Consider the following 72,089-nt stretch of genomic DNA (forward strand, 5'->3'; position numbering starts at 1 on the left):
TCATGTTATTTTCCTTCCTAACTGTGTTTATACATTGGAGAGTGTTTTACTAATAGTAGTCATGCTAGTGTGTTCATGTTTCCCTGCGTGATATATTCCTAAAGATGGTTAGGGTGGCGTAGGTGGTACTTACCTGACGCTAGTGTGATGACGCTGAGGTCATTATTGCGCCAGTAGTTACTGGTTGTGTGCTATATGTTCTATTTTTAGTGCTACAGTGATTGTAAGTGCTATGGTCTAAAGTTTTATTCCTATGTTCTAAAGTATTATTCCTACGTTCTAAGTGCTATTTCTACAAAGTGCTAATTCCTGACAGTGGTCCATGTGGCCCTGTCCCCTGTATATATAATCCCTTGTAAATTCTGCCCGTGCCTGTTGGCACATTGTAAAGTGTGTGTTTTTATCTGATGTGTTGTGTATAATACAAAGGCTATTTTTATAGAATACCTTGTGTGGAGTTTCCTTTGTGGTGGGCCTTGGGTGTTGTTGCTGGGTGCGCGCGCAAACGCTTTACACATCGCCTCAGGGATAAGCCTGTCTGCTCATGCCAAGCTACCAAGGGGGTGAGCAGGGGTTATCTTTGGCGTGTAACTTCCTTGCCCTGACTAGAGTGGTGGTTTCTGCCTGACTTTGGCGCAAGCCTTAGCCAACCAGAAATCCCATTTCTAACATTGGTGATCAGCGGTGGGATTTGGACTTGCGTTTGCGCTGTACCGCAGCGGCAACTGGCCGCACTACAAAACTCTGCATTTAGATAAATCACATGGTATAGGGATTATTGTTCTAAGTTTGTTTTTAATTGTCATTTCTTTGGAAATGTGTTTCTTGTGCACTGTGAGTTAGGTGTCCCTAGCTCGGGAGGGTAGATCATCCCCCTTAGTGCATTGTGTTTTCTGGATTCACCAGAGGGTGGGATCCAGTGGTGGCAGCGTAATAGTGTCCTGTACATTTGTCCCCCGCCCTGCGCCCAGAGTTGGTACCTGTGTCACGTGGTGGTCAGGTTGAGGAATCAGGGGTGGTAGAAACTGCCTTACCAGTCCGAGGGGAGGGTTGTGTGTGTGGATGAATGGTGTGTGGCACTAGGCAAGTGAGTGTGAGTTCTCTGGGATAGAGAGCTTGCCGAATCCTTTGTGAATTGTGTACTCCTGTGTTAAACTCAGACCTCTAGGTTCCCTGTGTGATCTTTTCTCTAGAACGTCTGCCAGAATGGAGCCTGCTTTTGATCTCAGTGATCTAGTTTATTACAGTATGCAGGAGTTGGAAAGGTTCTGTAGAGAAAGAAACATAGGGGTGAGAGAGTCAGACACTGTGTACGAACTGAGGAACCACATGATTGGATGGCAAGCAGGTGAATGGGAACGTGAGCGCAGTGAGGAAGAAAGGGCCCGGGCCTCACACCTGGAGGGTGGTGGGTCTGTGGGGAGCCCTGAAGATTCAGAAGAAAATGACAGTACCTGGACGCCAGTAGAGAGTGAGGACCCCGTAGGTAGGGAGTCCCTTGCTGGGTCCAGCGTAGGAGATAGCGCCTCATCCCTTTCCCTGTCCCCTGAGCATAGTGGTAGTTTTCTGGATTCCCCAGTGAGGGTGGAGTCCAGTGGTGGCAGCGTTATAGAGTGCAGTACAGAGAGTCCCATTCCCAGTTCCCCGAGTGTGGTACCTTGTTCCCGAGAGGAGGAGGAATATAGGTTGACGTTCAGGGCCAGTAGGAAGCTGTCCCACCATTCTTGGGAGGAGTTTTTGGGGGAATGTGATGATGCACTGTATGATTGGGTAAGGGTGAACACGAAACAGGATTTTAAAGGACTGTATAGTCTGATTATCAAAGAGCAGATGCTCAGTAGTTGTTCTCCAGGGTTGCGCCAACACCTGTTGAGGTATAACTCTTTTTGTCCATTTGAACTTGCAGAGGAAGCAGACCGCTGGGAAAGGGCCAGAGGTTCTCTAGTGTCATTAGTGAGTGATTCCAACAATAGTGGGTCAGAGATCCTCCAGCCCAGCGTGGTGGAGGAGGCTCAGTGTAGCCCAGCTAGGTCCCAGGATAGCGAGGAGGATGTAGGGGCTCACTGCCTGGCTCAGTGGAGCAGGAGTGAGGGGGTGACCGAGGGTCCCCAGACGCCCGAAACCCTGCCTCAGGACTTGGATGGTTTCATGAGGGAACACCAAGTTGGGGACCTAGGCTGTCCTGTTAGTCCACTTGAGGAAGATCTCTTAGTGAGTGGAGGACCTAAAGCACCTGTAACCAGGGCTCCTGTGGTTCTAGAGTCTGGCAGTACCGCTCCGGTAGGGGGGGTACAGGAGTCCAGCGTGAGTGATTGGGGGATGAGTTCCCCAGTGGAAGAGCCGGTGGGTCAGGGACTTCCCAGTTGGGCTAGGATCCCGTGTAGTGACCAGGGTGACACCACTTCTGTTCTGGGGGATCTCCGCGCACTGTCAGGTGGACAGGGGACGGGAGATCAGCGCCAGACAGACAGTCGCTCAACATATGTGTCATTTGATAGCCTCAGGGGGATGGAGTGTCAGTCCCCCAAAGTCCTGGAGTGCCAGGCGATTATTCCACCAAAGGTTCTAGGCCGGAGGTTGGAAGGCCAGGTTCGGGATCAGCCTGACCTGAAGGGTGGGACGTCTGTAATCAGCGTCCCGACCAGTTCTTCTTCCAGAGGTACCGCCCCAGTTGGTAGGGAGCAGGGCTCTGGAAGGGGGTGCAGAGGGTGGGAGAGCCCACCTCTGCCCCCGGTACAACCTGAGGGGTTAAACCCTGGGTTGGAATGGCGTTCTAGGTGTACCCCTCGCCACAGGAGGAGGAACCCTAGGAGAAGAGGTAGAGGGAGGAGAGCCTTCCCTGAGACTCCTGGTCCGCCTGAGGGTGTAGACCCTAGGCTGGAGAACCAGTGGCAGTCTAGTCCTGTCTTGCAGAGAGGAAGAGTGGAGAATGGCCGCTATGTGCCAGGGGTTACTACCCCCCACTCTGTGATTAGGCAAAGACCGGTGGCACCTGGGTGGCCTAAGGCCTGGTCTTGGCCGCGGACAGCTTGGGAGTACCAGTGGGGTAGCCCAGTTGGTCCAGACAGTGGTGTTAGAAAGAATTCCATGGGTTCACCGTGGCGTAGAACCGGAGGGTGTCCCTGCAGTTGCGGGCCCGCGTCCGTGTTCTATCGCCCCAAGCAGGGAAGTCCATCACGGTGGTGATTGGGCTGCCCTGCATTTTGGCTGGAAGGGGGTTGTGTTGGACTTGGCCCTTCTGGCAGGTTCACCCCTGAACTTTTTTTGCTTTTTACTGGTGATTTGGTGTGGTGACTTTTTGGTTTCTGCGCACTTTCCCTGTGTCCCAGGGTAAAGTGCGTGCGTGCTCTGAGTGCATGTGGTGAGATAGGCCTGCCCTCCCATAGGAATGCATGGGGAATGTATGTGTCCCTAGTAGTTCCTGATGCGTGGGGTGTGCAGGCCCGAGTTTGGTATGTGCGGACTCGTGGGAGTGAATGCTGCGTGATGATGTGTGCGGCGTGCGTGTACCTAGTGTGGAAGTGCCACTTCTAGAAGTGGGCACTTCTGTGTGCAGTGTGTCTGTCGCGTGATTGGCTGGTCATGTCATGTGACGGGCTAGGGATTCCCCAGAGTCAGGATGAGTCACCCAGTGGTGAATGGGGAGATCAGCAGCTAGATGGGTGGGAGGAGTACACCTGGGTCCTGAATAGGGCAGGGTTTTCCACACCCAATGCTGGCTCCGCCCCCTGTGGTGCGACTGACGACCCTAGCCCTGCCAGTGAATAGAGTGAGGGGCTGAGCACATCAAGGGTGCTCCCCAACCAGCTGCGACTGGTTTTCCCCCTCACCCTGAACCAAGAACAAAGACTTTTACTGTATAAAAAGGGGCTGTGTCCCCTTACAAGTTGTTCTGCTTTTGGATCCTGACCGGAGGGGGCTGCTGCTGCTGGAGGCCAGGAGGAACCGCCTCTTGGGACTGCCTTCCTGCCCTGGAGGGCCCAGTGAGCTGGCCCCTGGCCCAGCCTTGCCCCCCTGCCTATCTTCCTACAAACTTTGCAGGGGAGAACTCTGCTGGACTTGCGCTTTTTATTGTATGCTCCCTAAAGCGCCTGGAAGCGCTTTTCTTTCACCATAGCGCTAGGAGCGCGCTATCTGTGGCCCCAGCAGCGCTGAGCTGTGATCCTTTACCGGGGAACCCCGACGTAGGGATTCCCCCGCTGGCGATCCTCGCGGGTGCCTACCCCGCATTGTGGTGTTCGTTGGCGGGTGCCCACCTCGCTTATTTAATTATTTCTAAAAACGGGTGCCCACCCCTTGTTGCGGCGCCCTCCTCGCGGGTGCCCACCCCGCTTTGCGTGCCTTGAACGGGGGAGCCCCCGCTGCATTATTATTTTCGAAGGCGGGAGCCTACCCCGCGTCGCTGCCTTCCCGAGGAAGGGAATCCGGAGTCCCCGCCTCGTCGTCTCCCTGCCGCGCTGGGATTGGTCCAGCGGGAGGGAGTGTCGCCACGTGACCGGGGCCCCCACGGAGGAAGCGGCGCTGGGACGGAAGGAAGCGGACGGGAGCCTACCCCGCGCTTCCCGGAGAGGAGAAGAGAGAGCGAGTCAGGCCGGCCGGAGTGCTGCCGGTCTCGGTGAGGTGGGAGGACGCTGCTGCAGAGAACCGGTAAGTGGGGGTGTCCCCGCCGGTCTCTCCTCCGCGCTGTGCCGGAATTTGGAGCCCCGAGAGGCTCCTGCTGCGGGACCATTTCTCTTGTGCAAGCACAAGGTACGGGGACCCCCCAAGGATCGGGCGGCCCCGGAAGGCAGCAGGCTGCCCCCACGTGTTTGGGGACAATTGTTCAAGAGAGGCTCTAAACAGAGGGGGCCATCATTATTTTCTCGAGCGCGAGTGGCGCTCCAACGGTTGGGGCATATTTGTTTTCAGAGCCACAGAGGCTCCAACGGGGCACATTTGATTTCGAGCCCACGAGGCTCTAACGGGGCACATTTGTTTATTGAGCCCACCAGGCTCCAACGTTTGGGGGCATTCTTGTTGGCAGAGCCCAGAGAGGCTCCAAGGTATGCCACATTTGTTTTAAAAGGCACAGTGGTGCCTTCGCTCACTTCTCCAGCTGCCCAGCACTTCGTGGGCAGCTGCAACGTTTAGGTTGTCCCTTGTGCGCGCTGGCTTGCGCAGCCTGCACAGTCGCGCCCTGACATTAGTGGATTGGTCATTTCTGCACCCCTGAGAGGCCAGTTGGCCTGGGGACAGTTTTTTCTGTATTGTGCCCTCCCCTAGGGTACCTGGTGATTTGCATACATGTACTTTTGCGCCTGCGCAATGTCCTCATGTTATTTTCCTTCGTAACTGTGTTTATACATTGGAGAGTGTTTTACTAATAGTAGTCATGCTAGTGTGTTCATGTTTCCCTGCGTGATATATTCCTAAAGATGGTTAGGGTGGCGTAGGTGGTACTTACCTGACTCTAGTGTGATGACGCTGAGGTCATTATTGCGCCAGTAGTTACTGGTTGTGTGCTATATGTTCTATTTTTAGTGCTACAGTGATTGTAAGTGCTATGGTCTAAAGTTTTATTCCTATGTTCTAAAGTATTATTCCTACGTTCTAAGTGCTATTTCTACAAAGTGCTAATTCCTGACAGTGGTCCATGTGGCCCTGTCCCCTGTATATATAATCCCTTGTAAATTCTGCCCGTGCCTGTTGGCACATTGTAAAGTGTGTGTTTTTATCTGATGTGTTGTGTATAATACAAAGGCTATTTTTATAGAATACCTTGTGTGGAGTTTCCTTTGTGGTGGGCCTTGGGTGTTGTTGCTGGGTGCGCGCGCAAACGCTTTACACATCGCCTCAGGGATAAGCCTGTCTGCTCGTGCCAAGCTACCAAGGGGGTGAGCAGGGGTTATCTTTGGCGTGTAACTTCCTTGCCCTGACTAGAGTGGTGGTTTCTGCCTGACTTTGGCGCAAGCCTTAGCCAACCAGAAATCCCATTTCTAACACCTTAAAATTAGGATTTTTCTCAGTTTAGTAGTAGTAAAGTTAGGAGTCCTAACTTTAGGACTCCTAAACTGAGAAAAATCCTAATTTTAAGACTTTCGGTATTCACAGAAGGCATTTAGGAATCCTAAAGTTAGGAGTCCTAACTTCTGTGAATACCGAAGTGAGTAAGTGTCTTCTGTGAATACCAAAATGAGTAAGTGCATTCTGTGAATACGAAAATGGTAGTAAGTTTAGGATTTTGTCTTAAGTTAGTTCTGTGAATCGGGCCCTGAGTTCCTGTCATTTTCAAGTATTCAATGGACCTGAGTCTGAGTATCGACTTACTTAAGAGTGTGCCCGCACTGCAGAGACCGATAGGACAGATGCTGTTTGGCGGCCTCAGGGATCGGCTCAATCAGTCCATCCCATGTTCAGGAATCACCAGGCAGTCACCATCTGCCAGCCTAATCCAGTCTTCCCATGGGCACTACTTGGCCTCGCACTGACAGATGTGTGAATTGGATTAGAAAAACATGCTTAGTGCTACCTGTGCCTCAGCAGCTGGCACTGTATTGGACAGTGGCAAGCACATGCTGCTCCCCTGAATGAATGAGGTATGTTCTCAGCGGAGATCAGTGGTCGAAGTGGGCAGGATCTCAGGGGCACAACGTGCACGACAGGCACATACATTTTTAATTTAAGAAAAACAGTTCCCCTACTTTTTGAAAAAACATATCTGTCCCGGACAGTGATTGGTGAGAGTTGAAATGCATCAGCAGAAGTGTAAGGCAGGGGGCCCCCTGTGCTGTGAAGCCGACGAGGGGCAGACAGGTAAACAAAAACTCTTGTCAGGGTGCCTGCTGCCTTCAAGAAATGTGAATGTGCACAGCTGGTCAATCTCCAAATGTAAAGGGTGCTGGGAGGATGTTATTGGCTTTAACTGATGAATCACTTGAAGCTTCCTGATTAACACCATTATTCTTTTTCAGACGTATTGCTAGCGAGTTACCAGCTGAGTTGTGAAGTGTGTGCTTTTAAGGGACAGTAATAACAATAATTACACTATGCACAGTCTGGGTATTTTCGAAATTTATATTTTGGATGCCATTTTTATCTTAAACCTTATTGTACATCTTACAGCAGCCTATCTTCTACTGAGTGCAAAGCAAGTTTAAAATATGTCATAGACTACGACCTCGTAATACTAAACATACATTAGTTTCCATTCTCTATTGCACCAACCAGGGTTCAATTCTGAGGCTCTCTGGTTACACATGCAGAACTCTGCAGTGCATTAACCATTCTCTGTTGCACCAACCAGGGTTCAATTCTGAGGCTCTCTGGTTACACATGCAGAACTCTGCAGTGCATTAACCATTCTCTATTGCACCAACCAGGGTTTAATTCTGAGGCTCTCCGGTTACACATGGAGAACTCTGCAGTGCATTAACCAATAGAGGTTTCATAATGTACAATAGTGAATTTCCCATGGATTAACTTAACTTGTATTTATTTTTTATTTAAGCTGTGCGTTATTAATTATGTAGTTACCTCAAGGTGAAAGACCGAAAACAGTTACAGAATATTTTGCTTTTTATAAGCCACGCCTTTGACCCCACCCCCACGGTCTCTCACCCCACCCCCCATGTGCACGCAGCATCAAAGTTCCATCCTTTTTTTAATGCACCTCGACCACTGGCTGGGATACTGGTGTTACGTGGGTGTGCGCTGCACCCATGGCCACCTGCTAGGCATGGGCCTGACTGAGCAGTTGTGTGGTGGTTCAGCCTGGTTTGACCACTGTCTTTGGCATAAGTTGCTTCTCATTACTCAGTGCCCTTCTCCAACACAGGTAGAGGTTCATGCAAGCGTGCACGCTCACCAGCACACAGACACACACACTGATTTAAATATACAAGAAATGGAAGGAATAGCCACTATTTTTAGGTCTCGCCTAGCAGCACGCAAGCGTTGCATAGGCAAAAGACCTTTAGCAATCGCTTCGGCTTTTCAGCCAAAAACGTGCACGCGTTCCATTGCCTTCAATGGCAACGCATGCACGTTCGGCGATTTCCTTTCGGGAGCGAGCTTGACACCATATGTTTGTAATTAACTTACAAACATATGGTGCCCCTGGCTCGCTCCCGCAAGGGAAACGCTTTGTGTGCTGTCGGGCTCACTCCCCTCAACCCTCCCACCTTTAGCGCGAGGCACGCGTGCAAGTTCGGGGAGCGCAGTGGGGTGAGCAGGGTCTCACTGTCCACGCAGGAGAAGGCACCTCGAGCTCTCTGCACCGTGCGGAGGGAGGGGGGGAAGTCCGAACGGCAACCAGGAATTAGCCCCTGCTGTCTCATGGGTGCGTTTCTGTTTAGGGACACGGGGGGGGCTTGACAAGACATGACAACATTTCAATTGTTTTTAGTTGTGCGTGTAAATGCACCCGCAAAGCACTTTGGAGGCAGGCGCAGTGTATTGAAAGAATAATACTTTCAAAATATTATTGCAAAGGATTTTTTTTTCCAAAACACAAGCAGCGTGCTTCGGTACTGTCACAAGTATTGGAGCATGTTTTATTGAGCCCCCGTTATAGCTGGCAGTTATTCGTGAAGTAAGGAGATCGTATGACATAATAACACTTTTTAAACCTTTACGTCTTTGATTTCCTTCACGCACACTTTAATTTTGTTTGAGCGTCTCTTTTATGACGTTACAACGTCAAGTCAGTGTTACGGGTCTGCTTAAAGGAAGTAGCTGCGAGTTGTCTATTTATAATTTTTTTACTTGCTTACTTTTGAGGTGCAACATGCACAGGTACCAGTACGCTGCATAGAAGATGGGTGCTTTCTTTAAAGTGTGCAGCCCTTTTGCTGTTTCTTACACACGCCTACCCCGCACTATTCTCATGCACAACCGGATGCCTTTGAAATTTAAATAAGGCCTCTGAACTTGGACTTGTTACATGGCTGCCGACAGTCCACATGGACGTGTGACACTTTCAGCCAGTCCGCCCAACAGTACTTTCCACTCAGAGGCACAACGTTCAGTACAAGTCACCAGTACCCCTATAAACGAAGTGGCACTCACTCCCACAGAAGAAAACTAAAAGCAAATACCTGCTCCGATCTGAGGCAATAGGAAAACTGAGTTTATTTCCATAAGCCAGCAATGCAAGACCCTCTCTCACCCCCCCCCCAGGCCATGGGTGCCAAGCCACAAGTGTCCGGCCCCGCTGACCCGCACTCTCGCCACTGAACCGGATTGTATCAATGAAGAGAAAAGACAGGCCATGAGCTGCGCGAGGGCAGGGGGTCACATTCCGACGGGTACACCAGCTATTCAGTATAACCTCCAGCCATATTGCGTCTCTTACACTCCCCTCCCCCCTCACGCACATTATCCTCCAGACAGATTACTTGCACCCCACTCGACCGTCCAAACCCTGCCGCCTCGCTAGTTACAGCTTGTGGCCAAGGTGCCAGTAGGCGATGAGGTGCAACTCGTTTTCTAAGCAAACTCTCCCAGTTGTTGTGATAAAACACAAGCAAGCCACCCCACCCTCTTTGTAGAGTAGATCTTTCATCTCTGGGCAGACCCTCCCAATTCATGTAATCTCTTGCTTGCTGCAAACATCCACCAACGCCGCCGCCCCACCACAACGCTCCACATTAGCACTAATGTGCCGGCTCGCGCAATCCACCGCTGCCTAGTGTGCCCTCTATTCCGAGGCCTCACCACTCCCTTAGGCCCCCCGCATCCTCACCTCATGCAGCAGCACCACCTCTCCTCGTCGAATGCCAAGAGAAAGAGGCGCCGCCGGGCACCTGCAGTTAAATGCCTTCGACGCCAAGGCCACATTCCTATAAGAAAATTTACGGCTGGGCTGAACCAACACAATGTCCCCTCCACTGCCCAGTAACTTCCTGCCTACCCTCGCCCCCTCATTCCCCTCCCCAGTCTGGTTCCACTCACTGGGGGTGGCCTCCTCTAAGGCTCATGGTCCAGACATATCCCCGACCCTTCGGGAAGGGGGGGTGGGCTGAACCAGGGGGCATTTCTTCGCTTCTCCCCGGTTATACAACTCCCTGCGGTTCCACCAGCCTCCCCCTCTCTCCTCCCCCTCTCCCACGATCCCTTCATTACATTTACAATGCCACTAGCTTAAACTTGCGTAGATGCGAGACCTGTTGCATTGCAAATGCTTGTTTAATGTTCCTTTTGTTACTCTGCTTTTGTCGATCAGATTGGGCCGTGTTTCGAACAATCAGATTGGTGAAAATGGCTTCCTCATTCCTCAGAGCGCATAGGTCAAAACTTTTCTGATGAATATATTTGACATTGTAATGGTGTGTACAGCGCAGGAGAACTGGATGTCTGTGAGAAAGCTATTTCAATCATTAAAACAGCGTGCTTCTAACGTATCATGGCAATCTCTGACCTGTTACAAAATTAAGTCTTTACTGATGATATTGATAATAAAATTAATTCTTTCATTGGGAAGTTTTTATAAATATATATTTTAAAATCAAGGGTCACATTCACAGCTCTTGTTAAATATCATGATGTTGCCTACTTTAATTATGTACATGGATGTTGCTTGTGGCGGAAGGAGTAACTATGCCTGGTTCGTCCTTTAGAATTTTAAAGGGACAGCAAGCCTTGCTTTTCTGTATCATTTAATTAAAAAGAAATAAGAGAGGGAAACACCGCATAAAATAAACGAGACAGTTCATTACATTTTTAGATACTCATTTCTAAGTAACAATGTGCTATGAAGTACAATCATGAATGTACTGGCGACAAGAAATTGAGTTAATTCCTATAATTTATGTTGTATTATTTCATTCTCATCCGGGGTGTTTGTTAGGCTTCTTCGCGCTGAATGCTAGACAATTCCTTCTAAACATCCTGCATAAGTGGAAGTAGGGATGAGTCAGAGATTAATTTACAAACCCAGGTTTGCCACTCACCAATAGTAGGGTGTGCATGTAGCTGGGAGTTCCGCACCAAGTAGACACAGAAGACGTGCTAACTAGGCTTTCGTCGGCGACGAGTGAGTGCTGTCCACAGGTGTTAGAAGGTGGTGTGTTAGTAGGTGCAGGTAGGTACCTATAGCTAGTAACAACACCACAATCACAAATAAGGTCCAGTCAAGTCTCATTGTAGCAGAAATTGCAACACTTGGCAGTGAATTTACAATATCGCCCAATTGAAGGCGTTGGATGGTTAAAGAGGAGATTTTTGCCTATAAACCCCATATAATATGCCTAACTGAGACACATATGGCCTATAAGGACCACTCTCTTCAGAGGCAATTAGGGTGTGACATGATCGAAAGGCCTACTCAGCCAATTGGTATTCGAGAAGTGGCTATATTGTGCTCTAACCAACTGGAACATCAGGGCCGGACTGGCTGTAGCAGGCACCGGGTGTTTCCCCGGTACCCGTGGGGGGCCATTTTTGTTACTTGGGGACAGTAATATTGGCCACCTGTAACAAAAGCAGCTGCAGTGTTTTCAGGCGTGCATCCCCCTCTACCCCGTGGTGCCAGCTGACTCAATTGTCAGGGCGGGTTTGGGTTCCCAGTCAGGCCCTGTGGACATATTGTTCTTCAAACTGCCTCCGACCCCAGAGACAGATGAGCGATTACTTAACTGTCGGTTTACTCTACGGTACTAACTGGCTGTGCTGTATACAACCCGAATGATGATGACTGGGATGCTCAATCAGCTAAACCTGGACCTTTTGGATTGGTTGGGGGATTTGCTACCATTGCCTGATTTTAACTGTGTTCTTAGTTACTCAACCGATACTATTAACGATAATGCTTGTCCCCATATGGCTAAAACAAGGGCCTCCATTTCTGAGAAATTATGGGTACATGGCTTAGTCGAAACATGGAGAACACTTTACCCTACATGTTCTATTCGGCCCCACACAGGCAATACTCTACAATAGACCTGAATTTTCTGCCTCACCAGTTGTTTCAGTGAGCTGCTATGGAGGTATGCCATAAGATTACTTCAGACCATAACCCAGTCTTGCCAACATTACGTTTGGCCGGAATTAACCAGAAAGGGAGTTTTTTACTTTACCTCTGTTGCTTCTCTGTAATTCTGTCTTTCGAGTTCGGCTGACGTACCAATTGAGAGCGTTTATAGTGGATAATCACACGATGGCCCCCGAAGTAGATAGGGAAGTTCTCCCCCCTGCGGCGCATGGACCCCATCCACTGTCCACGTTTGTGCGTACGTGCGATGGGCCTGGTGGATCTGTGGCGAAGTCACAACCCCAAGTTTAGGCACTACACTCATATATCTGCGGCACACGGCAGCAGGGCACGATTGGACTATATTTTTACCCACACCACCTCGGTGGGACTCTTCCGGGGAGGGTGTCATAAGGTACGAGGGATATCAGACCACTCGCCAGTAGCGGTGAAGTTGCATGGGCCAACGCGTGACTGGTCCCTTCCCCCATGACTTGATCCCTTCAAGTTTCGGGATCAGGAATTTCGGGAGTGCTTTGAGGAGTGCACAGAGTTATATTTTGCCGAAAACGTGGGATCTGTGGACTCCTCCGCATCCTATGGGAGGCATACAAGGTAGTGACGAGGGATTTTGTACAGGCGGCGAGTGGGGCCCAGCGTAAAGAAAAACAAGTCCAGTGCGAGGGGCTTGAGCAGGAGATTCTGACTCTGGAGCACGCACTGAGCACGAAATCCGGGGATGCTATTGGGATTAAGCATACGCTCAAACTCAAGGAACAACCCCTACAGGACTTGGAAGAAAACGCAGCTTGGGCTTATGCGATTGCCACGCAGCGCAAAGTGTATGACTTGGGCAATAAGGCCAACAAATTAATTGGGTGGCTAGAGCGAAGGGACAGAAGTCGTAATTGGGTCTCCGAGATCCGGTCTGAAGAGGGAACACAAAAGGGTTTGGGGGGTCTCTGACAGAGATCTTTGCCAAGTACAATGAGAACATTTACCGGTCCCAATCCTTGAGGGGGGAGTCTGATTGCTCTGACTTCCTGCGTGATATCTCTTTGCCAGCTCTGGGGCCAGAAGATAGGGGCATGTTAGACTTGGACCGAAGAAGTGGAAAACGCCATGTGGGACTTGCAACCTGGAAAAGCAGTGGGACCAAACGGGCTTCCCATCGAGATGTTTAAAAGTGTGGGGGGTAAGCTAGCCCCTTACATGCTGGACATGGTTAAGGAGAGATTGATCCCTCTATACCAATTGTTTATATTCTATAGATGATCTATGCCCAGGTATGGAAGGGTTATTTGGGCATGCCCCGTGGTGTTGTTGTGTTGGGACATGGTTAAGGAGGCAGTTCAGGCCGGCCAACTTCCTGGGGACACAAGAATGGCAACAATAGTAGTACTCCTCAAGAAGGGCAAGCCGCATGACCTGTGTAGTTCTTACATGCCAATATCTCTTTTAAACTTTGAGGCCAAGGTCTTAGCCAAGATTATTGCAAATCGCTTGGGCCCCCTCATCCAGTCCCTGGTCCACCCAGATCAATCTGGTTTCATGCCACACAGGAGTACGAGACTCAACCTGAGACGCTTGTTTGGAGTCATGCATATGACTCAAAGGCAACCGGATGTCCCAGCTGCACTTCTTTTGTTAGACGCGAGAATGGCGTTAAATAGCAATGAATGGCCCTACCTCTTTACAGTGCTGGATAAGATGGGCATTGGCCCACAGCTGCAAAAATGGATCCGGCAATTGTACACTGCTCCGATGGTACTCGTTAGGGTTAACAGGGTAATATCCAGGGCTTTCATGCTGAACAGGGGAACGCGTCAGGGGTGCCCCTTATCTCCAATGCTATTCTCGCTAGGGCTGGAACCACTGGCGGCCTGGATCAGGAGAGACCTAGTGGTAAGGGGCATTGATATTGGGGGGGGGGTAAGAACGCATATCCTTATATGCGGACGATATCCTTCTTTATGTGCACAAGCCCCGTCAAACATTCCACTGACTCATTCATATCGTACGGTCCTTGGGTTCTTACTCAGGATATTGCATCAATTGGGACAAGTCTTTGGTTTTCCCATTGGCCGGGGACCCTTCAGTACCGATGTTGGCATGCTCGGAGATGGTTTTACAAGAGGAATGTAAGTACCTGGGTATATCGATAACCAAGTCTGTGGAGGAGTTTACCTCACTGAATCTGTAGGCACAGCTAGCCCGCTTACGAGAGTATACGTTGCATTGGAGGGTCTCCTGATTTCCCTTATGGGTAGGGCGTTCCTCTTCAAGATGATGGCCCTCCCGCATCTACTCTATGTCGTCCAGAACACTCCCTATCGCATGGGTACTCACAAACTTTCTCTCGGGGGCCAAAATTACATTGTGGTTTGTGGCCGAGGGCCGCACTGGTGGGGCGGGACCAACAGGGCTGGGGTCATTCGGGGCGGGGCTCGAGTAAAGAAAAAAAAATGACCACCTATTCAAAACATTGCTAGGCAATGTTTTTTACTACCATCCAGTCCGTATCCCCCCATACTTTTTGGCATATGTGTTAATAGTTTGAATTACAACTTTTTCAAACAGTTCAATGGTGATATGTTAAAAAATTTGCCTTTCCACTGAAAATGCACTTGCTTAAAAATGTATTTTTCAAACCTGTGCCCCACACTGCTTCCACATGCCCCACTGCTCTTCCACCTGCTCCTATCCACCCCTCCAGTGCTTTAAATGGGCCGGTACTCACAGGCACTGAGTACCGGCACTTCGGATTTTTTTCATGGTGAGTACCGGAACTCCTTCAGGACTGAGGAGAGTACCAGTACTCCATGTCGGGGTTTCGATGAAATGGCCATGTCAGCATGCACAGCATTCCTTCTATAGCGCACAATTTCATGTCCACTCTCCGTGAGGAGCCACTGAGGCTCACGTAAGTCTTCCTAGATGTGGCAGGAAGGAAGGGGATTCCTTCCGAGGGAGCGGTTTCCAATGGCGTTCCCTTCCTTCTTTGCCGCTGCAGCTGTGAGCACCCACACCGCCACAAAACAAAGAGGACCATATATATCTAGCTAAGCCCAGCGAGGGGCATGGAAGAGGATCGTCTTTGTCCCCTGCAGTACCGCAGCCAGATCGAGGACCCAGCTTAGGGCCATCATAAAGCAGCCCGCAGCGGAATCTGCCTTCCATTGAGCGCCGGACAGGACCGTGACACAAATACTGGACATTTGTTCATATTTTAAGAATCTGCAATGGCCTGCTCGTGAGCTTGAAATACGGGACTCTACTCGCCCGTATTCATTTTTAAAATGGATTTTCTATTTCCCCCCGTATTTATCAGTGAAGGATAGCCAATTCAGTTCGAGCACAAGTTTTAACAAGCTTTCTGTATTTTCTGTTTCAAGAATGCAATGGTAAACGGGTAAAATATCGACTGTAAGTGATTTTCATAATCTTTGTACTGGCTAGGCATTGGCCATGCCAGTAAAAACAAGCCAAGTGGCAGCCCTTATTTGCATAGCCTTGAACTTTCCAGCGGCCACAAGGATTCCTCCAAATCCAGTGTGGCCACGGCTTTGAGGGGCCTGAAATGGGTGCAAAAGGGGGCCCTGTATTCATGTCCACTGGAGGTGGCTTCCAAGCTAAAGGAAGACCGGCCTTGTCTTAGATTGGAGTTGAGGAGTGGGGAATAAAGAGAAATAGGGGTAATATAAGTGAACAAGGGGAAGGGAACAAAAAGACTTATAGAAAGGTCATAAAATAATAAGCAGAGTAATGAGGTGAGAGAATGGCGCGCATCCTCCCGGTGTGATGAGATCAGAAGCATTTGGACTTGATAAAGGAAGTGTGAGAATCTAATTGTGCCTAAATCATCAAATATAGAGACAGGATGCACACCTTTTCCTTTTCACTTTCAAAACTTTTTCACTGTTTTCTCTGTTTTCTTTTCTTTGTGTGCAGACTGGGGAGTACAATGCCCAAAAACTACTCTTCAAACATGACACCATTTCAATGGTGCGACATCTCACCCCAACCAGTCGCACAGCTTCATTGTGCCTACCTCAGCAACTTGTTCAAGAACATACTCCTTTTGAATTCCAACTTTATACTTCTTAATCTTACTCATTATTCTTCATTTCAACATGCTTGAATTCCACAAGCGGAGTGATCATGCAATTTCCTACATTTCTGATGTTCCCACCGTGCCCATCCGGACCTCTCTGTAAAAACACGACTTAAGCATACTTCATTCAGGGCAGTGTTTATTCGTTAAAACCCAATGCATTTCGTGCATAAAAGCCCTTCTTCAGGGGTCACTACAATAAAAAAAACAGTCATCAGTTAATAAAATCACTGTTGTTGCACATGTATTCTAATTTATGCTCAGCTATTTCAGTGCATTGTGCGCAAAACGATCTTTTTATTTAAATAAACTAAACCCATCCTTTCTACCGAACCAGCAACAGCTTTCACTTTAAGCATGAAACGTGAGATTCACTCCCCTCACTCCCTCCTGCTTGCGTCACTTACTCCCTACATACTAATTCAGCCCTCGTATTTTACCCGATTCCATAACAGTATAAATACAGTGTACCTCACTTAACGTCTCTCCTCATCACGTTCTGTTGATAAACCTTTTTCTGAACTTTTTGTGCTCCATCAGTGCGTTCGCTTTTAGTTAGCCTTTTCCTATGCATCTAACTTTAATAATACTTTCGATTTACTCCCCTCAAAACAATTCATACTGCGAACCATGCACGTACCTGCTCTGAGCTGTTAAAAACCTTCCATCCTCCGAGCGACTGCAACACAAACTTATCACCGCCCCTCCTCTCCTCTCACTTATAACCCTTTCTTCTCCCCGCCCGCTTCTCACACTAATTACGAATTTCCCGCTCTTTCAACATTATAATTGCTAACGTCTGATGCTTTTGCATTGAAAAACTACATTCCCCACACACCCATTTGTGGCAACCTCAGAGCCCAAATGAAAGTCTTGTAATTTAAAACCGTTTTTGTATTATAAACACAAATGTTCCACTCGCCCTAAGTGCGCCAGGCATGCTCAGACATGAGTCCTGGGCTCACTGTGCCACTGGAATCAAGCTATCCTGGCGGAAGAGGGGTGAAACCCCGAAACCGGTCCTAGGATGCTTGTTTCCGGTCCAGGGAGGACTTGGTTTGGCAGTTCGGGCTAGGCTGTTCCCATGAGGCACAGGGTCAAGACTGATTTGCATATAGCCAGGTCTAACCTGGGGTGGCATGGTGAGCAAAAGAATGATGGATTTAACCCAGATCTCTTGACTGGGGGTGAATGTTTTGATTTGTTCTGCATTCCGTCCATCAATTGTGTGTGTTTTGCTTTCTCGCCCTAAGTGCGCCAGGTATGCTCAGACGTGAGTCCTGGGCTCACTGTGCCACTGGAATCAAGCTATCCTGGCTGAAGAAGGGTGAAACCCCGGAACCGGTCCTAGGATGCTTGTTTCTGGTCCAGGGAGGACTTGGTTTGGCAGTTCGGGCTGGGCTGTTCCCATGAGGCACAGGGTCAAGACTGATTTGCAGATGGCCAGGTCTAACCTGGGGTGGCATGGTGAGCAAAAGAATGATGGATTTAACACAGATCTCTTGACTGGGGGTGAATGTTTTGATTTGTTCTGCATTCCGTCCATCAATTGTGTGTCTTTTGCTTTCTCACCCTAAGTGCGCCAGGTTTGCTCAGACGTGAGTCCTGGGCTCACTGTGCCACTGGAATCAAGCTATCCTGGCTGAAGAGGGGTGAAACCCCGAAATCGGTCCTAGGATGCTTGTTTCCGGTCCAGGGAGGACTTGGTTTGGCAGTTCGGGCTGGGCTGTTCCCATGAGGCACAGGGTCAAGACTGATTTGCATATAGCCAGGTCTAACTTGGGGTGGCATGGTGAGCAAAAGAATGATGGATTTAACCCAGATCTCTTGACTGGGGGTGAATGTTTTTATTTGTTCTGCATTCTGTCCATCAATTCTGTGTCTTTTGCTTTCTCGACCTAAGTGCGCCAGGTATGCTCAGACGTGAGTCCTGGGCTCACTGTGCCACTGGAATCAAGCTATCCTGGTTGAAGAGGGGTGAAACCCCGAAATCGGTCCTAGGATGCTTGTTTCCGGTCCAGGGAGGACTTGGTTTGGCAGTTCGGGCTGGGCTGTTCCCATGAGGCACAGGGTCAAGACTGATTTGCATATAGCCAGGTCTAACCTGGGGTGGCATGGTGAGCAAAAGAATGATGGATTTAACCCAGATCCCTTGACTGGGGGTGAATGTTTTGATTCGTTCTGCATTCCGTCCATCAATTGTGTGTCTTTTGCTTTCTCGCCCTAAGTGTGCCAGGTATGCTCAGACGTGAGTCCTGGGCTCACTGTGCCACTGGAATCAAGCTATCCTGGCTGAAGAGGGGTGAAACCGCAAAACCGGTCCTAGGATGCTTGTTTCTGGTCCAGGGAGGACTTGGTTTGGCCGTTCGGGCTGGGCTGTTCCCATGAGGCACAGGGTCAAGACTGATTTGCATATAGCCAGGTCTAACCTGGGGTGGCATGGTGAGCAAAAGAATGATGGATTTAACCCAGATCTATTGGCTGGGGGTGAATGTTTTGATTTGTTCTGCATTCCGTCCATCAATTGTGTGTCTTTTGCTTTCTCGCCCTAAGTGCGCCAGGTATGCTCAGACGTGAGTCCTGGGCTCACTGTGCCACTGGAATCAAGCTATCCTGGCTGAAGAGGGGTGAAACCCCGAAATCGGTCCTAGGATGCTTGTTTCCGGTCCAGGGAGAACTTGGTTTGGCAGTTCGGGGTGGGCTGTTCCCATGAGGCACAGGGTCAAGACTGATTTGCATATAGCCAGGTCTAACCTGGGGTGGCATGGTGAGCAAAAGAATGATGGATGTAACCCAGATCTCTTGACTGGGGGTGAATGTATTGATTTGTTCTGCATTCCGTCCATCAATTGTGTGTCTTTTGGAATCACTGACAGTGGCAGCTTGGATATGCGATATGGATTGATGCCAGATTGCGGAGCGGGTGGTATACCAAAGTCGTGGGTGCCCTCGTAATTGGGAGAAAATATGGGGGGCCTGGACCTTGTACAGAGGTCTGTGATAAGACCATTGGGGCAGGAGGCAAGGGCTACCATGAGAAAGTGTCTCGCTGTAGTTAACTCGGCTTAGTGCTGAATTGTGTAAAATGTACCTATGTGCTATCTGCTACAGCGTCTGCTAACTGGCATGTCTTTTACATCTCTTGTATTTGTATCTTGAGATTTGCTTGTATCTGAAGTTTGTTTTCTATTTTAATAAAAAGATGTTTTTTAAAATGTATAGTGGATAATCAGGACACAGCCCCACTACTTATTGTATAGGATACAATAAGAAGGCCTTTGTTAGGGGGACAACTACAGAGTTTGTTTTGGAAGCAAATAAGAATTAACGCACTAAGGTCTCTAAGCTGCATGTCCAGCTATTAGAGTTAGAGGCTAAAATTCTAAAATACATTAGTTGTTAGGTATAAAAAGCTGATTGAGCACTCGATTTATCTGGAATTGCATGTTTGACCGAAGTTTTCAAGAGAAAGTCGCGATTAAGTTCCACAATAATAAGGATCTTCAATATGATTATGGGGAACAGATAAGCCAAGTGCTGGCTTTTTGGATTACTGAAAAAAAGCACAAGAAAGCTATTAAATTTATTAAGGATAAGGAGGGTTCAGTCCACTAAGGCATACAAGCCATAGGCAGTCAGTTCTGGGCCTTCTTTAAAGACATTTTTGTGGCCAGCACAAACCGCACAGTCTGCTGTTAATGAGTATATACAGAAGGCCTGTTTGTCATGTCTGGACCAACATCAGGCTTTAGGATTGGAGGGGGATATTACTATTCAAGAATGAAGGTATGCAATAAAATCTCTTCCTTCTGGCAAGGTAGGCGGGGAAGATAATATTCCCCTGTAGTTCTACAAGGCATTTAGTGATTCAATTCTTCCCCTATTTATTTGGTTAGTGTCTTATATTGATAGTGGGGGAACTGTTCCAGAGTCTTAGAAGTCCACCAATATTGCAGTTTTTCTTAAGAAGAATAAGCATCCACAGGAAAGAGGATCATATCGACCTATTGCTCTTATCAATTCAGATGCAAAAATATTTGCTATAATTCTTGCAGTTAGACTGGCCCCACTTCTGCAAAATATTGCCTGTACGCAGCAGCATGGATTCGTCCCCGGTAAACACAACACCAGCCATCCACATATAGAAGTTTCTCTGGTTGATGTAGCCAGAATTACTGCTAACAAGGTAGGCATGATATTACTGGATGCCAAAAAGGCATTTGATCATGCCTCATGGGCTTTTCTTTGGTCAGTCTTGTCTGCAGTTGGAATTGGACAACAATTCATATCTCAGTTTAGGTCTTTGTACAAAGATCCTGTGGCCAGCTTAATCATGGATGGCTATAGCTCACTAATTTTCCACATACATAGAGGCACAAGCCAGGGCTGTCCACTATCCGCGCTATTATTTGTCCTTCATATGAAGCTCTATCTCCAACTGCTTAATCCTAATCTTATTCAGCCGGTCGTTTTTAATGGGGTAGAACTAAAGCTTAGTGTATATGCAGATGATGTGGCTGTAAACTCATTAAGCTCCCTCAAAGCTATCGGCCAAATCTCGGATGAGGCAGATAGGTTTGGAAATGGTCTCTAGTATAAACCTAATCTAGCAAAGACTCACATATTGCTGTTACTGGCATCATTCTAGTAGCTACTTACCTTGGGGTTAAGATCCATGCCAATATAGGCCACATATTGATGTGGCTGAACTATAGCTTCCTTTTGAAGTCGTTTAGTCTTAAACTGCGATCATGGAGTCGCCTTCCACTTAGTCTAACAGGGCAATTTAGCATTGTTAAAATGGTCATTCTCCCTAAATTTCTTTATCTTTTTCATTCAATTCCGCTTCGAGTGCCTGGCTCACTTTTGAAGCGACTCAAGAGGATCATCAGCAGCTCTTTCTGGGGCTAGGAAAGAGTCAGGCAGGCAATACATCTTATGAAACTACCAGTTAATCAAGGCAGCCTGCTGCTTCCTGATTTTAAGTGATATTTTTGAGCAGCTGTTGGATTGCGTATTTGGAATCTACTTACATATTATTCTGATCCTGATTTGTTTACATTGGGCTATCAATTGGCTTTGGGCTCTGACTTTATGTTATTTCTTTGCAGGCAGTTGGCCCGAATTATTTTTAATGGGCACTGTTCAAGATCATTAAGGACATTTATCAGATCTGTTGGGAAATCTGTATTAAATATACAGTGCCATTATATACATCTTTATACTCTGTTGTAGAGCAATCCCCACTTTTCACCTATCTTCCATGGCACAGTGGTCAGGGGTTAGTTTACATTAGGTAAACCCTGGACAAGCTCTTTGACTAATCCGGGCTGTGTCCTTTCTTGGCTCTTCAAGCACCTCATGGTCTTCCACATCAATAATTTTTTTAATACTTACAGATTTGCGATTACCTTCTATGAAGGCAGTTAAACTTAGGCAATTTGGGTGACTTAGATATTTCAGACTATTTCTATACAATCTTAGGTAAATTATCAATCAGAATTATTTATAAGATTATGACTGCATATCAGGAAGGTGGGTGGCTTTTGCTGACAGCAAAGTGGAATAAACAGCTCTGCATGGACAATTCAGCAAACAACATCACTGATGCATTTCATTTTGTGAATCAATTGTTTTTTTCAGTTAATCTTAAAATGCAACAATTTACAACTATAAGCATGCTTTTCTCTGTTCCAGAGAAGATGTGCCGATGGGCTGAAGCAACATTTAACAATAAGACAAGCTGCTCCAGATTTGGCACTTATTCTGCTGACATTGTTGATATGTTTGTTGGATGTCCCTTGCTTAAAAAAATTTGGATTGCAATTTCTGAACATCTCTATTGTCATCTGGGGTATGATGTGCATTTTAGTAAGAAAAAGGTGATGATGGCATATACATGCGTCACTAACCCTAGAGATTTGGCAGTGGTAGAAATTGTGATTCTTACTGCTCAGCTATGCATTGCCAGAGCCTGAATGGTCTTCTCGTGAAGTTTTTTCATAAAGGTTGGTCAAAAGTTTCCAAACTTTCAGATCTTCTTCTGAAAGGTTCCTTGAGGGTCAGAAATGGTCCACAGCACCAGCTAAGGGTTCAGAAGCTTTTCTATCTGTTGCTTCTCAGGGAGTCCACTCCTTATCTTTCAAGACAGGCAATATCCCTCTGTTGTGGAGCTTTTAGAGCGCAGCATGTGCACTCCTTCTGAGTGAGGTCCTCTCTTGTGCAGTCCAAGGGTCCAGCAGGGCAGTTCTTTATCTCCAGGTGTTTTCAGGCAGGGATCTGAGGTGCATTGCAGCTCTCCCATATTTATTCCATATTCTGGGTTGGCAACAGGGGGCACCCCAACCAATGGGGTTCAAGTTGCCACCCTCTGTTATGACCACTTCCTGGGAAGTGTGGCATCTCAAAAAAAAACTACCCTTCCAGCCCCTTCCTAATCTAATCAGAGTGGCTTCCATCTGGCTGGGGATCAAGGAGTGGGGGTGAGTCTGGTTCCTGTGCTTTCTGTGCTTCTCTCTTTGAAGGCCAGTTTATCTCCCATGGCCCATTCCAGTCTTGGCATCTGCAGGCAGCAGATCCCCTCCCACCAGATGGCTGCATTGTTTCAGCACCGGGTCTCTTCAAACCTAATCATGGATCAGCTCGGCTCAGGCTCTCAAAGGCTGGCCAACCAAAAGAGTCTGCTACAGGGCTGTTTAAGGTAACAGTGTCTGTGCCGTGCTCTACCTTGCATGACTGGGAGCGCCTGCCCAACTATGGGACAATCGCAGAAACGGGGATAGTCCTCGATTCTCTCCATTTAGCCACTATTTGAACTACTTTTCTGCAATCATTCTAATAAATTCAACCATGGCAAGTTGTTGGATTTATTATAACTATTATTTTGATACTTTAAATAAATTGCTCATTCACTACTGTCAAAGGTTAGACTTTTATTAATGTTTAATAAACCCTTCCCAAGTTTGGCTGTTTTTCCCTCACCGGGCATATAAAACATATTTTGTAATGGGCAGTCATTTTATAACTATCCTTAGGGTATACTCCTAAGCCAGGCAGAATCCACCACTTAGGGCAAGTAAGTTACACGCCAAAGGTAATCTGTGCTCACCCCCTTGGTAACTTGGCACAGGGCAGTCAGGCTTATCCCCAGAGTCAATGTGTAAAGCGTGTATGCAACACACACACAGAAACACAATGAATACACCGCAAAAGAGACGCCACATAAGGTTTATAAGATATATATAGTATATTGTGGATAAAACATAGACTAAATTGACATAATCATGAAAAAACTGTGCATACTGTCAGTACTCATTATCCTGACAATGCAAGAATTAAAGTGACATACGTCCTAACAACAGGGCAAGGAATGCAGCAGGTTATGAAGAGACACATGAATCAACAATACTGTGCATATTATGCAATCCTTAAATAATACTCGTTATCCTGACACTGTAAGGATCAAAATGAGGTATATGAAATGCAGCAGTTGGGTTATGTTAGAAAATCCCAGGAATTACCATACTTCACAGCAGCACATACATCACTGAATATCAACTTACAAAACAGAGAGCACGGGGCTCCTGTTCTCTTATTAAACTTTATGCAGTAATTAGGCTTGAAACTGAGGGCACAGCAGCTCATGTGTGCCTATTATAGCGACTACGGTGATTAAGGAAGTCTTCCTCAGCGAACAAGCGAGGTTTTCCATCGAGATCGCCTACCCCTTTGGCGATGATCAGTAAATGCCCCCAAGCATAGACACGGCGACACCTGTGTACCCCTTACATGAAAGCTGGTAACCTCAGGTCCCAACCATAGGGCATAGCAGCACCTGCACTTCTATTCTAGGTGGTGTGGTAATGCTCAGGGTCCCTGAGAAAAAGCGCAGCAGTGTGTATAGGGGGACTACGAGGTCCGTATGAAGGTTCGAAATGTGGTCTTATGAGGTCGTGGGACAGCAGTGGAGACCTCGCTGCCCCGCTTTCAGCAATACTGGCAAATGTAGGCCACAGTGGCTGTTCAGTGTGTCTAAGAATGCACCCAGCATAGTGGTCGTACATCCAGATGATCCCTTTTGAAGGTATGAGCGGCCCGCCCATCCTCTTTTAAGGTCGAGCACAAGCCCTCCACAAGCTTGGGACCACAGCAGGGTCGGCACACACACGCTGCTGGTGCCAGATGGGGAGCTCTCACAAGAGGGGCTAGAGCGTTGCCTATCTCTATGTGGCCAGTTTCAGCACTCCTTAGGAAAGCTCCTGCCTGTCCAGGGAGGACCTGGCTTAGCATTTCGGGCTGGACTGTTCCCCTGAGGAGCAGGGTCAAGACTGATTTGCATATGGCCGGGCCCAAACTAGGGTGGCGTTGTGAGCAAATAGCAATGGTTTTAACCCAGATCTCTTGACTGGGGGGGTGAATGCTTGATTGATTCAGTATTCCATCCATAATTTGTTGCGGCAGCACTTTCTAAAAGTGCCATTTCTTTAATAGCAATAAAAAATCCTTAATCACCAGAAAGCATGTTTTATCACTACCATTCTAAACATACCAAACATGGTAACGCCATTCCTTTCAGATCAGGAATTCCCACTTTAACACATGTAAGGGGATTCCCAATGTTCGCCTATGAGAGGAGTAGGCGTCAAAGTAGAGAGAAAGACTGTCATTAACTGGACATGCCACACAATAAGGGCACATGTCCTACCTTTTACCTACACCGCACCCTGCCCATAGGGCTACCTAAAGCTTACCTTAGTGGTGACCTATATGTAGTAAAAGGGGAGTTTAAGGCTTGGCAAACAGTTTTAAATGGCAAGTCAATGTGACAGTAAACTGCGCACACAAGCCCTGCACTAACCGGCCTGAGACAGGTTTGAAAGGCTACTTGAATGGGTGGCACAAGCAGCTTTGCAGGCCCACTTGTAACATTTAATGCACAGGCCCTGGGTATATGGAATACCACTTTACACGGACCTTACAAGTAAATTAAATATGCCAAACAGGTGTAAACCAATCATACCATTTTTTAAGGGTGAGAGCACATGCTCTTTAGCACTGATTAGCATTGGTAAAGTGTCCAGTCCTAAAGCCAACAAAAAGAAGGTCAGAAAAATAGGAGGGAGAAGACAAAATGCTTGGGGATAACCGTGAAAAAAGGCCAGGTCCAACAGGCAGACCATTAGGGTGATTTATATGAAATAAAAAGGTATTTTTGGACTTTGGAAGTACTTTAAATTCCAAAGTTGAATATGGACACCATTTTATTTTAAAACCAGCAAGCAAGGCAATGCTGGCTTTATAAGGACACCAAACACCACATCAGTGCACATCTAAACCTGCATGTCCTACCATATACTATGGACTTACAGTTAGGTTGTCTGAACCAATTTTCATTACACCGATTACCATATACCTTTTAGGGACAGATCACTGGCCCTGGGTCTGGTTAGCAGAGTTCAGTGCACTCTTAGAGTCAGTAACCACGAGCATAAATTACAAAATGGGGGTGATCAGGGCAAAAAAGATTACTTTCCTACAATAGGAGGCACATGTTTCAATATGAATCGAATTATTGAACACACTATACAATATGGAGAAGAAGCAGAATATCAGTCACATTTCAGTTTTTGTAAATTCCCTTGAGTGATGACAAAATGTGTCTAAAAGTCTTATGTTTTTTTTATTTATGCAGTTCTACATAGCGCAAACATGGCCCAAGGGCATTAGAGCGCTTTACATGAGCACCACATTACATTACACAAAGCAACATTTTCTTTTTTTTTTAAAGGTATGGGAGCAATTGAGTAAACTTTATTTTCAATGAAAATATTTTTCATTATAGTTTCAGGTGCTTACAGCTAAGTTAAAAAGTGAAAAATGTATCTGTTGGTATAGTAGCTAATTGAATTAATCAGCCATCCTAAGCAATGAAAGCAAAATACATTAGTCACTTACAAACCCAGGGCTTAAGTTATTGTGAAAAGGTGCTGCTTCTCTGAGTATAATTTCTTCGGCAGGTGTCACCTTTGTAGTGCACCCAGAATTAAATCAAAGATGTGCTCTTAAATGAGATCAAGAACTTTTGGAAGGGGAAGAAGTCTGCGATGCACCAATGTTCAGTGTCTTACTGCACCCTACACCATGTTGACAGTGGGGCCTTTTGATGGCTGGAGCTGCTCTGGTGCCTTAACACCTGGGGGGGGGGGGGGGTGTCAAAGGGTTCTTATACAGGTAGCAGATGGCTGAAGTGCAGGCAGAATCAGGGGGCCTCCAGAAATGTGCATGGTGCGTGGACAGTAAAACGTGGGCTTCTTCGTCATGAAATCATGAATTTCATGAGTTCTCATTTAAGGGCAGAGTTCAACCCTATAGACTGCCCAATCCAAGATGGTGGTCTCTCCATTGGGAGCTATTGCAATTTCCCAATCCCAGATGTGACAGAATCTCGTCCTATGAGGTTTCAGTTGAAGTCTATCAAATGCAGAGTTTAAAATTTGTGTTGCAACGCATTAATTATCTGATTTTTTGCAATTCTCTTCACTACCTTACTATTTTTATCCCCAATATTTCTAAGCAGATTGGATTTTTCCTTTGGAATTATTTTATTTGTTCTGTATTCCTGCTTATCGGGTTTTGCTTTTGTTGTGTTTTTTGTCCTCTGGCACTTTGGATCAACTTCCTTGAGGATCTTCTGACTCTGGACATGTATCTTGTTCAAATTTTTCTTCTTCGGGATGTAATGGCGAGTTTGGTGCTTTGCTGAATTTATTAATGCAGTCTATGACTTCAACCAGGAACTGCATTGATTACCAAAGGAGTTTTGTTCCATTTGACAATTTTTCCTAGTAGCCGTGACCCTCTATGGGTGCTGCCTATCAACTTTCATGTAAAATATTCTGTACATGTTGGCACAGTGGATACTGGGAGGTGATGTCCTTTTCTTAGGCAATCTCATAGGGCACTTGACAGGTCTACTTCAATTCTAGGTCTTGACAGTGAGCTCATAAGCATCCTACATGCAGTTTGAAGTATAAACAGGGAAGGTCAATTGATAAATTATCCACCCTATAGGGAAGCTACAAAATGTACTCAACAACCAAATATAAATACCTGAGAATGCCAGTTTCTTCATTCTAAAAGGTGAACACCAAACACGCTATTTCAAATTGGAAGTGCCCAAAGCAGTTCACAAAAAGCTAACTTGAAAATATCAGGGGCTGTATCTGGATAGTCTTTTTATGGCACAGTGCAGATCTAAGAGCATGTTTTATGCACCTGCAGGGAGTAAATTGAACTCCTTTACCATGAAAGTTCTCTCAGTTATTGAAGTTTTTTCAGCCAGTACAGCTCAGCAGCAGAACGAGGCAAACCATGCTAACTGTTTCCGAGCTACACTATTTGAAAATAAAACACTAGCTCAAAGAAAATTTCGTTTAATCTGGCTCCAATTTAGGAAAGTGCTAAAGAGACAGCATTTTAAAGAACACTACATCACAGCGCAGTAAGAGTTCACCTCCACTTTCTCCACCTTCCATTGACTGTAGCTTTCCCTTTGATCCTGTATAGTGCTTCACTGTCTTTCGGTTTAGGTTAGCACTAGACATATATTACATTGATACATTCTGTAATACCACAGAGACATGGGAATGCAAAAAATGATTACAAATGCTAAATGTGCTCCCATACTTAAAAAAGATCCTACAGGCGGACTTACCTTTAGCTGTCTGCTGTTGAAAGATGTACTTGGTGACATATCAATATTCGGATGGGCTTTGGGTCAGACTGTTGGTTATCATCGGTTGGCTTTTATGTCAATCTCATCAGCATGCTTTTTTCAATGACTTTCCTTACTCTTCTTGTGTTTGTCCCTCCCCTTGAACATAGGCTTTTACTATTGTTTTGATTTGATCCTTCCACTACTTACATTCAGGTAACTACTTATAGTGCATATGTTTTCTTGCCCTCTCTCACCCTCCCCTCTGTATGCTGCCTCCCCTTCACATCCATGGCCCCCGTGCTATTCAAGTTGCTGTTTATTACCCCCAGCACCTACATATCTCTCCCTCAACTTCCTGCTCACTGCTATTTGGAAGCATCTTTGACTTACTCCCATCTCTACTACTCCATTGCTTTCCCATCCTATGACAGCCCGTTTTAATTAAAAAAAAATGCAATTTGCAACTGAGCTGCTCCTTTCCCTAAATGTGTTTGTGTGCTCTTTTTTAACCAGTTCATGGTATTATCTTGAACAGTAAATAAAAAAAATGAAATAGCTGTTGCGTCATGTGGTGTGTGCACACACAGAGGGGGGCCAAAAACCAGAATGGCTGCTACACCATAAAGTTGAACATGGTTGTGTGGTGACACATACGAGTGTAGCATCATCACAATGGGGCCTATGTAGCATAATGGCACTTACATACATGGCCTTTTTTGACGAAGCTATTCAGCATTTCCAACAGCCATTTTTTTCTTTTTGCAGATTCTGAATGTGAGAAAGTCATTTATACTTTTTTCCCTGATCACTCCAATTTGTTTACTGATACTGGTGGTAACTGTTTCCGACTGTACCATGGGCTCTGCTAATCAGGCCCAGGCCAAGGCCCAGGCCCAGTGCTCTGAATAAACAGGTATATGGCAATTAGGTATAATTACAATTGGCAATGACAGACCCCTGTAAGTCCCTAGTATATTATAGGGCAAGGGTGATCCAAACTACTTGTAAGTCCATAGCATTTAATAGGGCAGGGTGGTTTAGAGCTCAGTAGCTTTCCTGCGTTGGAGTGTGCACTGCTGTGCTGCCTGCTGTCATTTATAAAGGCACCTCTGCTTTGCAGACTGTCTTTAAAAGTAAATTATATGCAAATATGACTTAGGAATTAAATGTATTCCAAAGTGGTAATCAACCTTATGTTTACATATGTCACCCTTAAGGTCTTCCCTAGGCTCCCTAGTGGTGGGGTGCCATGTAACTATAAGCAGGGACATTATATTGCCAATTTCGTTCTTCGCCATTGTGGCATTTTAGCTCCATAGGCTAACATAGGAATACAGTAATACAATGTAACTATTGATAGGAGTGAGTTAAAATAAGATTTCAAGGAATTAAAAGGTTGGTAATGATAAATCCAACAACTTTCCACTGTTAAAGTTATTATAACTAATACAAAAAAGAAGTCATAGTACTTCCTTTTCTGTGAGCCAAAATCCAGCCTTCTAGCAGCCTCTCCTAATTGGCCAGCCTTAATAGGCTTAGCCAAGCTGCTTTGATGAGTTGATAAGTGAGGAATGCCAGCTAGGCCTACCCCCTCTTCCTGTATCCCCAGCCAGAAGTCAGCCCCAGGAATGGAATTTCCAGAAGACCAGTAGTGGGAGTGTTAGTAGAAATGAGCCACACCAGTAGGTTGGTTTAGCCTGATCTTACTCTCCAGGAGATGATTCCTACATCTTGAATTGTGAAGTACAGTGCTTTGCAGGACAAGAATATGCTACACTTTGGATGAACCTCTCATTCTCCTGGGTGGCACCCTGCACCCTATTGGACAGGGGTGTCCTCTTGCTTGTCGCCTCAGATCATTGGATAAATATGTGAGAGCTGCATAGCAACTCGGATCTGCTGCCTGAAACTACAAGGAGAAGAAAAACTGCCCTGCTGGAACCCTGATCTGCACCCCACAGGATTTCACTCTGAAGGTGTGCGCCTGCTGCACACTTGGAACCACAGCCCTAAAGACTCTACCTTGATTAAAAATGGATTAAGGAGCGGACTCCCTGAAAGCAACAAGTTAACAGAGATTCTCTGCACCATCTCCCTCAAGAAGTCCCCAGCCTGGAGTGCGTCCAGCGGACTTTTAAGGATTTGGCCAGGTCCATTGTGGGAATGGTAGTCCCAAACTTCCCGGGCCATTTTAGAACTTCTAGATCCTTGGATTTGTGCTTTGGACACTTTGAATCCTCAAGAGGAAGTTCAGGAAGAAGTTCCAGACGTTTGGAGCAACTTTTTGAAAAAGCTCCATAAGTGAACCGACCCGATGTCGAGAGTCAAGCCTACTATGTCCAACCGCGACCCTGCATGGATTTCCGGTTTGTCACGGTGAAAGCTCCAGAGCTCAAGACTTCCAGGAGTTGACCAGGGGCTCCTGCTGAACCAAGCCGGCAAACCCCCTGTGAAACTGGCCTGATGAAGTGCCTTGATCGCCGCCGCGAGAACATTCTCCAGAAAAGTTTGTAAGTTTGAAGGCAAAATTTTGACTCGGTCCTCCTGCTTAGTGTACCCGACCTGGGCTCCATCGCGGATGGCCTTAAACTTTAACGTTGACCCGTCAAGCATGATCAGATGTCCCAAGTTGGCGCTATATGTTTTTAAGCACTAGAAAGTGTTTAATCTTTACAAAATCATGTCTCAGATACCCTGGATTGGATTGTTGCTGTTTTGATGTCGTTGTAAAGATAAAAATATTACTTATTTTTATAAATTGGTGTGTGATTTCTATTATGTGTTGTGTCTTAATTATTTAATATATCAGTGTTTTCAAATGCTTTACACACCTGCCTCCGGAGTTAAGCATGCCTGCTTGCAGCGAGCTACTAAGGGTTGATCCAGGGGCTTATGTATTGAGACCTTGAGTGGACCTTATATTGCGTTGGTGGCCTTATTGCTAGTGGTAGGTGCATACGCACCCCTACTAATAATCCACCTTTCAACACTGAACACCATAGGCAAAGACAAAAAGGTGAGACCTATTACCGTTAATAGTACTTGTTATAATATGGATCCCAAAAGATGAAAGAAGTAGCTTTGTACCTAACTGGAGATTTGTTTCTAGAGCAGTTTATTAGGAAAGTCATACTCTGGTATACAATTGATTATTTGTATGCTGATGTTCGACTCTTGTAATTCAAACAATGGAAAGCTGCAATTCAAAACTGCATGTTTTTCTGTGTTAAATTTCAAAGAATAACAACTACAATCTGTTCGGGTGCCTAATTTTCAAAAAGAGGTGCAACTCAGAATAAAAATAGCAAATCGTTTGTGGAAATGTAACTGTTTTACAAATTGGCCTTGAAACTAACTTCTGATTAGGCACAAAAGGCCACTTCTTTGGGAGTGGAAAACATGCCTGTGCTATTCATCAACGGGAAACTGTGCTCAATACTGGCTGCAGAGGATAAAATTGGCCAAAACGCCAGCCCAGAATAATTTAGCACTAAGGAACACTTTGTGCAGCGTAAAATGCAATGAGTGTAACCTGCAACCCACAGATTTTATTCATAGTAGAGATAACTCTGTTTTCATCCTTCCTACAGAGAACTGATTACAATTAATTAACTGCCTGTTTTTTGCAGCACCTGAAAATGAAAAACTACAATATCATGCGCCATAAATAAAACAAAACAGTTACTCTTCATCATTCGTTCTTGTTTTTTTTATTTCAGTATGACCCCCCTCCCAATGAGACAGTCTAATATTTCACTGACATGCTGTGGCCAGGAAGTGCTTTTAATCAAAAAGTGATATTGCTAACAGTCCCTTGTGTGAACAAATAATGAGGTCGTTATTGACCTGAAGGGTGCTCTTATTTCAAAGGGCAGGTCTCTGCAAAGTTAAGAGTAAAAGAGGCACTCCTTTTATTGCAAGAAGTATATACGTTTAAGTGTTTGTCTTGCTCAGTGCAACATTGCAAATAGCACATATGTGCTGAGGGCTGCAACTCCTTCCACCTATCCAATGAGCTCAATATGTCATTTGATCATCACACTTTAGCATGTCCTGCTCCTAAAGAAGCGTGCTTTCCTTGTCGTTAGTTAGGTATGTAAGAAATCTGAGTATTGGGGCAGGGGAGTTAGGAACCTACCTAAAATAATAATCACAATCCTTGTCAGGGTGAAACAGTATGAACCACTAAAGTCACCAAATAAACCTGTGCTTAACCCTCTGGTAGCTATTCACACAGCACTCAGGCTTAACTTACAGGCAACTTGAGAAGTATTATGCAGTGCTAAAACAGTAATAAAGTGAAAACATGACACAAGACAAATCTTAAACCAATTTAGAAAAATTGAGTACATTTTAATTTTAATAAATAAAATTACACCAAAATGACAAAAATCAAATAGGTAGAAGAGAAGTAGAGCTATTAATTTTTAAGTTTGAATGAAAATTAGCGTCAAGAGGTTTCAGAAAGCAATCCAGTCCTTCTACTGATCCCACAGGTCCAGTAGTGTTCTGAGGAGGTTACTAGAGGTGAACTACTGGTGGTGGGGGAAGCTCTGTGCCTCTCCCTAACCAATGGGATAAAAGTTTCCAGGGGTGACCCTACCCACCTTTGCAGTACTTCCAGTGAGTTTTATAGTAAATTATCAGACAGTACCTTTCTTTCCCTAAATCCAACATGGCACAACCTTTCATCCCCTGGTCAGAGCTCCCTGTGCCCACCACAACTTGTGACTAATATTGGGCAAACCCTCTCTTATGGTCACTTCAAACCAGTTCTCGGGCAGCTCCCCCTTCCACTGGGTTTGGAGCTAAGTTGTCTAGGAAGGGAGGCAGGCCTAGGTGTGAGCTACATCTGCCAGTGACAAGGTAGGCATCCTTTAAAGCTAAAAAGGAACTGGGCACCGGCCTAAGGCCATCCTGCTGAAGGGAAAAAAACACCTTCCCAAGCCCTTCGTCCACCGTCTGAGTGTAATCCACATCTCACAACAGGTGAGCCATAAGTAGTCATGTGACACTGTGCGCTACCAGAAAGGTTCTTTTGGCTTGATTCAGGAAAACTACAACTTTCTAAAAGTGTCATTTACAAAATGGTCATTTGAAATTCAACTTGACGATTAAGTTAGATTTTAATTTGCTAATAAAATGAGTCCTTGAATCATTTCTCTATCTGCTCCCAAACTGAAATTAAGCATTATTAGTTGTTATAGTGTAACACAGTGTTTTCTTAAGGGAGAGACAGCCTTGCCCTAGTGAAAAATGGCCCAAGGGGCTTGTAAATAAGCCCCTAATTATCCACGTCCGACCTCTGAGTTACCATGTACACTGCCCTATGGGAATTTAGGGCCTACCATACAGGTGTCTTAAAATTTAGCTAGGTTTAGACCTGGCAAAAGGTTTTTTGGCCAGTTTGAACTGACACTTTAAAACAACTTATCCAGCCTGCAGTGGCAGGGCTGGAGGAATGTTGTGCAGTGCTGCACTACTGGGTGGCACAATGAGTGCTAAAGTACACTAATGGCACTTAATCTACAGACCCTGGGTACATGTGGTACCGTGTACAAGGGACTTACAAGTAAACTAAATATGCCAATTAGGTCAATGCTATTTCTAACATGTTTAGAGAGGTGCAAACACACACTTTACCACTAGTTAGTAGTAGTAAAGTGAGCAGACTCTTCTGGACAGCAAAAATGGTTTCAGCAAAAGAAGGCAAATATTTGGGAAAACCACACAAAAGATGATCATTATCAACAGGGTACAAGACAGAAGTAGGATCTATGGGGCTCATTATGAGCACTGCTATAATCCCAATCCAGGCAGGATTAGGAGTTTCCACCTGAATCTGTACTACATTATATGCAGATGACATTACATCTGCCACAGCACTCCCCTGCATATTTTCACCACAGAAAATCTGGTAAGAATGTGCATGGAAGAACTGCAAGATTTATAATTTTGGAACTCGGAATGTGATGTGTAACTACATGTCAGCCTCCTAAACTATCTTTCTGGTGTTAGAGTGGACCTTTATCCTAAAGGTGACAGATTATATACGAGGTGCTAATGTCACTGATGTATATGGCAGATGATCTCAGTCTTGTTGAGAACCACTGAGAGATTTCAATATTTGAATATATTTACAGGGTTTCAGTAATGTTTATTTTTCAAAATATTGTGCACAAATCAGTGGAATTCCAAGACCCATCCACAACCCAGCCTTTTAGATACATCTTAATCCCATCTTCCGGCTCACCTTTTTATTTGGACACACCGCAGTGCTTGTTGGGAAATGTCCGACTCGCCAGCCCTCCAGCCCTACTGCCAAAATATAACTTAACCACCCAGCCATAGAAGCAATAGCTGCCTCCTGCCCCATCCCTCCCCAAATGTGAGTTTGTATTAGTCTAGCAGAATCTGTCAGGCCCCTGTTTTCTTTTAATGCAGAGAATTCCATGGTACAAGTCTTGTAAACAGTGGATAAAAAAGTGATTCATAGTTGAGATCTTAATTTTTAAATTTGAATTAAAAATAACGTCAAAAGGTTTCAGAAAGCAAGCCAGTCCTTCTTCTGATCCCACAGGTGAAGGAGTGCTCTGAGAAGGGTAGTAAAGGTGAAACAATGGTGGTGGGGGAAACTCTGTACCACTCCCCAACCAATGAGGTACATGTTCCCAGGGGTGACTGAACCCAATTTTGCGGCACTTCCTGTGTGGTTTATAGTAACTTATCTCACAGTACCCTTCTTTCCCTAAATCCAACATGGCAGAGCCTTTCCACCCCTGATCAGAGCTCTGGAAGCCCCCCACAAGGTGTGTCTAAGATAATGGGCAAACCCTTCCGTGAATCAATTTTCTAGCTGCTCCCAAACTGAAATTAAGCATTATTCGTTGTTATAGTCTAATACAAGGTTTTCTTACAGGAGAGACAGCCTTGCCCTAGTGAAAAATGACTTTGGAGGTCTTTTACTGCCATAACATGTAAAACATTAAGGGGCATATTATCAAGCACAGCGTTAAAATTATCGCAGCTTTAGCGGCAGAAAACTGCCGCTAAAGCGGCGATAATGGGCTTGATAATATGCCCTTGAGAATTCCAATAAAAGCCCATGTTGACACCAGAATATGAGCTTCTATTGGAATTCTCAAGAGCATATTATCAAGCCCATTATCGCCGCTTTAGCGGCAGTTTTCTGCTGCTAAAGCGGCGATAATTTTAATGCTGTTTCTTGATAATATGCCCCTAAGGGACTTATTTACAAGCCCCTTGCGCTGCTGGTGATTCAATTTTAATAAAGGAAAAAGTGAAGTACTGGCAACCAAGGAGCTTGTAAATAAGCCTCTAAATATCCATGCCCTACTTTTGAGTTACTTGCACCCTGCCCAATGGGCATTTAGGGCCTACCTTATGGTGACATAAGATTTAAAAAGGAAGGTTTAGGTCTGGCAAATGTTTTTCTTTTGCCAGTTTGAAATGGCACTTTAAAACTGCTTATCCAGGCTGCAGTGGCAGGACTGGAGTCATGTTGTGCAGTGCTGCATTAGTAGGTGGCACAATGAGTGCTGAAGTCCACTAGTGGCACTGAATTTACAGGCCCTAGGTACATGTGGTATCATGTACAAGGGACTTAGAAGTAAATTAAATATGCAAATTAGGTCGCTGCCAATTCTAACATGTTTAGAGAGAAGCGCACAAACCCTTTCCCACTGGTTAGTAGTAGTAAAGTGCGCAGAGTCCTCTGGCCAGCAAAAATGGTTTCAGCAAAAGAAGGCAAGCCTTTGGGGAATACCTCACAAAAGCTGGTCATTATCAACAAGGACACAAGAGAGAAGTAGGCTCTACGAGGCTATTTAAGAGCACTGCAATAATCCCAATCCAGGCAGGATTAGGAGTTTTCACCTGAATCTGAACTACATTATATGCAGAAGACTTTACATCTGCCACAGCACTCCCCTGCACAGTTTTCACCACAGACAATCTGATTAAAATGTGCATGGAAAAACTGCAAGATTTCTAAGTTTGCAACTCAGAATGTGTGACTGCATGTCAGCCTCCTAAACTATCGTTCTGGGGTTAGGGTGGGCCTTTATCTTGAAGGTGACAGATTATATAGCAGGTGCTTACATCACTGATGAATTTATGGACAGATGATGTTAGTCTCGTTAAGAAACACCAAGACATTTCAATATTTCAATATATTGAATGGGGTTCAGTAATGTTTATTTTTCAAAATATTGTGCACTAATCAGTGGAATTCCAAGACCCATCCGCAACCCAGCCTTTTAGATACATATTAACCCCCCTTCCGGCTCACCTGTTTGGACACATACCGCAGAGCATGTTGGGAAATGTCAGAGTCAGCAGCCCTCCACTCCTACCGCCAAAATATCCCTTAAAACCACCCGGCCATACAAGCAATCGCTGCCTCCTGCCCCGCCCCTCTCCAAATGTCAGGTAGTAGGAGTCTAGCAGCAACTGTCAGGGCCCTGCTTTCTTTTAACGCAGAGAATTCCGTGTCATGAAAGTCTTGTAAACAGAGGAGGAAAAAGTAATTCGCAGTTCTGCAGAGTAAATTATTTACCACTGGAGCGAATTTGGCATGCGCCCACGGTGCTTTCAGAAGTGATGTTCCTGTCTCTGGGAAGATGGTTCACATCATTTGTTTATCGTCATACTTGTCACACGGTGGGTTCAAATTCAAGGAAACACGGATTTCTCCTCTTTGAAGGAGTTCTACTAAAACGAGGCTTGCAAATAAGCTGGAGGCAGAAAACACTGATTCTCCACTGGTGTCTACCCACATTTCAGCTGTATTCGGAATTAACATCACATTCTCTTTTTTCTTTGCTCCCATCCTTAGCCCCTCATCCACCTCACATTTACTACCTTAGGGCTGCCGCAACGTCAAGAAGTCGTAAGTGAGCATTTAAATACAACTCCTGAAGCCCTGTTTATTGCTGGTCTTGCCACAGCTTTCATATTAAACAAGATCAAGGCTAGCAAGGGTAGAACCAAAAGTACTGAAGGGTAGGCCAGAGAGAATCTGATGCGCACGGTCTCCCTTAATGAACTACTTCCTAGAGAATATTGTGACTGTAGAGAACCAGGAGTACCAGAGAGTAAGCCAGGCAGGTCACTCTTGGAGAATAGTGAGATGATGACTGTAGAGAACCAGGAGTAGTGAAGGGTAAGCCACGGTGGGAATTCGATAATCCTGGTCACTCATAATTGACATCCATGTGAACGAGACTCTTGGGAGATAGCGAGACGATGACTGTAGAGAATGAGAAGTACCGAAGAATAAGACAGGGTGAGAATATTATGCTCCTTGTCACCCATAGTGAGACGACGACTGTAGAAAACCGTAGTACCAAAGGGTATGCTAGGCTTAAAATCTGATGTTCCTGGTTTCCTGCTAATCAACATCAATGTGAGACTCAGTCTTGGGGAACTGTGAGACAATGACTGTAGGTCTGGTACTCATCCTACTGCTACAATGAGGGCTGATGTTTAGGCCTTAGCGTTATTTAGAATATGCCAGAGTAATCAGAGTACTGTAGGTAATTCTGCAATACTCTTAAATGCAGAAATATTGATAATTATGCAATTACTTCTGCTGTGGTAAATATTTCATTACCGGTACTATTTTTTATGCGGTAAAGTCTAGTAAGAATAACTCAGTAAATATAAGAGGCAGAATCCGTGGTATTAGAGGTTCTAAAAGGCTTTATTCCTCTACAAAGGAATTACAGTTCGAACTGCAGGCTTCACATTCCATCACCATGAGGGTTCAGGAAGGAAGGCCCTTACATTATTGACAGGTAATCATTTTTATAAGAAATGCATTACAGTGAAACAGATGCAGGAGGCGTAACAGTTGATAAGATAGATAAAATATGCATACGTAACTAAAAAAGGCGGACATATAGGCGTAACTTAGAAAACGTCATTATACATGATGTCACAAGTGGGTGGATCCATAAGAGAATCCTGCAATGTCAGCAGAAATATTTGGCAGAGATGCGCGCGCAGCCGCATGACGTGTGATTGACGTGCAACTAGAGGGTGAAGGGGACTTGACATTTAGCTCTACATGTGGAGACAGAAGTCTGAGGGGTCATGTCAACCTAATCCCAAATCATATCTAATATCTTATGTTTAAAGAACTGTATTATCCAAAAGGAAAGGTCTCTCGGACGGAATCTATTCTATACTGACTGTTAGTGCGTGTACAAGCGTCTAAGTGTCTACATGAGATGCGAGGGGGCAGGAATCTTCCATGGTAACAGGGGCTATGAATTACTTGCATGAGGACAGTGAGGCCTGGCCCTTTGCACGGTAGCTGGAGGAATGTTTACCTAAACTACTAGACAGGAATGCATCGGATGAGGAGCGGAGCAGATAATCTTGAAGGTGAAATACAGTTTTTGGCAGGCAACAGGCTGGATCAGGCACCGTTAGCCGCGCAGGGAGTAGGACAAAGTTCATGGATACAGATGCAGGCTCGGACTGGAGCTTTCAGAGGCAGAAGGCAGGAAAAGGCTTGATGACAGAATTCAGGGCCTACTCGCCTGAATCTGTAAAATGTGGAAAGTGAACCACATAAAGTCGGTGGCCTTTCATACTTAGGAATGGAATATCTGACCCATTCATGGCGGATCAGAAAGAGGACATGTTGACGGTGGACGCACATGTATTTGCGTCTTCATAACTGGAACTGGAGGGAACATACATGTACTTATAGCATGCACATGGAGCCGTTGGGGTCTACGATAGGGGACATAACTGATCACAAAATTCATATTTCCTCACTGCTTGTGTAATTAAGAGTAATTTGGGGGGGAAATCCTACTTAGAGCCACATTTAGCAAGCACGAGTGGCCACTCGTGCCAGCTATTCGTGTTCTGCTGCATTTAGTGAAGTTTCTTAGCACAAAATGCGTCCTTGTGCCAGTTTTGGTTGTGAGGGTACATTTTGTGCTATGAAAATAGTGCTAAATGCCATTAGTAAATTGAGGGAAAATTCTACCCGAGAGTACATTTAGCAAGCAGCTGTGTGGTGTAGTTCCCACTAATCCGTAGGACCTATGCATTAGTTGGACAACATAAACTTGAGACAAGGTGCCTGGATTGATTCCAAGCACCCCGCAGGATATGTTGTCCTAGTGACCAGCTAGCTCACAGTCAATAAATCAATCAGGGGAATTGTAAGCGTGCTACTTACCCGTGAGGGTCTCCTGGCGATGGTGGGGGTGTAAGCAGCTCCATTTCAGTCGAAGTGCCAGGTCTCAGGTGTCTTTCTGAATATGTTCAGAGAGGGGGCGTGTCTGATGTTGATCCGGAGCTCGTTCCAGGTTTTGGTTGCGTTGTAGGAGAATGCTCTTCCCCCTGTTCTGGCTCTGCAGATATGCGGGGTTTCAGCGAGGGCGAGGTCGGCGGATTGGAGGTTTCTCTTGGGTACTTGGAAGGAGATTCTCTCGTTGAGGTATTGAGGGCCGGTGTTGTGGAGGCAATTGTAGGTGTGGGTGAGGATCTTGAAAGTAACTCTCTTCTTGATGGGGAGCCAGTGGAGGTTTCGCAGGTGTGGGGTGATATGTTCGTGTCGAGGGATGCCGAATACGAGTCTGGCTGTGGTGTTTTGAATGGTCTGGAATTTACGGAGCAGAGACTTGTTGATTCCGGTGTAGAGGGCAGTTCCATAGTCCAGATTGTTGGTTATGAGTGCGTGGGTGATGGTCTTCCTTGATTCCAGGGGGATCCATTTGAAGGTCTTTCGGAGAATGCAGAGGGTGTTGAAGCAGCTGGAGGCGACAGTGTTGACCTGTCGGGTCATGGATAGGGAGGAGTCCAGTACGATGCCGAGGTTTCAGGCGTGGTCAGTGGGGGTGTGAGGGCTTCCGAGGGTGTTTGGCCACAAGGTTTTGTCCCATGCAGAGGGGGAGGGTCCAAGGATGAGAACCTCTGTCTTCGCTTAGTTGAGTTTCAGGCAGCTGCTGCTCATCCAGGATGTGACGTCCTTCATTCCTTCCTGGAAGTTGAGTCTGGTGGTGATGGGGTCCTTGGTGAGAGAGAACATGAGGTGGGTGTCATTGGAGTAGGATACTATGCTTAGTCCGTGCTGTCTTACGATGGCGGTGTTGAAGATGTTGAAGAGCATGGGGCTGAGCGATGATCCTTGGGGTACACCGCAGTTGATTTATGTGGGCTTTGGAGAGGAAGGGTGGCAGTCTGATTTTTTGGGGTCTGCCAGTGAGGAAGGATCGGTTCCGGTAGAGGGAGGTTCCCTGTATGCCGGCGTCACGTAGTCTGGCAGTGAGCGTGCAGTGGAAGACCATGTTGAATGCTGCGGATAGGTCATGTAGGATCAGGGCCGCGGTGTGTCCCTGGTCGAGGAGGGTGTGGATGTCATCTGTGGTGGCGAGTAGAGTGGTCTTGGTGCTGTGGTTGTTGCAGAATCCAAACTGGGATGGGTCAAGGATGGAGTTTTCTTCGATAAATGTTGTTAGTTGGGTATTGACGGTCTTCTCTGTGACTTTGGCCGTGAAGGGGAGGAGAGAGATGCGTCAGTAGTTCTTGAGGTCCGTGGGATGTGCTATGGGCTTTTTGAGCAGGGGTCTGACTTCTGCGCGTTTCCAGTCATCGGGAAAGATTCCAGTCTTGAAGGTGGTGTTGGTGGTCTGTCGTAGTTCTGGGGCGATGGCGGTCGCGGCCCTGTGGAAGATGTGCGGCAGGCAGGGGTCCATGGGGGTTCCTGAGTGGATGCCTTTCATGGTGGAAGCGGTGTCTTCAGTGGTGACTAGGGTCCAGGAGGAGATGGCGGGCTGGGTAGTGTTGTTTGAGACAGGAAGTAGGATTCAAGTTTGTTGCAGAGGTCCTGGGATGGGATGATGTCTGTGGTTTTGCTGGGGGGTTTTGTGAATTCATGGATGACGCTGAAGAGTTCTTAGGAGCTGCTGCAGTTGGCGATGATCTTGTTTTGGACGAAGGCCCTTTTCGTGGATCTGATGCGTTGGTGGTATTCCGTCATGGCGTTCTTGTAGTTGGTGCGATCTTCTGACGTTTTGCTGTTTCTCCAGTTCTTCATGAGACGCCTGTAGGTGCTTCTGGATTCTTGGAGGTCAGCGGTGAACCAGGTGTCCTTCCTGGGACGCTGTCTGTTGGAGTTGTGTAGGGGAGAGAGCTCATCTGCGCAGTTGGTGACCCATTTGTGGAGTTCTTAGGCTGCAAGGTTGATGTCGGTCAAGGTGGTGGGTGTGTCGCGCTTGAGGGTGGAGTTGAACTGCTTCTCAGTGGCTTTGCTCCTGTTCCTTCATGGAGGGCGTGGTGCAGGTTTGGGTGGCGTGAGTTTGTTGATATGGAAGTGTAAGCAGTGGTGGTCCATCCATGGGGGTTGCGTGGTATGGCTGAAGAGGATGTTGTTCCCTGGTGACGAGCTGTTTCAGTCCAATGTTGGTGAGGTTGTTCAGGAGGGTGGCAGAGTGGGGGTCACTGGTGTTGTCCAGGTGGAAATTCAGGTCTCCGATGAGTATGTAGTCCATGGAGGCGATGGCATGGTGTGCAATGAGGTGGGCAATGGTAGTGGCGAAAGAGGTACAAGGTCCAGTAGGTCTGTAGGCGAGGGTGCTTCGAAGACTGGTTCTCGGGCTGGTCTGGATCTGGAAGTGAAGGTGTTCATTGGTGAAGAAGGAGTCAGTCGTGGTGGAGGTGGAGATTTGTAGGGAGCTCTTGTGTGCAATGGTGAGTCCTCCCCCTGGGCGGTTGGGGTGGTCCTCTCTCTGGACCTTGTGTCCATCGGGGATGGCGGTGGTGATGTCAGGGGTGGAGGAGGCATTGGTCCAGGTTTCCGTGAAGCAGGTGACATCAGGCGAGAGGGTGTGGAGGAGGTCCCAGATCTCTGTGGCATATCTGTGCAGGGAGTGCACGTTGAGGAGGATACACCTTAGGGTTTCGGCGGTGTTGGTGTTTTATGCGGGGGTGGTGGTCGTGGGGGTGTGGACGGTGGTGAAGGTCTGGCTGCAGTGACGGCAGGAGAACTGTCCGTGGGTGGAGCTCAGCATGGACATCTGGCAGTTGTTGCTCTTTCCGGGGTTGAGTGTGAGGAGGGCAGCTGAGTTGTATCGGTGGAGGGTCAGAGATCCAGGCTCCCTGGCAATGGTCGGGTCGCGGATGGGCCTGCGGTGCACCCGCTGCGCACAGCTGCCATTAAGTAAGGAAGGGGGGAGGGACTCGCAGCAGGGAAGTGGGAGCGGGGAATCGGTGGGGGGAGGGGCCGCGAGGGCAGCAGCAGCGGGAAGGGAACGGGCTGGGGCTTAGAAGAGAAACCAAGGCAAAAAACAGGGGTGGGGGAACAGAAGAATAGGCACAGTCTAAAGGCAGCACAGTACAGTGGATACAGTACAGATACAGTAATAGGGAAAGAAAAAGACAAACACCTGAGCAGAGAAAATGGGCACAATACAGGGCCTCGGATCCCGGTCAGCAGAGTGTGGCACAGCAAGGGCAGCAGCAGTTAACCACAGAGCTGCAGGGGGAGAGAGCAGGTCCCTCACCAGGAGGTCAGAGGTCTTGCTCGTGCTCTCCTGCAGCAGCCGCCATTAAGTAGGGAAGGGGGGAGGGACTCGCAGCTGCGAGGCGGGAGCGGGGAATTAGCAGGGGGAGGGGCCGCGGGGGCAACAGTGGCGGGAAGGGAACGGGCTGGGGCTGGGAAGAGAAAGCAAGGCAAAAAATGGGAAGAAAAAAATAGGAGAACAGGCACAGGCTAAAGGCAGCAGAAGAACCAGAAGAACAGGCACCGTCTAAAGGCACAGTCTAAAGGCAGCACAGTACAGTGGATACAGTACAGATACAGTAATAGGGAAAAAAACAAGACAAAAACCTGAGCAGAAAAAACGGGCACAATACAGGGCTTCGAACCCCTGTCAACAGAGCGTGGCACAGCAAGGGCAGTAGCACTTGACCGCGGAGCTGCGTGGGGAGAGAGCAGGACCCTGACCAGGAAGTCAGAGGTCTTGCCACCATAAGCCATCCCTAACCCAAATAGAGGTTGAATAGCTTATGTCAACCACTGAACATGACAACCCTGGCCCCTCGGGGATCGTGAAAACATATCAGAATCTTTTGCTCAGTCACTCGTGCTTACTAGTGCACAGAGAAATATACAGAATAAACAGTGGTATGTTTTCAATATAATTATTGAACCAACATTATTCTTGTATAGAATGCAATTGCTGCGATAATCAGTAGACAGAAGCAGATGAAAGTGATTATGAGCACCACTAGAATAAATAGTAGATACAGTTCTACCATGGTGCTAAAACAGTGTATATATGCATGCATGTAAACAAGGTAGTCATCAGGTGTACTCCTACTATGCAAACCCTAATCTGTGTGTACCTAAAGTGTGTGTAGGTGTTTAGCCAACAATCCTCCAAGGGACGATGTAACCCCATTACCTGGCGGAAGAAAATGTAGAAGCCTGTATTGGTCACTAACTGGACAGCCCTCAGAGAGATGTCAGACCACTGTGTGGTGAAGTCTCAGCATGCAGGGACTCTCGGTGTCTCTTCTACTAATCTTTTGCTGTGCTCTTTATTTCGATTAGGAATCAACTCTGTGATGTGTGTATAGATTAGTGATGTTATGGTTATGTAGATAGCCATGTCACTCAGTGGATGAAGATAGAACAACATTTGTGCATAGTGCGTAGAGGGCCTTGTACATGATGTTCGAGGCATCGTGTTAATTCTGTGTGAAGCTAGACGTGTAAACAAAGCATTTTCAGAGAAACGAATCCAACATTGTCGTTCACACAAATATGTGCAAAAGATCATGACAGAAATGTTATTGTGAAAAATAGGACAATGTAACAAATGAGTGGCTTCACTATGTGGGCCTAACCTGGACACATAACAGCTGCTCATGCTTGCAATTTGTGGCCTGTTGCATTTAGCATGATTTCTTAGTGCAAAATGCATCCTCAAATCCATTTAGGATCAAGGGAGCATTTGTATGCTAAGAAATAGCTCTTTTTGTGTAATTCAAGCATAATCTTGCGCATTCTTAGGTAACTCCACTAGACTAAATTACACAAAATCACGCGAGTCACACCCACCCCAAATTTTAACCTGAGGTTTTGCATGATGTTCTGCCTATCGCAGTCCCATTTCTAGTGAATGCATGGAAGAACAGGCTGGGATGACCTCAAAACACTCCTTCTTTACTAAAGGAGGTGTGCAAAGGCTTTTTTTTTAATAAGTCGACATCTAAATCTTCTTCTCTGAAGCAGAGGTTTTCAGATATTTACATCTGGAACACGATCGATAGCTGGGCCTCTTAGGTAAGAGCACAACATATTTAAATCCTGTAAGAGTGAAAGATTTAAACACAAGTATATATATCAAAACAGCATTTGCTCCTTCCCGCATAGAGGACCTAAGAAGGATGGTGCATGGTGCCAGCGGAGCAAGCTGGCTTGCAATCCCACAAAAACTAACAAGGTAGTAACGCATACTCAAGAAACAATCATCAGTGTAGTACATGGTATTTAATGCTTAATATCATAAGAGGTTTCGACTGAAATCAAAACTGCCTGTCATTCGAAACACATTATGAGATTCTCTAACAAATGATTAAGGTGTCTTTTGCTTTAATGCCCTAAGTGCGCAAGCTATGTTCAGTTGTGGGTCCCGGGCTCACTGTGCCACTGGATTCAAGCTAGCCTGGCCGATGAGGGGTGACACCTTGAAACTGATCCCAGGATGTTTGTTTCTGGTCCAGGGAGAACCTGGCTTGGCAGTTCGGGCTGGACTGTTCCCATGATTTCCATATGTTTGGGTCTAAACTGGGGTGGCATGGTGAGCAAATGAATGATGGATTTAAACCTGATCTCTTGACTAGAGGTGAATGTTTGATTTGTTCCGGATTACGTTCATCATTTGTGTGTATTTTGCTTACAGATTCAATGGCAGATGTAAAGGGCACCACCCAGACTGACCTCTCTCTTGAATCTAGAAACAATTTCACCCAGTTCCCACACTGTACCCCCAAACTCCAGGTTGGCAAGATGCTGTAAAAGGATAGCATGTAGGACAGTATTGAATGGCACTGAAATATTAAGTCAAATTAGCGCAGCCTTTTTACCTTTACCAGAGGACATCTTAATATGGTCTGATAGCTCAAATAACACTGCCTCCTTGTTATTACAGGGACGAAACCCTGACTGACTAGGGTGCAAAAACTTGCCCTGTTACACGTATTCAGATAGTTGGGTGTTAACCATTTTTTCCAGCATTTTTTGGTAAAGGCTGGAAGCAGGGAAATAATGGTCGTAAAATGAATAAAGATTTTAGTGTCTAGCAATAGTTTCTTCAGTAAAGAAACCACCTTGGCCAGCTGTTTGTCACGAGATTGATCACTTCGAACGCCAATGCTAGCATTACAAGAGGACAAGGGTCCAAGGGTGAACCAGATTTACAATTCAGGAATTCAGCTGCAGATAGCTCAAGAGAGATTGCCCTGAAATGAGAGAAACTGCTATCATAAGCAGCCATCCTCACAATCCGAACCTCTGCTATCATAGTGGAAATGTTCCTCTAAATGTCAATGATCTAGGCCTCAAAGAAATCCGCAAGCCCATTGCATATTTCCTGAATTGGGGAAAGGAAAGATTTTGCAATCCGAAAGACCAGTTGAGCACTATGAGATGCAGCACTGATTTAACATTCAAAGTAAGAACTATGTGCCCATTTGATGGAAGTGAACCAGATCCTCAGATTATTTTTATATCTGGCCCTGCTGACCTGTGAATAATTCTTGCCTCATTCTCTCTTTAATTTCTTGCAAGATCTCATAATACCGGCAATGGAGGAGGAGAACCAGGCGGCACATTACCTTCCTTCTTCTTCTTTTTCCTCTGACAAGGGCCCGAACATCAGCGGCTCCAGCAATCCAGCTAGTTACATCCTCCACTCTTGAGTCAATCTCATTTGCAAGAGGAGGTACCGTTCTAGCCAGGAACACCGACCAATCACTGGCCTTGACTTTATTCCAGGCCTGAAAGATCTTCTGGGCTCTAAAACTGACCTGTTGCACACCGGCTTCCAGCCTCCACCTAAATGGAATTTGAAAATGATCCAACCAAAGCACCTTCTCTGGTGGACTAACCACTGTCAGAAAAAAACAGATCAATAGTGTGTCCTCCTAAATGAGTGGAAAGAGTCAACAGCTGAGGCAAGTTGGGAGACGTCATCGTATCTAACAAGGTAGCACCAAAATATCAGTAAGGTTGTCGAATGTAAGACTGAAATGCCCTAACAGGGTAAAATGAGCAAATTGCAATATATGATGGGCCAACTCCGAATCAAGAGATTTGACAAAATCGCCAGTGTAGCCCTGAGGGCGATAAATGAAAGCATCTGTGAGAGATAACTGAGCCGACACTAGGAGGTGGAACCCTAAACTTCAAGATACTCAGATAACACAAAGCTGGAACATTGTAGTGCCTGCTTAAAGGCAATTGCCACCCCTCCTTCTTCCAGCCTTCTTGCGTGTCTTATCCAAAAGTACCAGTAAGTAACATTCCGGATTTGCAAAGGTAATGTAGGATGCGGACGAATCAGTAAGCCAGATTTCAGTCATAAATAAAAAAGCACATCCAGTTCTAAACTACTTAAGAAGTCAAAGATATTCAGTGCATGTTTATGCAAAGAACAGACATTATTTAGCATGACACTTACCTCTCTAACCAGACTAAGCCTCTCCTCTGCCTCCACCCCCTGCTTGGCACATTACCCTACTCTCTGTCTACCATGTCTACCAAGCGAAAGCTCAGTAGGACAGTGGACACATGCAACAACACCCCAGCAAGACCCTGCCTCCAGCCTCACAGAGCATCACAATGGCGGCTTCAGTGCTACCAGTTCATACGCCATATTCTTGATGCCTAGCTACACAGCTACACTCCCACTGGCAGCATGGCTGACTCTGGCTGCGGCTCGGACATGGACGGGCACAGACGGGCTTGCTTTTGGTGGGCCTTTGGCGCACCAGTGGCATGCCCACTGTGCGTCCGCACCGCTGTGCTCCTTAAATAAAGAATATTCATCTAACTCCGTGGGAGACTAGTGCGCAGCCTGCCCAAAATGGCTCCTCTATTCGACCCCAAAGAGTAAAACAATATGGCCACCTAGCTCTCTAATACGCTCACACACTGATAGCACCAATAATAATGTCCCTGAACTATCTGTGTCATGCTTACCCAGCCACAAATCTTCCCTCGATGTCCCTTTCCCCTTAATGCAAAAACATCTTCGTCAGTGAGACCAAGATGCGGGTAATAACACTCCCCGAATATATAGTAACTAGCAACGGATTCCCTGATAAGATGCCCCAAGGCCACAAAAACCACTGAATAAAACCACTGAATATACCATTAAACCGCCCAAACCCCTCACCCCCCAACCACCCGTCACATCACATTGCAAAAATAAAATATAGCTGCCGGATCTGGGATCCCCCTCATTTCCAGCACTGCATATTTTTATCAGTGGCTACTTTCAAAGAGTTGACTGATGGCCCATCTTTGTGTGACAACATAAATAAAATTACAAACATTTGCAATACCTAACTGCTTTAACATGTGCTGACCAAAAAAGTGACTGACGCAATAACCAATGGCTGGTGGCGAAGATTTAATGACACTGTCTGTATTGGGTGTTGTTGCTAATGTTCTAAAACAACTAAAGTTCTTTCTAACCGCGACTAAAAACTGCTGATGATACAACAAAAGTCAGCAAACAGTGCTGAAAGATACAGATTCTGAGACATGTCTATTAAGCAACTCTTGATTTATTGCCAGAATTGTCACCAGGCCTCCGGGTGCTTAAATTTAAAGTGCTGGCCCTGCGCCTGGAAGCCCTACATCTCTTTCCTGGTGCTAGGTTATTTGCTAAACTAATGAAGACTCGGGAAACCGTGCTTGTGATTTAACAAATTCCCTCTCTTTGATTTTCTTTCATTTTCCCTCCTGACAACCCAGGGTGTATTTCACAGTTAGCTGAGCACCGGCAGAGGGAATGAGTCACAGATGAATGCATCCATCAACAATACCAGCCACAAGCATCAAACCTGAAGGATCCTGTTCAAATATTTTGATTCAATGGAACGGAGAGGCGCAGTAGCTGTGGGTGATACAGTCACGCGCTGCGCATTGAGAGGGGCGGCAGGCGCCAAGCATAATATTGACGCCTGCACTGATTGGCTATGTCACACTTCCATTAGCGGGTTCTAAGGCAGCTGGCATAGAAATGAATTCAGTGGATGAAAGGCATCATTTTCCACCAGTACGAATTTTTCAAGAAAGCGAAGAAATGCTTAGCGAGGGACACCCACAAGTGTCTCGCTGAGGTCACAGACGTGTCAAGAGTGACAGGTCTCTGATGCAATTAATTAGTGATGGAGCCATTTTTCAACAGCTCTTTGAAGTCCTTACTCTAGCCCCCATACATAGGAACCACAAAAAGACAGCACTATTCCATGTGATTGAGGCCGACTGTCCTTCTAAGAACTCCACAATATTCTGGCAGAATTTTGCAACCCAAAGTGCCAAACAAAAGACACATCAAAATCGCAAGCCTTTTGTGACAAAATCTCCATGGAAATCATCCCCAAAATTAAAAAGCCAGAACATTTCCTTATAAGGAACACAGATAGCAAGCCTGACGCGTAACTTGAACTTCATTGAAAGATACAAAAGCCATCGTCCACCGTGAATACTTTCAATAGACTTTCAGACAAAGGCTTCCTCAACATTATCATTGCAAGCAGGACATCAGCATCACCTTCGTATGCAGCACCTTCAAAACTACTTCACGATGTCCTACTGCAGGAGAAGTAGCCATTTGCTTACTCAATAAGGGGCATATTGACAAGGGCTTTATCTCTGCTTTTTTGGCTTTAAAAGCCAAAAAAGCAGAGATAAAACTAGGGCCCTATCAACAACAGGGTGCTAACATGCAAATTTGCATGTTAGCACCCTTTTACTCTACACTTCCCCTTGCATCTCTAATGAGATGCAAAGGGGGCGTTCCAGAGTAAAATAATAGGAGAAATGTCGCTAAGCGACATTTCTCCTATTATCAAGAATGTCGCTAACCCGGTTAGAGACAAAAAAAGCAGCGCTAACCGCGGTTAACGCTGCTTTTTTACGGCTGTTTTTTTTTCTGACTTAGCCATGATATCCTATGGAAGGAGGATATCATGGCTAAGTTTGCCTGTCCCTATCAACAAGGTAACGTGAGATTATCGCTGGGTTTCCAGCGATAATCTCACGTTAGCCTGTTAGCGTGAGGATTTTTATCGCTATTGAGATAAGCGTTGCTAATAGCACGCTATCTCAGCGATAAAAATTCACGCTAGCCGGCGATAATTATCCTAGCGCTAAGTGCTCTTAGAGATAATTATTGCCGGTTGTTGTTGATATGCCCCCAAGTCCTTGGAACTAGCGGGCATATTATCAAGGACGGCGTTAAAATTATCGCCGGTTTAGCGGCAGAAAACTGCCGCTAAAGCGGCGATAATGGGCTTGATAATATGCCGCAGAGAATTCCCATAGAAGCCCATGTTCTGGTGTCAACATGAGCTTCTATTGGAATTCCCCAGGGCATATTATCAAGCCCATTATCGCCGCTTTAGTGGCACTTTTCTGCCGCTATACCGGGGATAATTTTTAACACCGTCCTTGATAATATGCCCCTAGGTTCTTTCCCACCTGAGTTGAAAGACTACATTACACAACGCCTCAAAAAAGAAAAAAACCTCAATTCATCTGACATAGCAACTGCATACCAATATCTATGTAAAATATTTGTGAGAGCCATTTTTACTCAACTCTCAAAGTTTAAGGATGAAAATGAGTTAATGTTAGACTAACAACTTGGATTCAGACCAGGAAGAGGCACAGAGATCCCTGACTACAATGCTGAACGTTTAAAAGCTTCGGACGGGCAGTTAAAAGCAGCTATATGTCCGCTTATCTGCGTTAGTGGGTGGACATATAGCCAATTCTCTGATGGCCCTTAGTCTGTCAGACCGTTGGACAAGTTTGCCCATGGCAGAGATGCAGTAATCTCCGCCATTACCAAACTATGGTCTGCCCACATTTAAATTCGGCAGGTGGTCCATTATATTGGCAATAAGCATAGTTGGTCTCTGTTGCTACTGAGTATGGTTGCCGCCAATATATAAACCGGCCCTAAATCTGCATTTTGTTGTTTAACTTCAGCTAGCCATTAATTAGTATTTAAACAGGCATGAATGAGGTGTGGATTTTTTCCCTGGAGCAAAACAGTAGGCTGTCCTGAATGGACAGAGAAGACTCTCCTGAACCTGACAGAATATGCAGGGGCAGTTAATAGGATCTTTTTTCATATTAAAGTGTCAGGTCCTGCTTGAATGTCCCATCCTGCTTGACAGGTGTGCTGGAGCATTTCGTATGACACTTGGGTCACACTTGTCTACCCTGCCATAGGCAAATGTTAGCTGATACTTGAGCAGGGTCCTTCCGTTGTCTTCACAGCCAGTCACGCCTCAATCTCAGTGCGCCTTTTTTGACATTGTCACAGGACTTCTAGGTTTACAGGTCTGCAAGGCCCACCTGTTTGACAGGTGTGCTATGTTTATATATAACATTTGTGGCACGCTTCAAAGGAGGGAAACAGAATGGCTAAACAATTTGTGTGTATCCACTGTCTGCTTACCCAAAGCTCAGCTTTTTTATACCAGAGTTTAGTCTCTGAAGTTGTTGTGGGAACAGGGATTGCATCTAACTGGATTTTGTTATTGGATTTGAGAGGACACTGGTATCACCTTAGTGCACTCCCCCACACACACCCATCCCTCAGACCCCAAGTTTAGCATGGTCGTAGACTACAGCCATATTGAAAATGCCCAAAGTGGGCAAGGTTAGTCCTGGGAACTTTTACCTCATTGGTTAGGGTGTCCCCAGGGGTCATTCCTACCCACAAGTCCGTGCCGGGTATAAAGACACTCCTGGGCCTGAGGAACCTTAGAATCTGCTGAAGCTGCTGTCTGCAACCTGGGAAGAGTCTGGAGAACTGCTCTCCTTCTTCTACCCAGGACAAAGATGTGAACTCCCAAGGTCATAAGGCTGTACTCCTGTTAAAGCTACAAGGACACAACAGGATACAAAAGGCCTTTTCCTGCAACTGCCCAGCTGTCCAGGGGCAACTAGACTTTGAGCAGACCCTGCTATGGACTTTGCCTGCCATCCTGTGAGTCTCTAAGTGCCTCCCCGAGGGGCTCTAATAGTGTACTCCTGTGTTGGATTGGGACTTAAAGGATTAAAGTCAGAAGATAACATTTTTGACCAGGACTAATCTGGTTAATATATCCAATCTGCGCTCCATCACATTCAGCATTTATTGTGCCTACGTCCTCTTCTACCGTGACCATTGACTATCCTTGACACTTATTGCTTCTTGGCAGTATTTCTACTTAGAATTTGTAAAAATTCATATCTCCTGTAACCCTTATTTTATTTTTTATAGTGGTGGTACTTTATTTGTTACACATTACTCACTTACTCTAATTGATTTTGAGATTGTTATGGCATTTGCATCTCAAATTTATTAGTGTTTTAGTGCTACATAATTGCTTTATGCATTGCTTCTAAGTTAAGTCTGTCTGCTCTGCACCACAGCTACCAGGGGGTTTAGCTCTGGTTAATTCAGTGACTTTAAGGGTTCACCCTGACAACAATTGTGATTATTACTTGAGGTCGGTACTTACTCCCTTCAACTAATAATAACCCATTTTCTTTACCTAAAGCAAATCGAATTTCAAGGTGAACAAATGTTGTTACTGTTTATTTCTGTTATGTTGTTATAACAACTATCAACTAGAAAGAGAAAGCAGACAATACCAATGGCTTCTTATCCTTCAAAGTGCCGGGCAGTGGACATTAGGAGTTCTGAGACCTAAGGTACTCACATTTATATTAGAATAGTAAGCAGTCTGTTCATTATAGCAGAAATAAACACTCACACAGTCTCCTATTATTATTTGTATTACCCTTCCTTTTGTTCCTACCCCAACACACTTTTCCCTCTCCTGGTCACATCAATAATCGGTGCTACCTGGAGATGGGATCTGTCTAGTAATGTACACTCCTGAGGATGACATTGGATCTGACATGCCAACAGTCTATACCTTTGCTTCCTCACTTTCACCAAACACGAAATATAACTAACCCAAAATGCAGCCTCAAGCCTCTTTCTGCACCTCCATCCAAGAAAATGCATGACTTGAGTTCTGCAATTGCTTAACTACTGTTCCTGCTGCTCAAAGTTTCAGGCACTCTAAATCATACAACAAGCCTCCCAAGGACCACTATGCCTACAAGTTCAATGTCGTAATTCCAAACAAAATAGTGAACTGCGCTCTAGCCTTGCACCAGGGATCATTAGTCCACAATAGTATAAGAAATTCAAATGAGGTAACACTTTCTCAGTACAAGTTGCCAAGCTCTGGAACTCTCTACCAGACAAGATTCAAAGCATTCAGGAACATTTACACTTAAGGAGAGATGGGAAAACGTGGCTATTTCACAGGTAAGTACATCATCCCACAACCCTAGGCTAGAACCTTTAATGAAAATCCACAATCTACAAATATGGAAAAGCCCAACCAGCATTTAACTTCTTTCTGTAGAACCATCACAATAATTTGACCTATGTCGTCCACCCTGTGAATTATATAGTAACATTAATTTATTTATAATCTTTCTGTCCTGCGTTACTGCTAATACCATATCAATCAGGGTTCGGGCAGTCAGTTATAGTTCAAACAGGCTGCATAACACTTGCCTTTTACTGCTCCAATCTCCTAGACACACATAAAAGGAAACTTGTACAGGTCATATCTATTACTCAGTAGTGTATCAGACTAAAGCAATAAACTACCCTGTTCAAAGTTTCCAGTTTACTAAAAAACCTTAAACTGCATACTTAGCCCTCACATTTCTAAATCTATCAGCAGTAGTGGCTGGTGTACGGGCAGAGTGGCGAGGCAGGGGGGCGACGGTCGGCCAATGGGGAGATGTGGGGGAGGGGAAACGAACAACAAGATATCATGGGGGAAAGAACTTACCTGCCGCCTGCCGCTCTTCTCTGTGTCCTCGCTGCAGCACAGGCTCCCACACTCCCCTGCGATCAATCTTTACGCTGCTCTCATGCTTGAACCATTATAATAAATGGGGTGACCCAGTAGGTTGTCAAAGGACACCATTATAATAAATGGGGTGACCCAGTAGGTCATGCGGAACAAGTTACCGACGTGGGCGGACCTCTATGGAGCATTGAAGAATAATTCGGCAACATTGAATCAAACGCAGCCCCAAGTGAACAGAGGGTTTCAAGCCGCAACCTGCATGCGGTACACAATGGGGTAATTTATCCCCTCATGAAGACTACAGTGAAGTGGTCATTTGCATACCTGATTAATGTATCGGCTCACCGCGACTCGTGTGCGGACTACCCACCACTCGGGTCAGTGAACAGACACATCACAGATAGGTCGTGTCCCCCCCCCCCCTTGTCCTGAAAAAGACCCGTGGCAGAGGATCAAAATTACCCTCTTTGCGCTGGGGTTGAAACATCGAGATTTTACCCCCAGTGAGCCTGCACTCAATATCAACCCCCTCCTGCTCCAAATCACAGATGATGTTTCTGTGTGCACCGCGCTACGAAAATAATTTCCAACCATTTGTAACTAAATCTTGTTAAGGGGCAGGCTCTTCTATAGGGGATACTGGCCCTGCTGAGAATCATTGACAGAACCTCTTCTTATTCAACGATGTAAATGATTTATCCCTTGGATGTTTTTCTTGATTTCCTTCCTTCTTATTTTTCTATCTCACACACAAGCACTATCTCCCTCTCTTTTTTCTCTAACTTGGAGTTACCTCTATGACATTTTACCTTGAACATTATGATTCTGTCTATGTCTGTCACCAATTGAATAAGACGTAGTAGTAAATAAATTATTCTTTACAATGCAATTAAGTTTGGGTGCCTTCTGTCTAATGTTATATTGTGGAATGCTTCTTATACTCTTTCTTGGGGTAAAATGATCTATGCTTCATCTGTGCGTATGTCAAATTATTCGCATTTTTGATATACATCTTTTTGATCAGCAAACTATCCACGATTTACCTGTAAGCAATTTCTGTCTAGGACCATTTGTTTTCTTTATCATTATCTCTCACGCTTGAAAGCAGCATCAGGATTAGCCTGAGCACCGTGAATTTTGTGCTCCCAGAGAGACTGGAGCCTGTGCTTTGCTGTCTCCAACCCACCAATGCAGCTGAATTGGAGAAAGGTCAGTGCGCATACCAGTTTGACTGGCCTGAGATGGCAGTTCAAACCGACATGCGCACTGATCACAGTGCAACCACTCCCTCTTTCATTGCCATCACGATGGCTTCACCCCCAAGACTGCCCAGCTCTCAGAACCTGAAAAATAAACCGATAATAAACCAGTTTTAATATCCTTTTATTTTTCACGTTTTGAGGCTGGCGGGTGGGGTGACGCTTCTCCGCCAAAGCAGAGGAGCCGCCACTGTCTATCACACTGCTAAGCACAAGCACAATAACTACACGATCAGGCCATCACTCATGACATGGAAACTCTTCCAACACCGCATCAAAACAAAGACAGTACCTTTCCAACCATACACTATGTAGCATGATACCAGTGTAGGCAAGCACTTCAGAGCACCACATATGGTTTGCGAGTGATATATAAGTGTTTCAATACAATATGATAAAGGATGTGAAAGCTGGTCTTTCAGTCGAGAGAGCTCATAAAACCACTAAAATTGCACGTTTAATCAAAAAAAGTTATTATCCCTTTCATGCCTCCAATTTAATGTCATATCGAATGTTTGTTTTTTAAACTTCTTTTCAATTTTTTGTGATTTCCATGGAAACTGTTTTCCACCCTGACCTACATTCCATGATGATTTTCTGAGAGCTAACTGAACAGAATGCTGGGAGGTTTACCATTGGCTGCTTCCATCTTGGAGTCTGTGAATAAATGCAAATATGGAACTTTTTGCTTTGACGAAAATGTTCGAGCACTTGAGTTCAGAATATTTGACCCCTTTTAAAGTCTGGTTAAACAGTTTGCTGTCTCATGTCAGCACACATACAAAACATCATATACATCGTACAACACACAATATAAAACATAAAATAAAGAAAGGGCTTTGGCCTTCCCTCTTTACTCATCAACTTGTTCAAACAAACCCCTTCAGTCATTGGTTTGTTGGGCTGTCCATCACGTTTTGGGGCCGGCCCAGGGCATTCACTGTTGCTTACTTGTTTTGCATCCGGAGCAAAAATAAGCCCCTCTTGTGCCATGCATCTTGTGTCCAACAAACACATATGAAAATTTTTTCTTCCATACATCAAGGTCTGAAATTAATTATGCAGCTCAGCTGAGCCCAGGGAGCAGCCTAGCCGTTTAGCCTTTTAATCTCTCATCCCCTTGCCATATGCACCCATTAAGTAGGCTCACAAGTAAACACTTTAGCTGCTCCCTTCTATTTTATTGTTCATGATTAAAAAAAAAATATATATATATATATATACATATATATATATACATATATATATATATATATATATATATATATAGATATTACCTACTGGCGGTCGCCAGTAGGTAGTTATAGTTAGGACCCTGTTTCCATAGGAAAACCGCAACATTCTATTTGGAATAACTTTGGCGCCGGTCGACGAATCCTCGCAAAATTTTCAAAACTAATGGGGCGCTACGCTCCGCTCCTACCCTGAAAGTCTCGGGGGGATTCATCAAGCGGGGGCTGAGATAAAAGGGGGGTCCCAAAACGCGTTTTTCCCATGCATTTTTCCATAGGACCTTTAGACACAGCTACAGCCCGAACGGCTGAACAGAGTTCCTTGAAATTTGGCAGAGAGGTAGTCTACAGGTCAAGGAAGTGCCTTTTGTAGGTTTGGTGGAAATCTGTTCAGTAGAGTCTGAGAAAATAGCCTTTAAATCAATATATATATCTGAGCCAGCTTACGGTGCGCTTACGGTGCGCTTACCGTACGCGCACGCCGCCGTGCGCGAGCGCGATTCTGATTGGCTGTTAGATCTTAGTAAACATTCGAATCGGTCGAAACCAGGAAGCGGCGGCCGCCATTTTCTCTCTCGCAGTCTGAGAGGGGGTTAAAAAACAAAGGCCAAAAACATGAAAAGGGGCTGTTTAGACAGCTCCTAAGCACCTAGCCATGTTGAGGGAGTCCTCAAAGATCCCCCAAGGTCAAAAACGGAATTTTAATTTTTTCGATAATTTCGCCGATTACGCTTACCGTACGCGTACGGTAAAAATTAATTAAAAAAAAAAAAATATCCATACTCTCCCCACCCCATGTGCAAATGGTGCACAAAGGCCACCATTTGTGCATGGCATATAACATCTGAGAAAAATTAAAATATTACCTTTCACAACGAAGCGCATCATATGTCCTCCATGTGCACATGGTGCGCGAAGCGCATCGTGCGTACATGGCCCATCTAGCATAACGTGGGCACGCGGTGCGCTACGCGCACCGCGTGCCCACTGTGCGTGCACGGCACTAACTGCGTAAAGTGGGTGCGCACGCCACGAATGGCGTAAAGTAACTTAGCATTTAAAAAACCGTACAAATTCACTGAAAAAACCATAGGTTTCACACACTTTATAGTTAGGAATTAGCATTTAAAAAACCTTGCAAATTCAGTGAAAAAACCATAGGTTTCACACATGTTATAGTTAGCTGGAAATTTTACTGATAAAAAACCAATGAAATTCCCCCGTTATACTTAGTGCAGGCAACTATAACTCACGCGACCGCAATCTTCTGCTGATGCTAATAGTGTATTTAGACACTTATTTGCCCACGTCTTCTTCCATTAAATTTTAGCTATACATATATTACAAATATTTTTTTTTCATAAAGACACATATGTCATCAGCGAAGCGCATCGTGCGTACATGGCCCATCTAGCGTAACGTGGGCATGCGGTGCGCGTAGCGCACCGCGTGGCCACTGTGCGTGCACGGCACTAACTGCGTAAAGTGGGTGCGCACGCCACGAATGGCGTAAAGTAACTTAGCATTTAAAAAAACGTACAAATTCACTGAAAAAACCATAGGTTTCACACACGTTATAGTTAGGAATTAGCATTTAAAAAACCTTGCAAATTCAGTGAAAAACCATAGGTTTCACACATGTTATAGTTAGCTGGAAATTTTACTGATAAAAAACCAATGAAATTCCCCCGTTATAGTTAGTGCAGGCAACTATAACTCACGCGACCGCAATCCTCTGCTGATGACATATGTGTCTTTATGAAAAAAAAATATTTGTAATATATGTATAGCTAACATTTAATGGAAGAAGACATGGGCAAATAAGTGTCTAAATACAGTATTAGCATCAGCAGAAGATTGCGGTCGCGTGAGTTATAGTTGCCTGCACTAAGTATAACGGGGGAATTTCATTGGTTTTTTATCAGTAAAATTTCCAGCTAACTATAACATGTGTGAAACCTATGGTTTTTTCACTGAATTTGCAAGGTTTTTTAAATGCTAATTCCTAACTATAACGTGTGTGAAACCTATGGTTTTTTCAGTGAATATATATATAGATATAGATATATATATATATATGAGTAATTAATGAATATAAATTTGACTAACACGTCAATTACATGCATACTGTACTATTTTCACAGCTTCCTGCTCGAGGAGTGAAAGCAAAAGATAAGTTTCATCATCCCTGGTTATGTGACTTGGATTTGTTTTTCACAGTTTGAAAAGCACATCCTGTTGATGCGGAAACTCGAAACCTGATCCCCTATATAGGGCAAATCAGCAGCTGATGCTGCCTTTCATGAATTTCAAGACCCATGGGCCACCTCTGCAGGTACCCATGTATTACCTATATATGTTAGTGGGATCACTACCTACACCACTCAAAGGGGCATATTATCAAGCCCCAGCGATAATTATCGCTGAGCGCGCTTAGCGCGCTTTAATTATCGCCGGCTATCGCTGGAATATATCGCCAAGCTAGCGCTGTATTATCAACGCTTAGCGCTATGGCGATAAATATTCCAGCGAGAGTGGGATTTTCAATGGAACATCGCTGGTTTTCCAGCGATATTCCATGGAAAACGGCGATGAGCTTGATGATAGGCCCTGTGGCCTTAGCCCCACAATCCACCTCCCATGTTAGGTATGCCTTAGTCAGGAATTTAACAGACGTTAAATTCCTGAGTTAAGACAGAGTTAGTGCGATTTAAATTATCGCTACGCCTCGTTGTTAATATCGCGAAGCTGCCTTCGCGATATTTTCCCATGTTGTTTTCACAGCCACGCCTACTTTGCATCTCATTATCGATGCGAGGCGAGGCGCATGAAAAACGGGAGCTAAGTCAAGGAAACACGTGCTAGCGTGTCCTTGTAAATAATGCGATATAATTATCGACGCTTTGCGTCTGAAAAACAGACGCTAAAGCGGCGATAATTGTATCTCCGGTCCTTGGTAATATGCCTCAAAGCCTTTCTATGTTGCCCCAATCCTATAACACATGCTGAACTTCATTCTTTGAGCCCATGGCACGCTCTTGGTGTTGCAAGGACCATTTTTTGATCTGAGGTGGTTGCTTGGACTTGGACCCTCGGAAGAGAGGAACTAGGGGCCAATGGTCGATGCACACATGGAACACTCTGCCATACAAGTATAGGTGGAAATGCAGGTATCCCAACAGTACTGCTATGGCCTCCTGGTTGTGTATCTTTGCTCGGGTCCAGTAAGGGCTCTGCCGGCATTGGAAACTAGGGCCTGTTCTCCGTCTTGCTGCTGTTGCATCAGGAATGCACCTAACCCTGTGGGGCTAGCATCCAGAATCAGCTTTGTCATTCTGCAGGGGTCATAGTACTTGATGGTTATTTCTGCTGACAGGATAGCCCATGTATTGGTGAATGCTTTTTGTTCCTTCGATCCCACACCCACAGAGGTTCTACTTTGAAAAGGACACAGAGTGGCTATGCGAGTGCATCAAGGTTTTCCATGAATCTGCCTCAATATGTTTCCATTTAGAGGAAGCTTCTGACTTCGGGCATGTTGGTTGGCATTCAGAATCTCTTGCATTTACTTCGATTCACGTGACACCCCTTGGTGTGAGAACCAATATCTGAAGAATTTAATGTCTTGTATAAGAAATTCACATTTCTCGCTTTGGAAAGTAAGCCCATAATCCCACTTTGATTGATTCTTTTTAGTAGAGCTCAGAGGGGACGATTGTGTTGATCAATAGTGGGGGCAGATTAAGATGTCACTGACACTTAAGATGTCATACAGTCCTATTAACACTTCTCATGCAATTTTGAAAGACTTCTGTCGCGCTTGAGATTCCAAAGTTCAGCCAGAGGTAATATCACAGCCCAAATTGTGTAGAGAACAGCAGATGTATCTAGATTCTCTTCTGAACTTAATTTGTTGGAAGATTTTAGGTCGATTTTTGAGAATCACTTGACTCTGTTGATCTTTGTGAAAATGTCGTTAACAGTGGGTGTTAAGTGGCGCCCCCTCTTGATTACTTTGTTGGGTAGTTGCATGGCTCTTTTGGCTTGCACTCTAAAACAATGGAGGAGACCCAGAGGTTTGGGTCTTAAACTTTCTCGAAGATTCTAGAGACCTTGAGCTCTTCCAGCTCACGTTCAATTTGGCTTTGTATATGAAACAGGATTCGCTTGTGGTGAAGCACTACTGGCTGTATGGTAGAGTTGATGTGTAGTTTGACAACCTTTTTCTTCAGGCACCCAATACTTTGAAACAGTCTGTGAACTCACCAATGCGATTGCACGACAGACCACTGTTCCTTATGGAATGCAAATGCGATCAATTTTAGTGATTTCGCTGCACTGCAAATAATGAGGGTTGTGACTTTGGTTAGGGGTACGAAAAATCATAACTGGATGGAGTTGTTGTGATGGCCAATCCTGGTCATTAAGATTCTGACTAGATTGATGCGATTAGCACTGTCATAGGGGAAGATCTTTGTCTTCTTCCTATTCAACTTCGGAGGTGACTGTAGTTTCTGATATTCCACCATTGCTATTGCTCACACAGTGGCGCTGGTGTCCATTAAATAGTTCATCCAGCATCCATGAACTCTTAGATGGCACTGTGGCTGCTTCTTTTTGGCATTTTGTGCTGGCCTTTTCAATCAAGAGATGAGGTGGACTTGTTCTTGGTCTGAGGAATGAGCTGTAAGAGTCCACAAGTTGCTCTTCCTTCCTGTCTCTGGAATCTAGGTCTCAAACTACAGATTTGGCTTTTCTCACTGTCACATCTGCCTTTTTGTACCCTACGTGTTGACTTGCAGATCTCTCAAAGTGGTTTGGTTTTACACATGCAGAGCAGATGTTTCTGCTGTCAGGCCCTGGGTGTGTGCTGCTGCCGCAGTAACCACATGCTTTGACTACCTCTGTACTTGGTGGCTTCTGTCTTATGCCGTATGCTTCTTCTTTAACCTCAGCTTTGATCATTTTCAAAGCAGGGGACAATGTGATGTGGGCTGCCAGAGCATTTTCCAGTTCTTGGGCTTGCCCTAGAGCAAGCATTGTTGCCAGCTGCATTTTGGCAGATTCAGGATCTCTTTTCAGAGGACTGATGATAGGTACCCTGGGATGATTTGCGCACGCAGCTCCTCTCCTACGTCACAAAACTTACATGTGCTGGCTAGGCCTGTGAGGGGTGCATTGAAGGCATCCATAGATTTGTTTGATCTTTGCTTGACGTAGGATACATCTGTCGTAGTCAGGATTAGCATGTGTTCTGAATTGCAAATCCGAAGCAGCTAGGGTGGCATTGGCTTCGGACACATTAGGCTATGAGCAGCAGCGGTGCGTCCATTAGGGCGTTGGGGCATGGACCCCCTGCCCGCAGCTCCCTCGGCGTCTTTGAACTTAAGTAAACTGAATCAGTTTACTTAAGTTCAAAGACGCCGAGGGAGAACTGACAATCATGTCAGTCAGCATGACGTCGGACCGCCCACCCCCTTCAGAGTCTGAAGGGGGTGGGCAGCCCGGTGTCAGGTTGACTGACATGATTGTCAGACGGACCAGGGGCAACAGGCAGCAGCTGCAGCACAAGTGCGCATGAGTGGGGAAGGTGAGCAAATTTTCGCGCCGTACACAGTCAGGCTCACTAGTGGCTGCACAGGCTGGCATATGCCCATTAGGAGAGCGAGGGTTGAGCAAAGGCTCAAACCTCGGTCTCCTAATGGGCAGGCAGGCGAGCAGTAACCGTGCCCTAAGCCAATCCTGGCGCTCCTGGCAGTGCCAGGATTGGCTGAGAGGGGCTGTAGGTGCCATTGCGCCAACGGACCTCAGGCGGCGCGGACCTGCGCAGGACCTCGGGTAGGAGAAGGATTTTTTTTTTTTACACTCGCCCCCACCCGACACCCTTCCACCCCACCCCACCCCACCCCACCCCACCCTCCGCAAGCTGTACTTGCTAGGTTACCATTGGACGTGACGGTTATGGCGGAATTTTTCTGGGTGCATGTGAGGCGAGCACTCACCTAGTAAAAGAATTCAGACACACACTTAAGAGCACGCAATGCAAGCAAACCTACTGCTTCAAGGTGTGTAGTGCCGCATGCCCCTGTGAAGCTTGCTGGGCCTTGTAGCGCTGTATAACAGCCCTCCCACTCTGTGAAGCTTGCTGGGCCTTCTAGCGCTATGCACCTGTCCTCCTGCTTTTAGCTGTGAAGTGCCACAGGCCCATGTGAAGCTTGCTGGGCCCTGTAGCGCTGTATAAGTGCCCTGCAGCTTCTAGCTGTAAAGTGCTGCAGGCTGCTGTGAAGCTTGCTGGGCCCTGAGGCGCAGTATGATTGCCCTCTAGTTCTGTGAAGGTTGCTGGGCCTTGTAGCGCTATATAACTGCCCTCCTGTTTCTAGGTGTGAAGTGCCTCAAGCCCCTGTGAGTGGATGGCACCATGACCTGAATTATGGATGTGCGCAGGCTGCACTTGTGGTAAATATTTAAATTACCTGTACTATTTTTTATGCGGTAAAGTCTAGTAAGAATAACTCAGTCAAAATAAGAGGCAGAATCCGTGGTATTAGAGGTTCTGAAAAAGGCTTTATTCCTTACAAAGGAATTATAGTTCGAACCAGGCAATCTTATTCCATCACCACGAAGGTTCAGGAAGGGATAGGCAATACATTATTGACAAGTAACAATATATATATATGAAAAGCATTGCATTAAGACAGATGCAGGAGGCGTAACAGCTGATAATACAGATAAGAATACACATACGTAATGAAAATAGGCGTAAATACAGGCGTATACTAGAAACGTCATTTAAAATGATGTCACAAGTGGGTGGATCCATAAGAGAATCCTGCAGTGTCAGCAGAAATATTTGGCAGAGATGCGCGCGCAGCCGCATGACGTGTGATTGACGTGCAACTAGAGGGTGAAGGGGAATTGACATTTAGCTCTACATGTGGAGACAGAAGTCTGGGGGGTCAGGTCAACCTAATCCCAAATCGTATCTAATATCTTTGTTTAAGGAACTGTTTTATCCAAAAGGAAAGGTCTCTCGGACGGAATCTATTCTATACTGACTGTTAGTGCATGTACAAGCGTCTGTGTCTACATGAGATGCGAGGGGGCAGGAATCTTCCATGGTAACAGGGGCTATGAATTACTTGCATAAAGACAGCGAGGCCGGGCCCTTTGCTCGGTAGCTGGAAGTATGTTTACCTAAACTACTAGACAGGAATGCATTGGATGTGGAGCGGAGCAGATAACTTGAAGGCTGAATACAGTTTTTGGCAGGCAACAGGCCGCGTCAGGCACCGCTAGCCGCGCAGGGAGTAAGACAAAGTTCATGGACACGGATGCAGGTCCAGGCTGGAGCATTTCAGAGGCAGAAGCAGGAAAAGGCTTGATGACAGAATTCAGGGCCTACTCGCCTGAACTGTAAAACTAGAAAAGTGAACCATATAAAGTCGGTGGCCAATCATACTTAGGAATGGAATATTTGACCCATTCATGGCGGATCTGAAAGAGGACATGTTGACGTTGGACGCACATGCATTTGCGTCTTCATAGCTGGAACTGGAGGGAACATACATGTACTTGTAGCATGTACATGGAGCCGTTGGGGTCTAAGATAGGGGACATAACTGGTCATAAAATTCATATTTCCTCATTCCCTCCTTGTCCCCTACGGACCCTTATGAAATATCCATCTTCATCAATCCATCAATCTGTTCATATAGCATCATTTGTTCTTCTTTCTTCTTCCGGAATCTTGAATGAAAATTTGAAGGCGGGATACACGATGTGGCACACAGACCACAAATCGCTGGCCCACATTGTAGACATAAGCAACAACTGAATAGTATGAGAAAGCCAATACCTAGGAAGGATAGGATCCTCCATCCCCAGGCTGACAACACGCTCCAGAACCAACCGGACCAAGTCCAGGTGCCTGGATTCTGGTGTATCTGGCTTACGATCTTATGAAGTCGAGTTATGGCCTTATATACTGACGGCGCGTTTTCTGGTATGAAAACACAGCAACTTGATCCGATGACCCTACAAGCTCCGCCCCTATCGGCCAGAATGACGTCAAGGACAAGACGATTTTGAAGAACAACAATCCGCATCGCAGACTGCTCCTCTGTTAAGTTGCCTAAGGCGGAAGTAGTTTCATTCACTACTGCTTCAAGGGTTCTAGTTAATCTACGTATCAGCTTACTATTAGTGACTGTACCTATGTAGGGAAAGAAACCTTTATTGAAATCTGTGTATTGCTCCCATGCTGTTTCGGTGTAGTCGACAATCGGGAGATCTCTCTGCTGTCTATTGTGTACTAAATGGGTATTCCTATGATAATCAGGCGGGGCTAGGAAAACAGGTGGTAGAAGGAATGCAATGTAACAGGTACCATCCCAATCTAGGGGTAGGCGTATGTATGCGGTGTGACCACAGACGAAATAGGAGTGACGAGAAGCTCTAAATGTAGACTTGCCTTTATCACTGAATTCTATTACAGTGATACATTTACTATGGCCCATGTGTATTGAACCATTCTTTCTTACACATAATTCGCCTCTAACTGGAAATACTGACATAGCGGGCAAGATTGGTGTAGCTTCGGATTCAATATTCAGGATCATAAGATTAAGTGTAAAGTTACCTAATCCATATACTTCATTTTCTAGATCAGTTCCTGTTCTTTTGGGAAGTCCCTCCTTGTTAGGGTAGCAGACTTTAAGTAAAACTAGGTTCAGGTTTCCCCAAACCCAGTTGTCTTGATAAACTACTGAATTTGAATCTAGGGAATTAATCAAACTAAACCATGCTCCACAGGAGCCATTGTGTGTGAATGGATACGGAAAGAGGGGCAGAACTCCCCTATATTTCTGATAGGGAGGGAGTCGGCCACATATCCAACAATTTGTAGCATTGCTGGTCTGATGAGAATGATGTAACATACTAATGAATGTGTTGTTGCGCAGCGCAAATCTATAGGACAACTCATGCGGGGGTAATTCGCTAAAAGAATGTTCGGCAGTAGCATTGAAAGCACGCTTGGAAATAGGGTAATACATGTGTAATAATATACTGGCAATGATAATCAGAAGACTTAAAAAAAACATAATTAACAATGTCACTATGCAGTGACTACGAAGTGATTTACAGTACGCATGTTTCTTGAGCTGTTTCTGTCTATTTCTCTCTCTATTTCGATCTAGAGGATACATGTCAGAGACAAATTCAACCGATTCACCTTGGAGAGGACTTAAACAATCAAATTGTCTGACTTGCTAGACCTTAGTTTCAGTTTATAGTTTTCCTTTTCTGTCTTGTCGACCAGGGGGAGTTTTGAGTCAGTCTGTGAGGGAATGCAGGGCTGATAATTCAAGTCGGATGATAGTCCATGAAATTTTTTGATATGGCTCGAGTGCAACCACCCTTTACATCCCTCAATCTTCACAGCTGTCCTTGTGGTCAATAAGACGAGTTTAGGCGACTGCCAGCGAGGCTCCAGCGGGTTCCTTCTGTCGAAGTTCCTTACAAGTACAATATCTCCTGGAACCACGTCATGGGGCTTCACCTCAGTGTTATCGGGAAAAGCTGCAGCTACCTGTGAACGACAAGATTGTAGTGCAGACATCAAGGAAGCCAGGTAATCTGTCAGCATATTACAATCAACATCAGTTATTTTACGAGGTATGGGCGTCCCCCACATATTTGGTGGTCTACCGAAGATCACCTCATACGGGGATAGCCCTGTTCGAGAGTGTGCTACCATTCTCATGTAAAAGAGCGCAACCGGTAAAGCTACTATCCAGTCGACACCTTTTTCTCTACATACTTTGGACAGTCTAATTTTCAGAGTTTGATTATGTCGCTCCACGAGACCTGCTGCCTCGGGATGTCGGACACAGTGGAATTTCCATTGGTAGCCTAACAGAAGTGAAACATGTTTCATTAGCTCGGATGAGAACGGCTGGCCATTATCTGAGTACACGACACGGGGCAAACCATACCGTGGGAAGAATTCTCGAACTAACTGTTTGGCAGTAGTCGGGGCAGTGTAATCTGAGACGGGATACGCCTCTGTCCACCGGGAAAGAGCGCATACAACTACGAGGACATATTTGAATCCTCGACATCGTTCCATCTGGATATAATCCATCTGGAGGACTTCAAAAGGGTGATCGGGGGGTTGAAATCCACCCTGTTCTACAGGTACGCCTTTTCCTGGATTGAACTGACAACAAATCATACAGGTACGTACTTTCTGTTTAGCTGCTGCTCGCAAGTGTTTATTGAACCAAATGTGTTGAATACTGTCTAGCATAGCTTTCTCTCCTAGGTGCGCTGGACTATGTATTGTGTTAATGATGACTTGAACCATTGAGTCGGGGAGAAACCATATAGATTTTCCCTTCGTCATCCATCCTTGATCCGTTTGGATCCCTCCTAATTCAGTCCATCTCTTTATTTCTTCTGGTGTAGCATGTGTCTGTATGTCAATTACATCAAGGGCGGGATCCTTAACTGTCATGCAGTGTGTTGGTGTCGGGACTATTGTCTTTGTCGTGTCAGTTGGATGAGTCTGATTCTGAGCAGTCTGTTTAGCTGTTCTGTCAGCTAGGTCGTTACCCTGAGAAATAATATCAGTCACTTTTGTATGAGCTTTACACTTCATAATCGATATTGCAGTCGGCAGATGTATTGCATCTAACAGAGCTTGAATAAGGGGACCGTGCTGGATGTGGGCACCGTGAGAAGTTAAATAACCTCTCTCTCGCCAAAGTACGCCGAAGTCATGGACGACTCCGAATGCATAACGTGAATCTGTGTATATGTTGACTTTCTTCTTTTTGGCTTGGATACAGGCTTGTGTCAGAGCGATGAGCTCTGCTGCTTGAGCTGACAAGGTATCTATACAATTTGTTTCAATAACTTCAGTGTCTGTTGTGACTGCATAAGCGGCCACTAACTCTCCTGTATTTGTTCTCATGCATGAACCATCTACATACAGTGTCAGGTCTGGATCTGATAGTGGAATATCTGCCAAGTCTTGTCTGGGTTTCGTCGTAATAGTAATGACTTCAATACAATCATGTGCCAATGGGTCTGTTCCACTTAATGGCAAAAGTGTGGCAGGATTTAATGTACTACAACGTCTGATTTCTATGTGTGGCTGGAACAATGTCAATTCATAACCCGTCAGTCTTGCTATAGTCAAGTGTTGTGTTTGGGTCCGGTTCAAGAGAACCTCTACTGCGTGTGGTACTTGTACTGTCAATTGATGTCCTAACACTATGGCATCGCTTTGTCTGATTGCTAAAGCTGTTGCTGCGACTGATTTCAGGCACGCAGGAAGAGCCTGAGCTACGGGGTCTAATGTACTAGAAAAATAAGCACATGGCTTGTGTGATCCTGCTTGTTCCTGCGTGAGTACTGACAAAGCAGTACCTTCACGTTCTGTAACAAAAAGTGTAAAACGTTTGCTGTAACATGGCGTTGCTAAAACAGGTGCTTGGCATAAAGCTTTCTTTAAGCTTTCAAAAGCTTGTGTATGGTCCTGAGTCCAAGGGAGGACAGTCGATGTCGCTGCCTCCTGTGTTGTCAACTGAATGAGTGGTTTCGCTAGAAATGCATATTGAGGGATCCACTGTCTACAGTACGAAGTGAGGCCTATGAATGCCCGTACCTCCTTTTGTGTCTTGGGTGGCGGCATGTTAACAATTAACTGGATACGGTCAAGTGTAAGCTGTCTTCCCCCCTTGGACAGCAAGTGCCCAAGGTACACAACTTGCTGGACACAGAATTGCAGTTTCGAAGGGGACTCTTTGTGCCCCTTGTCGGCTAAGAAATGTAAAACCGTCAGTGATGCTTTTTCACATTCAGGTTCGCTTCGTGCGGTGATCAGCAGATCATCGACGTATTGAAGCAGGGCAGTGTTAGCTGGCATGTGAATACTGTCAAGTTCTCTTTTCAGTGCTTGGCTATAGATGCTGGGGCTTTCTGTGAATCCTTGAGGTGCGCGTGTGAATTTAAAACTTCGTCCATTTAAACTGAATCCGAACAAATATTGGCTTTCCGGATCGATTGGGACGCTAAAGAAAGCGTTCTTGAGATCAATTACAGTAAAGAACGTTGCTTCTGAATCTATGGCTGTTAGCAATGAAGAGATATCTGGGACCACGGGGTATTGTGGTACAATACATTTATTTAATTCTCACAGATCAATAACTAATCGATATACGGGTGGTGCTTTTGGATCAGTTCGTTTAAGAATCAGAATTATCGGGGAATTACATACATTGGAGTCCGTTTCTACAACCACTCCTTGTGCAATGAGCTCGTCAATGATTTGCAGCAAAGCCACAACAGCATCTGGGGGTAACTTGTATTGTCGTATTCGTGGTAGTACCACTCCTGTTTTGAGTGTGACTCGATATGGTGTAATGTGCATACAACCTACATCAGTGGGGCCTTGTGCCCATAAATGTGCAGGTAGATTCTGTAACCGGTGATCCATGTCTCTAGACACGTAGTGACCCTTAAAGTCACGCAAAAACAGTCGCACTCCTTCCGGAGAACAACATATTACAGCTCCTAGAGCCTTCAATGTTTTTATACCTAACAAGTTTTCTGGACATGATTTAGTAAGCAATAGATCTGTAGTCCGTGTTAATGGACCGACTGTGAATGCAAGTGGTTGCGATACTTCATTAATAGTGGGCTTTCCTGAAAAACCAAGGGAAATATTTTGTGAGCCTGAGAGGGGTGCCCCTGGGACTTCGCTGTGACTGATAGTTGTTCTGCTTGCCCCTGGATCGAGTAGAAACTTTCTGTCTTTCCCCAATACTTGACTCTGTACATAAGGACCCTCTTGATCTACTGGAACCTCAATGAGGGGTAAGCCAACTTCCCTCTCTAGGCTATTTCATGTGTAGCGCTGATACTCTGGGTAGTCATTTTGTGCATACTGGTACATCTGTTGTGTCGTGTTTTGTGTTGTAGCAATAGGCTGTGGCTGTTGTTGTAGTTGTTGTTGTGGTTGTGGTGCGGTCTGTTGTACAGCTGGCATAGGCTGTATATTCTGAGGTACTTGTTGTTGGATCTGATCCTGTCTAGGCGGACGTGGTCTCTCTTTCGTTATACCCGTAGAGATATTATGTTTCAGAACTGCGCAATCGTGTATATAATGACCTGGCTGTTTACAATAGTTGCATGTCCCTCTAACAGGACCTACTGAATCATTTGACTGTGTCGTACCCTTTTTATGACCGTCAGCTGGAACTGACTGAGCAACAAGCATTTTCATTTTCGTGTCTTTCATACGTCTTTGTTCATGTTCTTGTTCTTCTCTAATTCTATTGTGATGATATTGTAACATTTGTAACATCTGTGACGGTGTGTTACCTTGCCAAGTACTCTCGAATTTTAATACTCTACTCTTAACTTGGGGCAGGGAATTTTCAACTAATTTTGTCACAAACAGATGTGGATACGACTCACTACTTGCTTTTATGCCACTATTAATACCAAAACATTTTTCAAATCGGGAATAGAAATCACTAGTGTCTTCATCTTGTTTTTGTTTACAGGCTGAAATTGCACCCCAGTCTTCCTTTTTCGTAGTTAATAAACGTGGTAGTACCTGCACTAATAATCCTGGTAATGCTGTAGTCTTTTCCCCAAGCCCTGAACCTGCAGCTCGGGCCTTTTCTTCGTTTTCTAATGCTGTCCAATCTATCTTTTGGTCTCCCACCTCCCATTCCTTTTCTTTGAGTTTCTCGTAAATACCGGCAGGCAATAAAACTTTCAATATTTTCATAATGTCGGGATAAGTATACTCTCCCATGAGTAACATGTCTTTTATCTCACGGTGGAAACCTGCTGGGTCTTTGTCATGGCTAGGTACTACTTTCTTCATTTCTAATAATTCAATTTTAGTTATGGGCGCGTACACAAACACGCGTTTAAAATTATTGTCTTCACCTCTTATTGGGTGTACTTCGCGTAAGGGATTCTGTCTGTCTATGTGGTACGTTTTTCTTTCCAACTTGGGGGGAACTGAAACATGTTCTGGGCATACGAAGACAATGTACTGGTGTCGATATTCTAGAATTTCTTTAATTAAATCAGTACCTGAACCTCTCCATTTATTCGTGAGTAATTCTGTCAGTATATCAGGTAGGGGACCAGGATCGGAATGTTGGCTTCTATACAATATAACGAGGTGTTGTATCATGTATATACCAGCTAAACGCTGTTCGTCTGGGGTAAGGTTCAAAAACGTGTGTGCTAGCGCATCATCACTGTATTTTTTAGGACTGTCAGCCCATTGTACTGCTGACCTGGCTAATTCTTGTTCATCCATAGAATCGAGCATATGGTACCCCCTTCGGTCTCGGAGTAATTTATCAGCAGCCTGGAATAAGTGTTCAGGGGACTTCGTATTTAACATAGGGGCTTGAAAATGTCTGTTACAGTCTGGACGTATCGGACGTATCGGGTCATTAAAGTATCTGGTATTGTTACAAGGTCTTCCCCTACCTACATAGGCTATCGTTTCTAATTGTCCTGTGGGCATTTCTGATTCTTCCTCCTCCTCTCCCTCTGATTCAGTTTTGTCTGCCTCCAATCTGGCTTTATGTATTCGTTCTACTTCTTTGCGGATCTTTCGGCACATAGCTACTATACATGTCTGTTTATCATGTTTTCCCTCTGATATATTCTGACCCCATCGGGTAAGTACTTGCATTTCATCCTGGTCTACCTCGGACCTATCTCTGTCTCTGATCAAGCAGTTTATGAAGAAACGTAACAGTTGTCTCTGTATATCCGCTTTCTGGTATTCCATGGCTTCGTCAATACTTTCAGGGCCTTGCCCTGTTTGGACAAAGCGATATATATTGTCTAAATGTTTAATCATTCCTGGTAGCGTCGTTAAATATATTGAAGCTCGTCGTATACGTAGTGATGATAGCAGCATTCTGTCATTTTTACCGGGCACTGTATCATATCTACAATCTACAAGATGTTCTTTAAACATGTCGGACGTTGCTATTTGGGGTGTACGTTGGTTTGCTAAATCTCTAAGAGACGATTTACTTCGTGATGGTGGCGTGGCAAAAATTGCTGTCGCACCTTCTGAGGTGCTAGGCACGAAAGGATTCGTGGGATGTAAGGTAGAGACTGTGGATGCAGGAAAAGCGGTGGAAACAGATGGACCTGTGGGATTGTGCGGAGGAGTTTGTGGTTGCGGAGTTGGGGGCGGATGTTCTCGGCGTTGAGCACCATCGACAGGTGGCATGTGTGGTGGAACATTAACATATTCGGGAGCTACATCGTCTAAATAGGAAGAAAGGAAAATATCTTTTGCGGTCTTGGGATGTGCTTTAATCGGGAGTAATGGGGGTGGCAAATCTTTCGGTATTTCCGGGGTGGCCTTAGGTAAACCTTCGGCCAAAAGAGGATACATACCATTTATAAGAGTGTTTCGTTGTCTGTCTACTTGCTCTGTTTTTACTCGGATACCTTCCTCAACTAATACGTTTTCTCGGGCTCTATTTGAGTTCTCCCTACTTTTCTCTTCCAGTCTGAGCGCTTTCTCTGTGCGCCTATGCGATTCTTTACGCCATAACTCAATAGCATCTTTCTGTGACTATCTGGCTATCTTTTTCCATAATTCTTCTTCTACTCTCATGATGCAATCTGCATCCCATGTCCCAGCTGCGGGCCACTTCTGACTTTCTGCTAGATCCTTGGTGTAGTCCACCCATAAATCAAGATATAATACGGCATCTAGGCCATGCTTATGATACATAAAGTACCCTGGAGTGTCCCTAGGTGGAATGGGAACAGCTTCTTCGAGCACTCCTTTTCTAGTTTTGATCTGTCTTAATTTTGAAAAGAACGGCATTTTTAAACCTTGCTACTTGATTCTTACTTGAACTGGACTTGAACACAATTAATACAATAAACACAATAATGAACACTCATTCATACCACAATTTTTGAACACAGTAAAACATTTAACATTTAACATTTAACATTTAACGAACAATGATAATTAGAAGAAAACTAGTTACTGGCATAATACTAATACTAGATAATACTGAATTATATACATGAACATACTGGATATACTGCTAAACAGTACAGATACACTGCTAAAACAGTGCAGACCAGATCTGTGTACCCAAACCCGTCAGGACCGGCACAAATTAATGTGCACGTCTAACTGCCTCCCCATCAACGGTACTCACCGGGTAGCACGGAACGGAAGGCCTCGGAACTGAACTGAACTGGACCGGACTGGACTCGACTGGACTCGGAACTTCGGAACCTGGTGGGCCTCTGTATACCTCGGATCTTGCTCTCTCAGCTAGGCTCTGGTCGGGATACTTCGCACTTCTCACCGCCTCGTCTGGGTGTTGATCGCAGCCTCAGTCACCCCCGCTTGGCCGGAGGGAGATACAGGAAATCCTGCGGGTACGCGTTTTTGTCCGTTCAGCTGTGGCAGGGGACCGGGCCTGCAACGCACCTCCGGCGCGTGAGATGAGAAAGTGTCCCTGTTCGGGCGCCAATTTATGTGGTAAATATTTAAATTACCTGTACTATTTTTTATGCGGTAAAGTCTAGTAAGAATAACTCAGTCAAAATA

Source organism: Triturus cristatus, chromosome 7, assembly GCF_964204655.1.
Source record: "Triturus cristatus chromosome 7, aTriCri1.1, whole genome shotgun sequence".
NCBI classification, from domain to species: Eukaryota; Metazoa; Chordata; class Amphibia; order Caudata; family Salamandridae; genus Triturus; species Triturus cristatus.